The 71072-nt window shown below is 35.8% G+C and overlaps 7 protein-coding genes, 1 long non-coding RNA gene and 1 other non-coding gene across 14 annotated transcripts; 4 read left to right on the top strand and 5 right to left on the bottom strand.

The window, feature by feature from the left end:
* Window positions 1-12091: 12091 nt before the first annotated feature.
* Window positions 12092-16556, top strand: LOC110854701 (glycogen-binding subunit 76A-like). Of its 3 annotated transcripts, XM_035855222.1 has the most exons (6): window positions 12092-12234; window positions 13568-13849; window positions 14437-14577; window positions 14695-14815; window positions 15339-15529; window positions 15816-16556. In XM_035855222.1, exons 2-5 carry the CDS (start codon window positions 13569-13571, stop codon window positions 15525-15527), a joined length of 732 nt encoding a protein of 243 aa, XP_035711115.1. In that variant the 5' UTR covers window positions 12092-12234; window position 13568; the 3' UTR covers window positions 15528-15529; window positions 15816-16556. The 3 variants fall into 3 exon arrangements, 1 of the variants encoding a protein (XP_035711115.1); XR_004835634.1 differs by lacking the exon at window positions 14437-14577 and having other exon boundaries at window positions 13568-13839; XR_002548350.2 differs by having other exon boundaries at window positions 13568-13839; window positions 14437-14815.
* A 19-nt stretch (window positions 16557-16575) lies between these two features.
* LOC110854700 lies at window positions 16576-22730 on the bottom strand. 2 transcript variants are annotated; one of them, XM_035855221.1, is made up of 4 exons: window positions 22519-22730; window positions 20750-21819; window positions 18799-19017; window positions 16576-17595 (listed from the first exon to the last, which is right to left on the bottom strand). In XM_035855221.1, exons 2-4 carry the CDS (start codon window positions 21014-21016, stop codon window positions 17251-17253), a joined length of 831 nt encoding a protein of 276 aa, XP_035711114.1. In that variant the 5' UTR covers window positions 21017-21819; window positions 22519-22730; the 3' UTR covers window positions 16576-17250. The 2 variants fall into 2 exon arrangements, with proteins under 2 accessions (XP_035711114.1, XP_021958859.1); XM_022103167.2 differs by having other exon boundaries at window positions 20750-22730.
* A 6539-nt stretch (window positions 22731-29269) lies between these two features.
* LOC118436767 lies at window positions 29270-30256 on the top strand. The gene is made up of 3 exons (XR_004835692.1): window positions 29270-29343; window positions 29479-29605; window positions 29672-30256. It is a non-coding gene; the product is annotated as an uncharacterized LOC118436767 (long non-coding RNA).
* Window positions 30257-33384: 3128 nt separating this feature from the next.
* LOC110854772 (zinc finger MYM-type protein 1) lies at window positions 33385-35969 on the top strand. The gene is made up of 2 exons (XM_022103217.1): window positions 33385-33459; window positions 35073-35969. Exons 1-2 carry the CDS (start codon window positions 33385-33387, stop codon window positions 35967-35969), a joined length of 972 nt encoding a protein of 323 aa, XP_021958909.1.
* Window positions 35970-41301: 5332 nt separating this feature from the next.
* Window positions 41302-45675, top strand: LOC118436658. The gene is made up of 7 exons (XM_035855170.1): window positions 41302-41443; window positions 41909-42291; window positions 42784-43257; window positions 43867-44196; window positions 44558-44814; window positions 45190-45392; window positions 45487-45675. Exons 1-7 carry the CDS (start codon window positions 41396-41398, stop codon window positions 45538-45540), a joined length of 1749 nt encoding a protein of 582 aa, XP_035711063.1. The 5' UTR covers window positions 41302-41395; the 3' UTR covers window positions 45541-45675.
* Window positions 45676-48986: 3311 nt separating this feature from the next.
* LOC110854576 lies at window positions 48987-53676 on the bottom strand. Of its 3 annotated transcripts, none has more exons than XM_035855430.1 (2): window positions 53129-53676; window positions 48987-49569 (listed from the first exon to the last, which is right to left on the bottom strand). In XM_035855430.1, exon 2 carries the CDS (start codon window positions 49567-49569, stop codon window positions 49114-49116), a length of 456 nt encoding a protein of 151 aa, XP_035711323.1. In that variant the 5' UTR covers window positions 53129-53676; the 3' UTR covers window positions 48987-49113. The 3 variants fall into 3 exon arrangements, with proteins under 3 accessions (XP_035711323.1, XP_035711324.1, XP_021958726.1); XM_035855431.1 differs by lacking the exon at window positions 53129-53676 and adding an exon at window positions 50885-51281; XM_022103034.2 differs by lacking the exon at window positions 48987-49569 and adding an exon at window positions 51957-52571 and having other exon boundaries at window positions 53129-53335.
* Window positions 53677-54971: 1295 nt separating this feature from the next.
* LOC110854526 (carboxypeptidase A2) lies at window positions 54972-57800 on the bottom strand. Its single transcript, XM_022102962.2, has 12 exons — window positions 57666-57800; window positions 57392-57601; window positions 57244-57325; window positions 56782-57166; window positions 56569-56726; window positions 56442-56501; window positions 56293-56377; window positions 56109-56231; window positions 55959-56042; window positions 55673-55889; window positions 55247-55603; window positions 54972-55183 (listed from the first exon to the last, which is right to left on the bottom strand). The coding sequence occupies exons 1-12, from the start codon at window positions 57743-57745 to the stop codon at window positions 55069-55071; spliced, it is 1956 nt and encodes a 651-aa protein (XP_021958654.1). The 5' UTR covers window positions 57746-57800; the 3' UTR covers window positions 54972-55068.
* A 1251-nt stretch (window positions 57801-59051) lies between these two features.
* LOC110854578 lies at window positions 59052-62696 on the bottom strand. The gene is made up of 3 exons (XR_004835655.1): window positions 62480-62696; window positions 60189-61941; window positions 59052-59650 (listed from the first exon to the last, which is right to left on the bottom strand). It is a non-coding gene; the product is annotated as an uncharacterized LOC110854578 (transcript).
* Window positions 62697-67000: 4304 nt separating this feature from the next.
* Window positions 67001-68432, bottom strand: LOC110854769 (calmodulin-like protein 5). The gene is made up of 2 exons (XM_022103215.2): window positions 68310-68432; window positions 67001-67580 (listed from the first exon to the last, which is right to left on the bottom strand). The coding sequence occupies exon 2, from the start codon at window positions 67578-67580 to the stop codon at window positions 67116-67118; it is 465 nt and encodes a 154-aa protein (XP_021958907.1). The 5' UTR covers window positions 68310-68432; the 3' UTR covers window positions 67001-67115.
* Window positions 68433-71072: the final 2640 nt, after the last annotated feature.

Raw genomic sequence — 71072 nt, 5'->3', positions numbered from 1 at the left:
TAACCACCAGGGTTATTCTGGGGTTTATTTAGATTTTGAGGGTTTTTGCGTTTTTAGCCCGAGTCAGGGCTTATGGAACCGTCATGTCCGTCCGTCCGTCCGTCCGTCTGTCCGGCACGATAGAGCCAAAACGGCTGAACCGATTGACTTGAAATTTTTACCATATGCATATTGGACAAAGTTAGGAAACGAGTTCGAAGATGGGCGAAATCGGTCAAGTGGTTGACCGGTGGGGGTCATCGGAGTGGGTGGGGTATTATGCACCAAATTTCAAAATTGTCGTAGAAGGTTAAAATTGGGTACAGAGGTTGCTAATGGCTCCTAATAGATAAAAATAACTTTAAGTTTGAAAAATTTTCATCTTGAGGGACCCTATGGGATGACCCATACTGATTTTTCAAAATTGTCATAAAAAGCTGAAATTTGGTAGAGAGGTTGCTAATGGGTCTTAATAGAAGAATATGACGTGGAATTGGTAAAATTCTTATCAGGAGCGACCCTATGGGGTGACCCATACCGATTTTTAGAAATTACTTTAAAAACATTAAATCCGGCAAGGTCATACCTAATGGCTTCTCATGAAAGGATATGAAGTTAAAAGTGAGCGAATTTTAACCAGAGTGACCCTGGAGGGTAACCCATACCATTTTTTAAGTTTAATTTTTTCCATCTGAAATTTGGTACGAAGGCTAAAAACCACTTCTTGATAGCAAATATAGCTGTGGAAGTTCAAAGTGGTAATATTATGTCGGTCAATTCGGAGAAAAATTTAGAAACAGCTAGGACTCACGGAGTCAGGGACTCTGTCCCTGACTCGGGCTATATGGAGTCTGCACTGTAGGTTTTATAGGTTCGAGGTGGGTTTAAAAGAAGTTCTTAAAAATTTCATATGTAGGAAACAAGTCAAAAATCAATTTATCCGGATATGTAGGAAACGAGCATTTAAATGTGATTGATTCTTGGAAGCTCACCTCGTAAATAAAAATGTACACAATTTCATCCGGAAATTTAATAAATCCCAATCTGCATAAGTTTTTAAGTTTATGTAAACTTTACACAATTTTGTCTAAATCCGGCCAAAATTTTCAAAAAACCGGAGAAAAAACAGTAAAACCCACATTAACATTTTTCTCAAAAACTCGAAAAATCCCAACCCACCAAACCCGGGGTGGTGTGACCCCGGGACTAACCTACACGAATTTTCTTGCATCTACCAAATCATTATCTATTTATATAAATATTCCACATACTCATCAGGTGGAATGATGTTTATTTCATCGTTCGGTGACCATGTCAACATAAACCCGGTCTTTAATTCGAAGCTTTTATCGAGCGAGGAAGTGGACAAGTTGGCACGCTGTATTGTGGAGGAAGTCGGAATTTTGGAGGCGGCCACTTTACATTCTGAACTACATATTCTTACATAGTTGTTAATGTTGATTATGTATAACTTAAAACTTAAAAATTCCAGTAATGATTGTCAACATGTAATAGATGAGAATTAGTGAATAATAAAATGGATTGGGTAATTTCCACATTTGATTTTAAGCTTTCTACCAGATTATCAGATTAGTCTACCAGATTTTTAATATTGTAAAAATACATACATTGTTAAAAATCTGGTAGAGTCACATAGTGGTTTGGTAATAATTGGTGTATCCTAAATTGGTCCTGGGTGGTCAATTTTTCATTACCACAACATTACTGAAAGGTAATTGCCGTTAAGACCAGGGCTGGTAGAGTCACATAATATGTGACTCTACATATTATTATGTACTCAGGTCGGTAATGATTTAATACCAGGGTTACAAGTGATATACCGTAAAAACTCAAATAGTAGCCCTGCCCAAATAGTAGCCTTATTCGAATTATAGACGTGCGTCAATTTCCAATGTACATACATACAAGCAGACATCTCCTAGCCAGCTCTTTTAAGTACTTAAATCACAATTCCATTTAATCTCAGTTATACAAAATCGGATTGAACGCGAAATTTGGCTCATCGGATAAATTATAAAAATTAAGAGCAGGCCTAGCATATGGAATTATCATCTAATACAAATCTAAGGGAGAATTTGGTGCTGTTTTTAAAATTTAATTTGAGTTTGATTCTGGAAACAAAATTACAATAGCTGTTTGCTAATAGTAGCCGTGCATTTTTTCATAATTTTATAAATAGTGACCCTGCCCAAATAGTAGCCGGGTCCCAGCCACCGATTTTTTAAATAGTAGCCCTCGGCTACTATTTGAGTTTTTACGGTATATCACTGAGTGAGATTTAGTGAGATTTAATGATATATATCATTCATCTCACTTGGGGCTGAGTGAGAAATATGAGAAATAATGAGATAAACTTATAGTTCATGACCCCGTCCGCTAGGTGGCGCTAGTACATGGCTCATAAATCTCACTGTTTCTCACATTTCTCATGTCTCACTATTTCTCATTATATCTCAGTGAGATGAGATTTCTGCAACCCTGTTTAATACCAGTTTTCTAAAAGTGTGCATGTATGTATATGTACTTTGATGCCTTGGGTATTACACCCAGCAGCTCAGACCAGAAATGTATTGCAAAGTAGCAATATATTTCCAATTTTTTTAAAATTTGTGTATCCTACATAAGGAAGTCCTAGAACGATCTAATTTGTTCGATCAACATATTAGTTATTCCAAAGTGCAGATATTACTTTAACTGCATACAGACTCAAGTTAAAAGTCTGCATTAATACATAAACATAATTTCATGAAACTAGTTAATACATGACTAAATTAACTTACAATGCAAGTCTTTTACGTGTACAACTCAGATCTGGTCGAGACCAATTTTATTTTGTTCACCACAAAAAATAAGCATACCCGTATTTTTTCATTTTTCATAATGCGCTAATTTGAGCGCGGGGCGCTAATTTTAAAACATTTTTCAGCCAAAACCTCGGTTTTTAAAAATTCTGTAACTTTTCGAAATTTAGCGCGAATCCAAAAATTCGAAAACATGTGTCTTCAGAATGACCTACTTGACTTATGAAAAATCTACATGCATAATTTTTTGAAAATTTGAAAATTTGAAATAGTTTATAATTTTAATGAATTTCAAAAACTGGCAAAAAATTTTGAAAATCAAATTTCGAGACAATTGGATTTTTCATAAGTCAGGTAAGTCATTCTGAAGAAACATGTTTTCGAATTTTTGGATTCGGGCTAAAATTCGAAAAGTTACAGAATTTTTAAAAACCGAGGTTTTGGCTGAAAAATGTTTTAAAATTAGCGCCCCGCGCTCAAATTAGCGCATTATGAAAAATGAAAAAATACGGGTATGCTTATTTTTTGTGGTGAACAAAATAAAATTGGTCCCAACCAGATCTGAGTTGTACACGTAAAAGACTTGCATTGTTAGTCCGTAATCCAATCCAGGAAAAATGGATTACGGATCCAGATTTCCTGGAGTGAGTGGAATTCCTCAAAATAAGTGATTATCCTTAATGTTAGGTATCATTACATGTTATTTTTTGCACAAGGGCCATTCATAAATTATGTAACGCGATGGGGGTGGGGGGCAAGTTCATGAGTTACGTCATGCCAACTAAAGTAGATCAAGAATCGTGTAAAAAATAAACCACGCGGTTTTTGAATATAAGAAAATGTGTAATTAATAAGAGCACAGAAATTAAATCAAGACGTCAATCAAATCAATAAAGAAATGACGGCTATTCGCACTTTCATTTTTTTGAGGCCAATGAGATTCGCGTTACGTATCACAGGGGGTAGTTGTCTTACATCACACTAATGTGACAGAGGGAGGCGAGAGGGGGGGGGGGTTAGGTCTTGAAAAGTCGATTTTTGCATTAAATAATTTATTAACGGCCTCAAAGTTAAATACATAATGTCCAGTCTTTTGAGTCTCGAGACTAATTTAATAAAGGATAAGATGCATAGATGCATATGTAGTAAAAATGGTTATTTAGTGTTTAGAGGATGTTGTTAAATGTGATATCTAACCACTGCATGCACATTTTCTTCCTTACATAAACCATTTATTTTTGGACGACTATCAACCTGGATGAATACCACTAACCTGCCTTAAGTCAGAAGTTGTGTAGCCGCGATTTCCATGGTTGGATGATAAGTACATAAGTCAGGAATTTTGTTTCCATGGCCGCGTAGGGCGTAGTGGGGACAAATATGCAAATTGACTGGATATTAGACATAGACAAATTATTTTTACACTATAAATAATTAGGAGACAAATCGTCACCCGTGGAGACCCATGATCACTGAGATGTTTTCTCACCACCACAAAATTAATCTTGTATTTGCCAAACACATGTGACGTCGTTATTAAAAAATTCCGTACTTTTATGTGAAAACTCTGATAATATCAAATCTTTCCCGGGTATTGAGTTAATCCGAATTTTCATTACTTGTTGATGACGCCATGCCTAAACATAACGATTTCTGTCCAAGTTATTACATAAGAGTGGATACATATTTTCCCACTTCCTCTAAATATTCTACCGCGGCCACTGTTTGTACCTAAAAACTGAAGATATGCATAAACATGATATTTCGCCTCTTCTTATCTCGTCAAGGGTGGTTGCATTTGATGTTAAAATCATGTCTGGGCCTCGTATTTACCTGACGACCTCAAGGTTAGCGAGACTTATTTCAGTTTGATCTGTAACTCTCCTACGTACGTACATAATTGGGCTCAATACGCTGTTCCTCATTTTGTGCTATTTTCTTCTCGAAGATAAGTATCTACATTACCATTTCTTTATAAATAGCTTACTAAAGTTACTACTAAAGTTTAGTAGCTATCCCCGAGTTTGAGGGTATGTGTCGGTCACAGATATTTATACGAGTAGTCAGTAAATATATTTGTGTGATACACTGTTAAAAATCTGGTAGAATCACATATTTAGATACTTTGGGCAGGTATTGATTTGGTAAGAATTTCCTAACGGATCGGTTGTAAATTGTTCTTGAGTGGTAAATTTTTCATTAACAGAACATTACTAAACGGTAATTCCCGTTAATATTATGTACCAGTAACGGTGGAGTCACATATATACATATGTACTCCGGTCGGTAATGATTTAATTTCAGTTTTCTAAGAGTTGGTTAGGCTTTCGGATCACTTTACGGAACAGTTGATTAAAGTAGAAGATTAAATTTTTTGGTGATAAATGACTTTGTTTGGTTATTTTTTTACCATGATTTGTATCTCTTTTTGCCCAAAAACAGTTCGCTTATGTTAATTTTGAACATTTGTTACTGAAACTTTGGGTGTTTGGGTATTTCCCGATCTAACGCAATGCTAAATTTTTTATCTTTCAGTTTTTTTCGAGTTTTCTTAAAACTCCTGAACTCCTTATCCCACACCATGACCACAACAAACTTGTAACGTCCCCGAATTAATGCATTTTCTTGTAGTCAATCATACTGGTTAAGGGGTGAAACAGATATTAATTCGCCGAGATACATTCTTAACTACACCAATATGCCCTGGATGCGGCCCCCGTGGAAAACGTGCTTGAGCAGCTTGCTCTGGAAAGCGTACCTCTGTTTAATAGGTATCACCCTGATTCCCGTCCTCGTGGTCGTGATCGTCCTCGTTTTTACGCCGACCTTCATCTGGCGCCCAATCTCGAAAATGCTCCGTCCTATATTTCGCCCGGACCTGGCCGGCATGTTGTCCTGCACGAGCAGCGTTTTTGCCCAAGTGGACGACGAGTTTTGTCCCGCCAAAGCTGTCAACATTGCGGAAATCACGGTTAAACCGTACTTGACCATTGCTCGTACTGTATTAGTTTATTAGGTTTATTAAAAAACGGGGGGTTTAAAGTCCGTATATAGCACATGGCTCTGACAGACTATGAACATGATAGGGTGAGTTTAACTAGGTATGGCTGGACTCCATTCGGACAGGTACAGTGCACATCTACTAACGTAGAGTGCAAATCCCTGGGCTGAAGGAAACACGAGCACAGACAGTCAGCATGTACCGTACCGGGGTCCAGGAGCCAGCCTTAGCCTTATACAGGCGCCGGCTATCCCCAAGAGCACATCTATCCAGTACACTGAATGCTGGTTCCAAAAACTCCAGCCTCCACCCTGTTTCGACCCAGCACCGCGAGAGGGTAGAGATGAATGCTTCTGCCTCCTGGCAGGGCCTCTAAACACTCTGCCATGGTGCCGGGTCTTATTAGGTTTATTAAAACTGTATTTAGTAAAAAAAAAAAAAAAAAAAAGTACAAAAATATTTTTAAGCAATCATTTCCAAATAATGATTTTCAGGGAATCTAGACCTAAACGAATTTATCCATCACATCAACAAGACCTGGATTTCTTGTCGGGACGACGCCTCTCAAAATCTCCGTTATCCCGAACTCCAACAATACCCGGTTAACTGGGCAGGCTACAAATTTTGGAAGTGGGAGGAGAAGTTTAGTCTTCAAAACCATATCCGTTTCGCGCCTAGTGGGGGCGATTTGACACAGATGGTGGTGGATTTATTAAGCGGGACATTTCCCGACGGAACATCCCCTTGGGATTTTACGATCGTGCCAGGCCATATTCTTCAGGGGGAGGAGCAAGTCACGAAGATATTCCTGCGAGTCCACCACCTCCTCGGAGACGGTTTTATGATTTAGTAAGTATGCACCACTTCTACATTATTGTTTACAGGAAAAAGTTAGTTCGAAAGACGAACCTGAAATTCAAATTATTTTTTAGTTTCCTGCTCCAACGCATGTTGGGAGATGAGAATCCGGCTCCGCTCTTTAGACCGGGCGTAAAAAGAGAAAATTCAGTCTGGAAATCGGCCAAGCATTCTATCCTCTTCCCGTACAAGGTGGGGGCACGCATAATGCACACTCTTATCAATCCTGTTTTAAAATAATACCAAGCGGTATTCATACATATATGACTACCAAATATGACTACCAAATAGTATGACCAGCCATACCTTTTAGTAGGCTTTAACTAAAATTTTTACGGACGGCATAATTTTAATACCAAGCGACTATTTCAAACCTGCCTCAAGAATCCTTTTTTTTCATAGTTGCATTATCGTAATTGTTTTCATAAGTATGTAGATACATAAAATCAAGTAAAAAGAGATGAATACATAAGTACGAAATGCTGGTGGCGTGATTATCCAAAGGATATAAGCGAGGTACTAGAAATCTCCAGCTCTCTAATAGCACAGATTTCGTGCTTTATGCCCAACCGTTCGAGAACTACAAACATGTTTTATAATGGGGCTCCTCAGACAATAGAAAAATATTAGGAAATAAGCGAAAAACTAAGCGAAATTCGAAGCGACGATTTTTTCGTGTTTATAAGAACTCCCAATATTACTTACTCAACCCCAGGCTATCCTCCTTATCGGCGAGTTGGCCCACTCCGCTGTGACGAGGACGATATGGAAAGTCCCCGAGCGTCGGAAAGGTCTCACGTGGTCTCTCGCACGTGGCCAGTCAATCCCCGCCCGGACAATTCTCCGGATTAAAAACCATTTCCAAGTGAGCTTCTCGGCTGCGCTGTACTCCCTCGTGGCGGGAGGATTGAGACGTTTCATAGACTCCGAGTTGAAGCACAACGGTACCAAAATTCCCGCCATCATTCCAACCGTGACCCCTGTTCCGCCGGGTGGAAGACATCCCGACAGAATGGGTAACCAGTTGTGAGTTTCAATTTAATTTTTAAATATCTACACTTTAAGAATTCTGGAGATACATTGTTAGCCTGGCTCCAATGCTTTTATTGGGTTTGTGATGGTAAATGTATTTAAATACATCCTCAATAATTTTATTTTACGATTGTTTAACAAGTGTATTATTGCTCTGGTAGTAACAATGTTACCATTGTTACCAAAACAATAGTCAATTTCTTATGGTGGTTTATGGTACACTGGCTACCGGTGATAATCCGGTTATAAAATTTGTCTCTAGCAATGGTCGTCTCCCAGCGTATGTATGCTCTCTGATTTGGACCAAACTAGGGACAATCGATCACATTTGTAATTAGTATGAAATTTGCAAATGGAACTACATATCTGCCAATGCGCAGGTTTGGCGGAGATATTTGCATAAAAATAAGACAAAACGCACCCTCAAGGCCGGCAAATTTTTCGTCTTCCAAATTTGCTGCGCATTTTTCCCGCTTTTGATGCAAATATGTCAACCAAACCTGCGCATTGGGAGATAGTTCCATTTGCAAATTGCATACTAATTATATTTGTGATCGATTGATGCTAGTTTGGTCCAAATCGAAGAGCATACGCTGGGAGACCTCCATTGTCACTGTACCGAAAAATTTAAAAACCTTGGTAAATAATTATTTTCACAGTTCCTTCTGCCTAATTTCTTATGCTACCGGACCCTCCGACCCGGTGGAACGGTTGTACGAAATGCACCACAAACGATATTCCGCCGCGTCAGTTATTGGTAAAAAAAATAATTTATTACAATGGGGGCGCAAACCATGTTCAACCCAGATTATTTTTTTACCATGTTAGTTTGAAATTCAAAGAAAATTTCAGCAACTTATGGGCGCCCCAAGTTCGCGAAAACTAAGCGAAAGTTCGTTTTGTGAACTCGTGGCGCAGATATTGCGGTGGATCGAAGTCAACCGGACAGGATTTCTACGCGCCAAAATCACGTGCCCATTTGATTAGCATTGGAGGCGGGCCGAAATTCAAATCAAATCCATCCGGTTGACTTCGATGCACCGCAATAACATGAAGTTTTCCTTTCGGTGGAAGTGACGCACTAAATATAGTTCAAATGAGTCAATCAAAAATAGTCTGGATTGAACCTGGTTAGTTGTTAGTAAATTTGTTAGTTAATTAATATAATTTAATTTATTTATTTTTGTTCATTTATGTCTGTGATTCCCAACCGGCAAATGTGCTTAAGGGGCCGTTCATAAATTATGTAGCGCGGCAAGGGGGTCTAAGGGTCCAATGACATTGTGATATGTTAGTCATGTTGAAGGGGGGAGGGGGTCAAAAAAATCGGGATTTATCCTCTCCGTAATTTATGGACGGGCCCAAAATCAGGATCAGGCATAAATTTACAGCTTTTTTAATTAGGACACTATCTGTTAACGGCTTTTCTTAATTAGGGCACTAATAATGTTAACAGCTTTTTTAATTAGGACACTATGGATTCGCCCTTCTTGGCAGCCACGTAAACTGGGTGGCACGCCGGGTGAACTCGTATCCATTCGGGTCCCTGACAACGAGCTACTTTCCGGGCGGGTCTTCTCCGGAGTGGAACATTCTCGGGCGGCCCGTTCTACATGAAGCTACAACAAGGCCAGCAAGGTAATATTTATGTTCATATGTCCGTGACACCTCAGTTCAGAAAACCAACGCGGGCAGCAGGGTAATATTTTTATCCGTGTCACTCTAAATAATCCGAGAGCAAGATATAGTCTGAGGGGGGATTCTATTGTGATGGTAAAAATTTGTTACTGGGTGGTAATAAATATATTTGGTCAAAATACACTGTCAAAGTTAAAGTAGGGTGACATGTAAATACACGACTACTCAGAACTGGCAACCGTTTGGTAATCTACCGATTGGTATTATGTTATGTATTCAATTTGTTTCTGAGTGGTACACTTCTCATTAGCCCGACGCAACTGAACGGTAATGCTCGTTATTACCAGTTATTACCAGAGTAAATATTCTATGTGACTCACAATGCAATGATTTACCAGATTATTTACCAGAGTGTATACTGCTGGAAATCTGGCGTAGTCATGCATGCAGATACGTATTTCGTTTATACCGGTCCGTAAGGACTTACTACCGATGTGCAGACCTGGCCAAATTAGTAATTGACAATTACAATTACAATTACAAATTACAAATTAGTAATTGTAATTTGTAATTTCAATTACTTCATTCAAGAAATGTAATTGTAATTGTAATTTGTAATTGAACTAAATGTAATTGATAATTTGTAATTTGTAATTGCACATTTCAACATGGTGTAATTGTAATTCAATTACTTCTTCAATTACAATTACTAAATCACCATCTATCGTGAGTAGAACAAATCAAAATTCAACGTTTTTGTTAAATTTGTCGTATATCATACGTGAACATTTCACTGCCTTTCACTTTTTGAGTTAAAATAAACATTCTTTCGCATTCTCAAATTTTTTTAATTACATCAGAATGCATTACTAGTCTGTACTTTCATGCATAAGGGCCGTATGCATGAAAATAAGTAAATGCTACTAATTACTCAATTGAATTATAAGACAAATTACTAATTATAATTGAGATTTTAAAGAACATTCATCATTAATATTCAAATAATTGCAATACTTGTTCACTCTGAACAATATAAAGGGTGTTAATAAAGTCCGATCCCATGCATTTTTTGGAGCGTGGTTGTTACAAATTCAGCTGGAACTTTTGAACCAGTGAAGTTATTTATTTCAAATTTTTACCATGGGAGGAACAACTAAACGTGTAAGTCATGAGCATCTTAGCGTTGAGATACAAACATTGCATCAGCAGGGGCTTAAACCTACAGAAATTGTGCAAAAATTGGGCTGCAGCCGCAGAACTGTTTGGAAATGGAAGAATAAAAATTTTGTCCACAACAAAAAGCGACCAGGGCGACCCAGAAAGGTGTCACCTACCACAAAAAGAATGATTAAAAACAGACTTTGCAAGAAAACCGGTAGTTCATTACGTAATTGAGCAAGGGAGTTAAATGACTCAAAACGCTATAAAGAGAAGAAGAAGCAAATTAACTGTGTGACCGTGCAAAAATTTGTGAAAACTACGAAGTGGGGTCACACAGCTTACAAACTAACCAAAAAAACCTCTCATGTCACAAAAATATATCGATGACCGTCTGAAATTTGAAGAACTCCTTCAGAAAAGTGCCCATTTGAGTGAAAAAAGACTTGGTGAAGAATTGCGCAGTCACATCCTTTGGACTGACGAATCTATTATTGAACTATATCCAAAATTGAACCAACAAAATGTTCGTTACAGGACAGAAAACAAATCGGATGTACCATCAAGAGCGATCCCAAAATTCGGGCTTAAAGTTATGGTAGCGGGTGGATTTTGTGCACGTTGCGTGACCCCTCTACATATCATACCAAAAGGCCAATCAGTCAATGCAAAGCATTATATGGAAAAAATATTACCTATCTATTTCGATAGCATGGGGAACAAGGAAATATTTCCGAATGAAAGAAAAATAGTTTTCATGCAGGATGGTGCTATAGCCCATACAGCAAAAGCGAGTTTGAGTCTCATCAAGACGCAAGTTTCAACGGTCTGGAGCAAGGGGGTGTGGGCCGCTAACGGCCCAGATTTGAATCCCCTGAAGAACCAGTGGTCCATACTTAAGGAAAATGTATACAAAGAGCCACAACCCCGGACGAGGGAAGAGCTAGTAAAAAAAAGTTCAAGATGTATGGAATTCGATTTCCAGAGGCACATTGGAAAAATTAGCACAGAGCCTTAAACAAAGAGTTGAGGGCATGGTTAAAGTAAATGGTAACAAGACCAAATACTAAGGTAAATATGTCGAACATTTTTTGTAAGTATCACGGGTAGTTTTTTTTTATACTAGCCTTCACTTTTTTACAGGAAAAATGGGATCGGACTTTATTAACACCCTGTACATACTGATAAATGCTTTTACTTGCAAAATATTCCTTGGCAAATTATTTTTTCTAGGTGAACGTTTGGATGTAAAGGCATTTAAGTGAACAAGTATTGAAATTAGTTGTTATTAAACGATGAATTTGCATTAAAAAATCTCAAATGTAATTGTAATTTGCGATGTAATTCAATTACGTGAGAAATGCAGACATACATACGCATCGTGACAAGATGATTTATTATGTAATGTACATAAGTTCGTATGTATGTACGTATCACATCGTAACGAACGAAGAGCACGAGGTTTGGAGGCACATGGCTGAACGAGATGTTGTTATTGAGACCAGCTTTACATACATACGTCAGTTTAGTCAGTCCAAACTCTACTCTGTTCACGAATCTTCCTCAGAGAGACAAAGTTTACGCTCTTACTTACATTCCAGAACTGTCTCAACTTTGTACGTATAAATGTTACGCTCAAGCCGACACGTTCACCCGTCTCATGTCTCATTCCCTCTCTCGCTTGAGTAAAGTATGTATATAAACCCAACTCGCTCATCATGCCGGGTTTCACTAGGAGAAGACTAGGTAAGCAAACTCTTCTCACTATTCGTTTTAGCGTGTGTGTAAACTTATGTAAAGTTTATGCACATGTTAAGTTGTTGGAAATTTGTTTTTTTTGGAAACCTATCCTAAATCCTGTGCTAAGTTAGAAATTCCAAGTTCAAAGTGTGTGTGTGTGTTTACCTGTATTTCGTAAAAAATAAAATTCCTTGCAACGGTTGAAAGAAACAATTCATACCAAGTTTTGTTACCATTTTTGAAAAAAAACTGCTACATACAGAGTGTTGGGCGTCTAAGTGTAAACGAATTTGGCCTTGCATAACCCCGGAACGATTTGTCGTAGCGGGTCAAAATTTTGAGCAGACGAGCATGTTATCCTCAGATAGTTGTGTGCAAAAATTCAACTCTCTACTTTCAAAAATGCCTCCCCCACAGCCTCCAGAAGCTGAGACAATCATTTCAACTTGTTCCAGAAAAAATCTCGCTCGTGTTTACAAAAAATGTTATTTAAATTTTCTGTTGAGGAATAGGAGTGAGTTATTGGTGACAATTGACGAAGCACTATTTTCCCCACAAGTTACTAATTGGGTTCGAGGAGCTTACTACACGACAAATGCCGAAAAAAATTCAAGCAATTTGGTGCTTTTCAGTGAGGAGAACTTTTTAAAACAGTTTATGGTTGTGGGTGCAATGTCGGGTCGTGGTGTCCTCCCACTTATCAAAGTCCCCCAAAAAGTGAAGGAACCTGCAAAGTATTATGTGGACCGTGTATTAAAACCACTTTTAGAATTACATTTTCCTAAATTGTAGGGTAAAAAAATAAATGAGGTGATTTTTTAGAATGACGCAGCGTCTGCAAATACGGCAAAATGGACCCAAGATTATGCAAACGCCCATGAAGTTAGATTGGGGATAAAAAATGTTTTGAATAGTGAAATACCTGTACAATCCTCCGATGTAAGTCAAATGGACTTATTTGGGGTCGGAAACTTGAAAAGAAAAATTTTTCTGCGGAGACCGAATTTTTTAAACGGAGTTTGGAAAGAGTTGAAATGACTGTCTCAGCTTCTGGGGGCTGTGGGGGAGGCATTTTTGAAAGTAGAAAGTTGAATTTTTGCACACAACTATCTGAGGATAATATGCTCGTCTGTTCAAAATTTTGACCCGCTACGACAAATTGTTCCGGGGTTATGCAAGGCCAAATTCGTTTACACTTAGACGCCCAACCCATCTGTATCTACATTTGAACGTTATCCGAAACAATTAATATTTTATCAGTTTGAACAAGTTTTTAATAAATTTTTCAGAAATTTGCGGGGTTTCAAAAACTGCATAATTCACATAATTTCATTTTCAGGATGGCTGGAAACCAGGAAAATTTTGATTCCAAGAATACCTCGACTTACAATGGGACTCCAGAATCGCCACCACGTGTCGACACAGAACTTGGGCGACGTCGACACTCCTCGTCGCCAATACCGCTCGTCCGAAGATCACATGACGAGAGTGACGCTGACGAGGAGGAAAGCAAAAGGGACAAAAAATTTGTCCGATTTGTCGACACGCTTGGCCTGCAGTTGACCAGCGTCAAACTTTTTCATCACGACGAACTCCCCAACGTGCCAGAGAGTGCGTTCAAGTAATAATTATTGCAGGGTAGGGAAGCAAGCCGGCTTTGTAACTTTTTAAAATTACGCATAGTAATTTTGAAAATATTATTTGCAAAATTTCTAACTTTGTTTTCCATAACTTTGCTCCATTTATACGGGATAAACTTGTCGGAGTAAAAAATCCTGGCTAACTTAATTTCCTTAATTATTTAAAAACCTATTCACACCGGCCTTGGTAACTTTGTAAAATCCGTAAATTACGCCAACTTTTACAGAATTTTGCCAATAGATAGTTCGAAGGAAAATTAGGTAACCAATTTGTATAAACTTACATATGTCCCCAGATAAACATATTTTTATTTGAGTTTGTAAAATTATTTTACAGAAAGTAGAACGGATTTTACAAGTTACAAAAGACTGCGTGAATATCTTCAATGTTAAATTTCACAAAATATGCACTATGCAACTACAAAAATGTGTATACAATACACACTCTTTCCCCACCGTTAATTCCATGCTCGCAATTTTATCAAAATTATTAAGTTACACAGCTGGCGTGAATTGGGTTACATAGTTTATAGCTTATTTTATGAATTTATTTCCCTCCACTTTTCAGTCATCTCTCATTGACATCAAGAACTTCGTCTCCCCCGAAACAGAGTGACGTCCTCCTCCCCACGTTCCGCCAGCCGGGCACCCTCGCCAACTTTATTGTTCGTCTGTCCGAGCAAAAAGTTCTGCTCGAATCGTGTCAGGCGTCAGTAAAAAATATCTAGTGCCGCCTAAGTTCCCGGGAGAGAAATAAGAGCTTTTTAACTCCGTTGTTAATAATTGAAAAAAAAATATTATAATAAAAATTTTCAAAATTTCCTAGATCTGCGGAGGACTCGGTGACCGTGCTGTCCGGAGAGGTTAAAGTGGTCAACGTCTGGTTTCACAAGGCAGTCTGGGTCAGATACTCGTACGATGGGTGGGCATCCTTTGCAGAAATTCAGGTAAGTGTATACACATCTTCGCGTTGTCATATGCACTTAAATAATAACCTCTGACCCATTTCGAATTCAATTGGGCAATAAAATTAAAATGGGTAAAATTACAATTTTCAGAAGATTAACCCAAGACCAGGTTTTATTAATTTAGTAGTCTTTTACTATTTCGTGGATTTAGAAATTGCCAATATAAAGTCATATGCCTAAATGGTGGACATAAAATTTGTAAATTCCGTAAAATTCTACAAAATTTTACAAAATTTTACAAATATTTCAAAGGAAAATTAGGTTACAAGTTTTTGTACACTTGTTCAGATCAATGCCTTCCATTTTTTGTAAAAGTGTGCATACAAAGCGCACGGATTTCACAAGGCCTGCGTGTCTTACCAGTTACACTAAAATTATAAACTTTGCCCGATTCTGTAGAATTCCATCTAAACTTAGAAAACGCCAATTTTTGCAAATGTAAATAAATATGTTAAAAACTTACCAAAATTAATAACCTTTTTCCTCTGATTTTAATTTGTAGGCCACCCACAAGCCCGACCTACACACGGGATGGACCGACACGTTTTTATTTCGGTTGCCACTCCTCCCCCGGAAGGATACTCGACCTCCGTGGGACACTTTGCAATTTGCGATCCGTTACCACACCCACGGAAATATTTATTGGGACAATAATTACACCCACAACTACAGACTGCAACTCTTCCACTGAAAGTATGTAAATATATTCACGTCAACTTTTTTTTATTTTGCATACTCTTAAAAATAATGTCACCATTTTGGAAAGCAGATGCGCTCTGAATCGTAAAATATGCAAAGTACCTATACTAAATCTAGAGTATCGTTATCTTGATAAAGAGTACAGTTTGCTCTGGATTTAGAAGAGTTTACTTAATTAAGACTGCATTTCTTTTCCAAAAAGGGTAACATTATTTTTTAGAGTGTACACTCATACTTATATTTTATCATATTTTATACATGTAAACTTTAAAATCTGAAGGAAATCGCTACTCGAAGAAAACAAAGGAATATTTACGAGTGTCCACCACATCCTTAGCGAAATCTCTAAAATTTAGATTCATGCTATTAACTATTTTTATTTATAAGTTTCCTAAAAAGGATTTTTATAACATCTTAGACCTATCGGAATCTCAACGTTTTAATTTATTGGAACTGTTTTTCCCAGTTTTTTTCCTAATTGCTTAATAAGCTCATTAAATTGTTTTTTAAGACTGACACATACAACGGATCTGGTCTGCAAGGTACAAATATTTATACATACGTATATCGAATTAACATAAATTTACGAAACTAAATTGTATTCATCTTTCTTCTCGTCAACAATTGTACGGAAATTATTCCCTTTCCAACTTTTATAAAACTACGAAGGCTGTTAACATCTACATACATAATATGTAGATATAATATGTAATATGTACATATTATGTACATATCTATTTGTGAAATTAATCCCTATTTTGTTAAGGTAAAGTATGCGTGCCCGAAATAAATTATGTTACATGTATTGTCATCAATGAGTACGGTAATAGGTATTTGCATACATATTTACATGCACGGTACTCATTTTAAAATTTTCAGCAAGTTACATATATATATAGTTTAATAGACGGTTATATTGAAATATGCAGAAAATCACATTTTTGAAACCGTTTTTTCCTTCTAAAAACGTTGAGCTGAGCTGTAACATAAGTTGAGGTGTACAAACACGCAATTAGAAACATCAAACTCAATTTCAGACATATTTTTTACCAGTTACATAGGTTTTATTATTTATTTCTTGATTTATTTATGTTATTCGACTAACACAAGGTTTCTACACTGATAAAAAGTTAAGGGTATTTTTCAAATTTATGTTTCATTCACTATTAAAAACGAATCTCCAGCCAAACTAGATATACAATCATACTTATGATACAAATAAATATGAATATAAATTTAATAATTGTCTCTCGGTAATTCTTAAAATTTTCATAAATCTTCTGAAGAACTTTATTTTAAACGTATAATATTTTTTTAAATTCCGACAAAATTAGGAGTTTACACAATACATAATGCATAAAAACGTAACTTAATAATTATTATTTTTCACAAAAATCTCACTACTTTAAAAATCTCACGAATAAGTTTCACATTTTCATAATAAGCGCATTCATTTTTCCTAAAATTAATACATTGCAATGATAAACAATTGTAATGACGACTAATTCAATAAGTGTAATACATTTCCATTCACGCGTTAAAAATCTTTGCAAAAATTTTGCAAAAAAATTGCAAAATCGTTCCTCAATTAGAAAAAAATCACTCCATCTTCCGCTTGGTTGTTATTATTGCGAGACTATTTCAATAAGTGTAATAAATTTCCATCCATCCACGTAGTAAAAAAATGTTGCGAAAAATTTGCAAAACTTTGCACATCATTTTAGCCAAACTCCATCTTCCGCCTGGTTGGCATTACTGCGACGCGACTTTCTTCGTTGACTTTGACCTTGACCCTGACCCGCCATCTGTTCGAACTGCTTAGTTAATTGGGCTAGCGGGTCACCCATTCCCGACGAGGCGGAGGATGACGCCGAGGAGGTATCCGCACTCGAAGCCCCGCCCACCATGCCGGCCTCGATCTGTTGCGACATCTGCTGGATAACCGCGTACTGATAAGCGATCGTCTGTTCCATTTGTTGCAGGGCGGCGGCCTGCTTCTCTACGTATTTCACGTGCGTGTCCAAATCCGCTTTTAGCTGCGATTCCCGTTTTTTGCATTCCTGTGAAAATTAAATTGATTAATATTTTTTGCACATTATAAAAATAGCCCTTATAAAATATCTATTTATAAAATTGGTATTGAGATTCTCCGGTTGGATTTTTTATAAAGGAAATACACAATACCCAGTCCTTTGTAACCTTGTCAAATTCGTAAACTTACAAACTTTTACAAAATTTTACAAACATGTATTTCTGATTAAAATTTGTTGTTAAATGTTAGCAAATCTTACATATGTAAATTCGCACCACTCGAAATTCATTTACGTAATTAGAATTGTATCGCGTTTGTAGAATTATTTTACAAAATGCACGGATTTTACAAAATTACAAAGGACTGTGTGAATTGGCTCAATAATTTTCCGTCAAACTTGCAAATTAAACAATGCAGATACGATGTACGATTTACATAAATGAATGTTTAACTTGTAAATTACAACTTGTGATAAGCAACTTTTTGAATTATTAGTTTAAACAATGATTGAAAATGTCATTGGATTTAATTTCTTCAATGTCAATTGAAGCATTTGGTAATAAATTTAGTACACACTTTGGTGAATTAAAATTTGAGGAAATTTTGAAATCTTCAAATCTAAAGGAAGTTTGAACCCCTCATTTTTTACTGCAGCAAACATAGTTTTATATAATTCTTTGTTTTCATGTTATGTTTTATGAATGGTTCCTTTTTCCGATTTCCTGTCAAGAAATAGGAAACCACCATCCACAAGGGGCCGTTTATTAAAGATTTCCTCCAAATTATTGCCCCTGCCTATTTGCTACATGCATACACTTTTAGAAAACTGGGATTAAATCATTACTGACAAAAGTGCACATGCATTTCGCCTCTACCGGCTCGGTAATACACTGTAAATAATCTGGGAATAAACATTACCGAAAAGCACAAGAATATGACTATACCAAAGTGGCAATGATAAGTTATACCGTGTTGTAATGGCTTGGTAATAAATTTTTACCATCATGGCAACAAATTTTTACTACCTGGTAAAATATTATTTCCAAATTTATTACCGAGAAATCACTACCTGCATGACTTTACCGGATTATTATCAATCTACCACATTTTTATCTTGTATTTTGAAACTCATCATCTGCAAATCATTCTCATCCTTTACGCAAAGCCCCACACGGCCTCCCAGATGCAAATCCTTTATTTCTTTTTTAATGAAGGAAACAAATTTTCTTACCGTGTGTGACTCTTTGCTGGAGGTGGCCTTTTGCGTGTTGAAAGTTACGCTGTTCGTCTGCTGCCCAAATCCAAACCCACCACCGTTTCCGGCCGCATTTCCGCCCTTAGCTGCTGACCCGGAAGGTGCGAAGAGGCCTTGCTGCTGCTGACCAGCTGCCGGTTTTGGCCTCGGCTTCCCACCACGTCTCCGCCACTCCATGATCCGCTGCTGCTTATCCTGGAGAAAAAAAGTGGATAAAAAATGTGATCCCTTTAAATCCCAAGGATTTCAAGTGTAGACAAAATAAGAAGTGTTTGCTAAGTCGTATCACAACATTTCTTAAATCAATTTTTCCCTATAAAGTTAACAAGTTTAAAGGTGCCGTTTCAAATACGTACGTAATTTCAAAAACGTATATACATAATTTTAGAAATATGTATATCTCATCTCATATTTTTATGAAGTTTACGAATACATATTTTGTGTGGAAAGGAAATTTATGCATACAGATGTATGTATATAAAATTTGTGTAAATGCACGTCAAAATGTGTTACAAAATGTTACAAAAAGGTACAAAAAAGTTTAAAGGTACCGTTTCAAAAGCGTAATTTCAAAAACGTATATGATTTTAGAAATATGTATTTATGTATCATCCTAAATTTTTTTAAGTTTACGAATACATATTTGTGTGGAAATGTACACACGTAAAATTTTTGTACATACATGCACATTAATATTTTTACGACACAATGTTCTGTAAATTTTTGAAGATTCAAGAACACTCTAAATAAAAATGAGTAAAATTTTCCCAACGTTGGGTAAAAAAAGAGGATGACACAACCAAATGGTAAAATTTGTCCAATGTTCTGCAAAATGTGTGCACAAATTCGGACACATTATGCACAACGGTTGAACAAATGTTACCCTTTGATTGTAATTTTTCTTTCTTTTTTACTCAACCTTGAGTAAATGTTACTTATCCTCATTTAGAGTGTGTAAAGATTTATCCTTATTGTCGTTAAAGATTTTCCTTATTATCCTGACAGATTCATCCTTATAGCCAGAACAAAATCAATTATAAATTGCCAACGTTGGAAAATGAAATCAGAACCTTTGTCACCATTTTTCATGAAACTCCACTCAAGAATTTAACATAATGTACATACATATATAACAAAGGTGTATATTTATATACACATCACTAAACGTGCATAAGTATCAGAGGGCGGATATGTATGTATTTCTAACTTTTTCATACCAAATCAGATCGTACTTAAACTTCGTCCACTAACATCCCATCTTAGTAGGATCCCAAAAATTCAAACATAGTTTTACATATTTTACATATTTTGGGGTTTTCGTACATATACATATTTTCATACATATTTTAAAGTTTTTCCCTACATATATGCATATATGCAGATTTCCTTACATATTTCGAGTATTTTTCTAAATATAAATATTTCAATATATATTTCGAGTTTTTTTATGCAAAAATATTTTTCTTCCTTAAGAAATTAAGAATTTCTCAAAATTATCTACATTGTCATGATAATCGCTTGTCAATTCGTGTGAACGATGTGCCAATCCAATTTTCCGCATTTTTCAAGCCAAAAATTACACTAGAAAATCTTGACATGGAACTGGTCTTGCCTTATACGTCATTGAATGAAGATTTAAATGTAATTCTGACATAATTTACTTATAAGAGTGTTAAAAATTTGCATCTTCTCAAATCTAGAATATATATAAGGTTGGAAATTTCTTTTGGAAAATATTTTTTATGTGCATATTTTCGAGATTTTTAAGTACATATTACATACATATTTTGAGGAATTTAAGTACATACATATCCGCCCTATGATAAGTATACATGCGTCACCATTTTTCCATGTTTCTGCAACGTTTAATTTTTTTGCACCATTTTTTTCTCCCCAAATTTCATTCACAAATAAAACGATTACTCACCAGATCAACTCCCTCGCACAAATTCCTCTCCGAAAGGAAGTTATTATTCGCCAAGGCATTTTTGATATAGTATTTTTCACGTTTGCGAACGTCACTCTTCTTCTCTTTCTTAACTTTAACGACTTTATCTCCCTTCCCATCCTTCGTATCACTGCCTCCCTCGCCCCCCTTCTCCCCGTCCCCTGTACCCTTCTTCTTCAAAAGATCGCCACACAAAAGCGAAGACGATTTCGACTTCCATTTCTCCAATTTCAATAAATCCCACATTTTCAAAAAGAAAATTCTTCAAAAATTGACTAACTCAAATTTATCACTTTTATCTATCCCCTCTCCTCAAATCACTAACGCCTTAACACGACCACCCAAAAACTAATGAGCTTTCACATATGATAATAAATAACTTGCTTCACTGACACATTAAATATTTACACAGTTAATTAACAAGTGGGTGGATTGGATGCTCCGTTAACAAATTAATTAACGAAGGAACGCAGACCTCCGTTCGGTTAAGCAGGCAGCAACGCAATGCCAACAGAACGACGACAAGTGCATCATTTATTTGATGACTAGTGCAACAACGGAATGCAATTTGTAAACCGTGTAAGTAAACGACCCCATGCACAAAAATCAAGCCCTCAACTAAAATATATACGTTCCCCTTTTTCTTAAACTGGGTACCTAAACCTTCGTCTTAAGGGGTCCTGCGTAAAGGGTGTCACAAAAAATAGGGTACAAAAATTTGTCTTAAAACTAAAACTGTCAAATTTTCAATGGGTCAAAGTTTCCAGGGTACAAAAAAATTTCCGAAATTTATGTGACACCCTTTATGTCCGATCCATTCCTTTTCAGGATTGAGACAAGGGTAAGTAGATAGATATTTTCTACGTAGTCTTGAGATGGATGGACCCTTTTTCTTCTTCAGGTAGTCAGCCAAACGTCACTTCTTTTCTTAGTTTCGTTTTGTTGGAATGTGTAAATCGTTCGCGTTATATTTTCAGAGCACAAAAGATTAACAACAAAAGTACCTCAGATACCAACCAGTAAACTTCTCAATAACGTCGTCTTCTTTTCTTGGGACAAAAGAGAAATGTGCACACCACACACACTTGTTGCTTACCAAAAAGGTTTGTAGGAGAAGAAAATGTTTAAGGCTTAAACAAGACCTTTATTTTATACTTTTAAACATGGGCACACTAATTAATGTCTGAACAAAATTAGGACAGCGTTTAGTAACGGTGACATTTTTTTACACAAACTGGATAAATTTTACCCGTTTTGTAAAAAATGTAGTTCTATACAATTTCTGGAATAAAATTTAGGTAACCTATGACTCGTTTACTAATCATCAAAATCGTAAAAGTCCGCACATTGCTAATCGTTTGAAAGATCTGGAAATTTATTTTAAAATTCTGTACAGAAAATTTGCAGTCAGTAAGTTGATTAAATAAGTTTTTTAGACTGGTTTCGATGAGTTTCAATTTTAGAAAATTGTCAAAATCTGGAATGTCTATTTTAAGAAAAATATAATTGGGTTAGCTCATTTCTGCAATTTTGTCGTCCAAAATTTTAAACAAATTTCCGCAGGCGAACAATGATTACTGAACAGATACTTTGATAATAAGTTATCAACTCATATACCTTAAGCAATAAATAATTCATCCCAACCTTTTCGACCTAATAAAAATCTGTGCCCAATTTTATTACCACATTTTTAACCGTGTCGTAAAGGGAACAAGTCGTATCCTGCCAGTAAAAGATGCACTTCATACCAAGGAGTCATCTGTCAAGTAGTGTGCACAGTTTTCTTTCTTTTTTTGAAATGTAATGTATATGATCCATTTCCTGTCGTCCCTTTTATTATTAAATAACTAAACTAAACTACACACTACGATCCCTTCTTCTTCTTTGTTCACTCTTTAAGAAACTCGCTCCCTGTGTGAATAAAGAGATGCGATGCGATGAGATTAAGCAGGATCAAGTAAGTGGTACATATTTAGTAGTTGAGTTGGTAGTCAAATCTTACTTACTTATTACCACTACCACACTTGCTTTTATTTTATGATGGAGTCGTGCCACCTCATAAAATTCTGGTATTACATTATCATTCTCGCTCCCCTGTTTTGACTCTGCTTCACTTTTATGATTATCGCCTCCATCCTCCATCCATCCAGAATAAAATACAATGCAATACACAATACACTGATTGATTTCACTAACTCGACTCGAAAACAAGACCACTCTACACTTTGAGGAAGAAGAATGAGCAGGTATTTACACGGAGGGCTAAACGGGATGGATGACACCATTAAGAAAATTAAGACAGTTTCACGTGGTCAATTTAACGGAAAATCAATTAAAGAAGTGGATATTTAAAACTTAAAACAGGTAAAAATCCATTGGTTTTCACGAAAAAAATTGTGCAAGAAATTGTTTTTTGTTACAGGCGAATTTTTTGCACGAGTACAGCAGAAGCAGGAAACTAGCGACAAAATTAGCAACCATCTAGCGAAAAAATCGCACAGCTAATTGCAACTATCATACAAAGGGTGGTTAGGTGAGCCCTTAATTCTTGCGTTTCTTGCAGTTTGGCTGTTTTTCAGTGCAAGAAATGGTGATAAACTGCAAGAAATTAAACTAACCAGTAAAATTGAGGAAATCCGTCATTTTCTGTAATTTCTTGCACTTTTGGACAGTTATCTTTCTATTACATACCAAGAAATTAAAAGGTGCAAGAAGCCAAACATAAGTGAAATTATACACAACGCCGGGTGTGCCACATATTTCTTGCGTTCCTTGCTTACAGTTTCTAGCATGATTTTTTGCACAAAAATGCAAGAAATTGATAAAAAAACGAAGAAACCAAACACCGGTCAAATTGAAGACGTCCTTGCCGCACAGCCTTGGGGAGAGATGAACGACGACCAAATTGGGACGAGGGGTGAGAGGATGACTTAACTTTACGTGTCGGACGCATCAAAGGGCTTTGCACTCGAACTGAGAAGGAAAATCTCCAGCAGATAAGATTTATGGTCAATATACATTCGAGATGAAAGACCTTGTTCACATTTTTTTCTTATTCAACTGCCTGCTTATTACTCGCCAAGGGTAAAATTGTTATTCCAAGCGCAAATAACAGTCAAATAAAAGTGAAACGACAGGTTGGAACAGGATTACGGATTTTTTTCTGTGGGTCCCTATTTTTGCAGGATAAGTTTGCCCTTTAAGAGGTGACAAATGACATTAATTCAGCCAGTTTAATCTGATCTGATTAATGTTTTAGAAATATTGTGCAAAAATAATTTTGATATTTTAATTAAATAATATGGGCAGAAAATCAAGGAAGTAATTTCTGCGTGTCGTTTATTTACTATTCGTTTATTTACGCTTACAATCTGTGTGGAAAGTAAATACTGTCATTTGCTTAATAGTACATACATTCATTTCTGCGTAAACTTTGTATCGATACAATTCTTCAGGAGAACCGCTAATTGATATTACACCTGTGCAATCGGTCATTTGAGAAGGTAAACAGGATTGACTGACATTCATTCATACATGTTGCAACTTTTAATTCGTGAAGAAGGCGCTTTATAAAAATGATTTGGGATTAAAGTCGTTCTGAAAAATAGGGGATATGGGGTTAAGATAATTATAGTTTATTCATTTTCAGAAATTTCTGTCCGAGGTGTAAAGTCAGTCGTAACTTTTAATAATTTTTCCTATACAGATCAAATGTTAAATTTGAGCTTTTCCTTTCCCAAAATTTTGGCATTTTTCATTTGGCATTTTATAACAATATTAAGTTTAGGGCCGCTTAGTTTTTTTGAGGTTTATTAAAACCACCGAATTCATCCTCCACCATGACCACAAACTTCTAACGTCTCTACAGTAATGCATTTTCTTCTAGTTAATCATACTCCTTGAAGGGTTAACAAGTACTAAGGATAAATTCCATTGGGCACATTCACGTCAACCGATGCAGACTTAATTTCCATGACTAATTAACCTCTTTCATACTACTCATTTTTATAAAATAAAACTTATGTGGAGGATGGTATTAATTTTATAATAACTCATGATAGCTACCAATTAAAATTTCAACAAGTACCCAATGTTTAAATTATTTGACGGAAAGCACAAAAATCCACTTTTAATATTGGTCAGTAGAGGGGAAATTTCAAAAAAAAATCAGGAGAAAAATATCAAAAATAAAAATATCGGATTTCCGTTGCTACATTTCTATTTCCATATTATAAGCGGCTTGTAAATTCTGCATATGAAAATCTGCATAATTCATCACACGAACTTCGTAAACAGCGTAAACCGTGCCATCATAAACTTTGCAAATCTGTACGACACCACCACTGACGAGCAGCATGATGTCATTTTTACACTCGTTACTCTCTGGCCAGACAGTGTCAAATAACGGGCTGGCTTATTCTGTCAGGTTGATCTTTCACCTCTCTCACGACCGGATGGAGTGAAGACAATACAACGGCAGTGTGTACAATATATGGAATAAAATCATGAATGTATGTATACATATATTTAAGAAGTAGGTTAAGATTTAATCTGGACTTAATAATATCGATTTCATATTATATAAAATCTGCATAAAATCTGCATTTACAAAAAACCCACAGGGATTAGGGATGAACAAGTTTCAAAATCACAATTTGAATCCATAAAGTTGCGTCACAAAAATTCAAATTCAAAACCCACCCAACAATATCGCCTTTAACTTGATAAAAATGCAAAGTTTACGCTAACTCTGATTAATAAATTTATAAAGCTCTTTCCATAATTTATAACGATTTTAAATTTTTTACAGACGCGACGACCAAGGATTCCAGAGCCATTTGTACTTTCCCTCAACGCCAGAGTATCGCTGTAACTTGTAAACCTTGCTTCGATTACTGTGAAGAGGTCGTGCAAGAGTTGGAGAAAAGAATGTCATCATTTTGCCACTTTTATTACATAGTCTTGCCACAAGAAGTGATAGTAGAGCGTAGTTTTTGAACCGGTCAACATAAAATTAAAAGGTCAGTTGCGGTTTGTACATACATTCAGTGCCTATCATTGGTGGTGACCGTTTTTACTTGACGTCACTAGGTCAAAAGTAAGAGGAGCTTACCTACATGCGCGCGGCAATAATGTTTCACTTTTTGCACCAGAAAAAAATGATCAATGTTTGATGTAGTGTAGCACTCCACGTGCAACTACGATCTGGTTACCAAAACTATTAAACTAACCCTAGAGACAGTGTCTATCTTTGGTATAAAGGTTTCGATGGTCTAAGGTCAAGGAGGACTACAGTGATGTCCAAAGCTTTAAAGACCAGAATAGCACAAAATGTCTGTTGGATGCCGGAGACTTTGGCCACACAAATGACCTTTCAACTTTACAAATCAGATGAGCACTGAAAAATGACTCTAAGATGTAGGTCTTTTCGATTAGAAATCGTCACATGCTACAGATATCCCAAGCCTAAGCAATGGTCAAAAAATCGACCTCTCTCCCCAAACGGTACGGTGAAAAAACCAAAAAAACTAACCCATTTACCGATGATAATTTCTTTACGACAGGAACATATTTCAACAAAAAAACTAACACGTTTTATGTCAAATATTCTAAGGGTTAGCTGATTACAAAATAAAGGTCAAAATGTTATCTTATCAGGCTCCATTCATGGTTTCGGCGGGAATCGGCGGAATTGAGCAAAAACAGCCCAATTTCCTTGATTAAGGAGAGAAGATAGTTTCAAAAAATATTTGATAAAAGTCCTGATGAAACTGGAGCACCCCCTCAACTATTCCATATCGGGTGAAAGGCCACCGACCTTTGCGAAGGCGTCCACAGTAGCATTTACAGCGAAATTCGTGAAAAACTTGATTAAAATCCACATTTCTGACTTCATTTGCACTTTAGGTTTAACGTTGGAATTTTCGAACCGCAGACAACTTCACCACCTAATATTGATTAAAATTGAGGAAAGGGTCAGTTCTGAACCCCATATAAGTGTCAAGGTCACAAAAAAATTTCTGACCCGGGAATGATACACTTTGTCAATTAATTTCGTGCGTATTTTTGATGGAGCTTTCTCTTTCGTGACCAATTTTTCATGGTCACAGGAGGAATATATTTTCAAGTTTAATACATGTTTTCTACTAGAAATTTAACTGGCTTTTCAATGGAATAAGAATAAATTTTAAATTCCTTAAAACTAACCTCATATAGTCGTCTCATCTACTATCACTTTTTAAGTTGAGACTATGTACATGAATTGTATATTCTGATTTGGATAGTATTTGTAAAAACTCGTTTTCTCACGAGGATGTAACAAGTTTTTGGCGAAATTTTGCAATGTTTGAATAAGAATTAATTGATTGTATACTTTTCTGCGAACTTGAGATTTCCTCCTTCAAATACTTTCAAAATCTGGAGTTTATTTTTTTTAATTTGCAACAACGAACTTTAAGAATTTGTCGCCCGGAATTTTAAAATAAGTTCCTAGGGAAATAATTGGAAATGTGCTAATTTTAGGAACGTGTCATGGAGTCCCACATACACATGACATATATTCTAAGTAAAAATAAGTAAAATTGACCCAAGGTTGAGTGAACAAAAAGGACGACGACCAAAAAGTAAAATTTATCCAACCGTTGTGGAAAATTTGTCCAAAATTGTGTAAAATGTGTCCAACGGGGAATAAATTTTGCACAATGGTTGAATACAGTTTAAGTTTTGGTGTATGTATGACACCAAAGGCACGATGATAACGAGCATTACAGTTTAGCAATATTATGGCAAATACAAAATTATTGCAATTTAGAAATAAACTTCACATGAACAAGGAAACTGTTTTGTTTGACACTAAAATACAAAGATCATGATGAAAATATAATAAAATAGCAACACTAGCTCTTCATTAATCAATGGGGGAACTCACCTCAAAGTTTGTATCGTTATTGAAACGTTTGACACTTTGACTTTTGACACATTATAAAGAACGGATCTGAGCGGATATTTTATAAAATTGAAAAAAACGGTTGGAATATTTTTTATCAAAAAAATTAATCGGGTCGGGTATTTTGTAATGTCGAAAAAACGGATTGAATTTGCAAGTTTTTACCTGGAACCAATATATAAATCATACAAAGTGGGAATATTGTCCATAAAACGCCACTGGGCTCACCTGCTGGTCCAAGTTTTATGTGGGCAGCAATAAAGAAATAATTGGAACGGCTGGTTTTATGAATGTATCACAACTTGCAGAGTGAAAGTACACTCTGAAAAATCCGGTGTTAATCGTAACCGAGCGGTGACTTAACAAACATGGTGATAATGGTTTTCACCGCATGCTGATAAATCTTGACCACATTCTGGCAAATTGTCACATGCTGGTGATATTTTAGGGGAGAAACATCATCACCGCGCGGTGAAGTCACATATGAACACCTTTCGGAAACCATAACACCGGACTTTTAAGAGTGTAATGGTAAAATTGTTATCACATTTTTGTCCCTATTTATGTATAATATCAAATTTATATTTTTCGGACATGCCGTACACGATAAACTTTCACATCAAAGATTTCTATGTACAGGGTGGTCGACAAGTTAGGCAACAGACGAAAAATCTGTGGGTATTCACGCCAAATTTTTAAATGCTGTAAATATGCATTTTCAATTCAAATTGGCAGTTCACGACACAGATTTCGCAAACACAAGGTTGCGAAGATTTGGCGAAACGACGTTTTGGAGTGACGTATATACGTGAATACCCATATTAATTGTAGTGTATACATAAAAGTATGGAAAAAGGGTAAACATTTTTATAAAGTTAAATATGTTTTTAGTAGGAAATGCATTTTTTGATAACTTAATTTATAATAGCTACATAATTTTTATGCGAATTTCTCACCAAACCTTGGGAATTTTCAGTTTTCAAGTAATATTAACATGGCTTTGTTTTTTATTAATTGGGGGGGGGGACTTATTTTTGAGAATTCTTTACGCTGTAATTTATATTTATTTCCTGACTTAGTAAACACCCTGTACCTATGCATGCATTGTACATACATACGTGGCAGGTGGCTGTATGCAATTATAATCCCGCATTTACTACATACTTTCACCCGAGAAAGGAAGGGATGTACATAAATTACGTAACGCGAGGGGGGAAATGAGGTCTTAGGATTTAATGGTATCGATCCTATTCTATCCATTTGGAATGGGAGATGGGGGGATGGGGGCATGGGGGTCTACAAAATCGCGACTTATCTGCTGTAATTGATGGACGGCCCCTAAATATCTGGGGTTAATTTTTTCCAGTACATACTAACGTACAGATGCTGCGCAACAGAGGGGACCTTATCACCAGACATATTTAATGTCCCCAATATCTTTCCATGTTATGTAAAATTATTTTTCCCGTATCTTAATATCCCCCCGGCTTCCGCGGCCTTTGCTGGCACACACACATATAAATAAAACCCTTCCCAACGATGTATTAGTCATTCTTCAAAATTCGTTTCGAATGCGAGCAACTCACACTGACTTTGGGAACTAGCATATATTACGTCATCACAAAAAGTACATACATTTTTAAACGAACCACCCACCCCTTTCCTATCAAGCTTATATTTAACTTGACACGAGTTAAATAGATAAGCGACCCAAAAAAAACTTTGCTTTTCGATGACGTAATATATGCACGTTCCCTTCCAGAGAAAAGAGATGAAAGAGGGGAGAGAATTCCCAATTGGGGCTGTCATCGCGGTCATGTTCTTCCTGGTGTACTTTGTCATCATTCTGAACGAAATAGTGTTCCCCGGGGTATTTTGGGAACTGAGAAGTATTTTTTAAATAAATAAATTAAGGGTTTGGAAATTTTTAATAAAATTTTCCCCATTGTTTTCAGATGCGACCAACAAGTCGACCGAAGAAATTAGGAAACACTACTGCTCTCTAACGAGTCCATGGCGGGACGAGTGCTTTTAGCCGCTGCTGGAAGGAATTTTAGAAAATGTGTGTGAATAAAAATGATGCATTTTGTAAACTCTAAATAATTTGGCGGTAAATCGTCACCCGTGAAGGTACTTTACTCACTGTCCTATTTTTTGGTAATAATTTGAGAGGCGTTTTATCACCAACAGGAAATAGGTAGGAAAAAAATCTGGTGACAAATGTGACTTTGTAACAGAATTAAATACGTTTATACACAAAATGTTAAGCGTTTTAAAATAATGACGACAGGCTTGACTGGTACTCGAATATTTGGCTTATTTCCCGTTGGTGACAAAATGTCTCCTTAATCATTACCCAAAAATAGAGCACTATAGTACCTCCGTGGGTGATGATTTGTCTGCAAATTATTTACAGTGCATACATCTTAATTTCGAATTTACTTTGGGAAAAAATTTGGAAAATGCAGACTCAAATTTTATTTTACAAAATTCTAGTAGCAGTTAAATAGGGATATAAAGATTTATGTATGTACAAAATGTATTATTTGATTGATATAAAATATTTTTTAATGTTTTTTAATTTTATTTAAAATTTTATGTAAATATTTGTTTGTTTTTATTCACATAAGCAAGTAAACTTTTGCAGTATTTATTTTATTATTACATAAGTAGAACGATTATTACATCTCATCTGTATGAAATTCAATTATTAAAAAAATTATAAATGATTATCTGAAAATTTATTAATGTCCTAATTTATTTAGTAACTTAGCCATGCCGTCTGGTTTTGATTTGTTAAAGAAAAATGGAGATTATGATTACGTTTTTACAAAGCTTCGTCAGGCGTGGATCAGAATTTGACACTTTGTTTCAACACATTGCTTTACATACATACATTTTTGTTCAGAGGCACAATAAATGTAATTCTGCCGAGTCCTTGCAACATATTTATCTGTCTGCAGAAATTTACACCCTAAATAAAAATGTGCAAACATTAATTCAACATTGAGTAAAAAAGAAGATGACACGACGATGTTGTAGGATTTGTGTAATGATTAGATAGCTCAATTTTAACCAATTGTTCAGTGGCGGGGCTAGCAGTGGGCACAAGTGGGCCCGTGCCCACGTGTAATGTTGTGTCCCTCTACACTAGATATTATTGCAATTTTCTCAAATGGTAAAAATTTTTTCTAGCACTTATTGTAAATTTAGAAAATTTTCCAGCAACAAAAAAATTACGAAATAATCGAATTACGAAATTATCGAAATTATACGAAATTATCGAAAAATTACGAAATAATCGAAATCTCGGTCATTTCTCACCTGATTTTGATAAAATTTTGCATAGAGTTCACTGTTTAGGAATCTGAAACCGATTTCTGCTGCGGGGAGGAGAATTGCTGATTTTTGCTCTAGTTTTTCGCAACAAGAAACAAAAATTTGTAATCTTGTTGCTATGCATGGTACAACTTGATGCCTCACACGTTTCTAAATTATTGGAACGAATTACACAAATTATTCTGAACATCGTAGGACAAAAACAACATACTTAAATCTGTCAAGAATTCACAAAGCTATTACAATTTAAAACTAATGGCTGACTAAAAGATTCATTAAATTATTCTGGGTTCGACCATACCCGTTGAGTTTCATTCATACCACTGATTATGGGGAATGAAAATGAATTTCTTGTGATTTAAATGCAAATGAATTCCCTGTGATTCGAATGAAAATAAATGTCCTGTGATTTTAATTAAAATTAGTGAAAGATTCTGTCATTTAAAAGGAGTGACTGTGAATGAAATGATTTATCACTCGTCTAATTTTTCACACTAGTGAGAAATGAAATGAATTTGAAAGAAAATGACTGAGTGTGAATGAAAATCTTCAGTCAGAAATCGGGATGACTGAACTATGAATGCAAAAACGATTTGTTGAACAGGTATGGGTGCAATACAAGTTTGAGTAGGGTAACATGCCCCTCCTACCCGGAAGTGAAAAATCCGCTCAAAGGTTTTATAGGTAACCCTTGCATTGACTTTATCCGGAATTCGAGCAAGCGAGTGGCATGAAAACATTTTCCGAAGATGAATTAGCAGGCTGATCTTTTGTAGACAAACTAAAAATCACAAGGTGCTGAATACATTACTCTCTGGGTTCCACAGTATTCCGTATGTCCAAGCTACAATAAGCATTTTTATTTTTAAAATCCATTTTCAAAATTGAAACTTATGTTTCCAAGCCCGGTGACATTGTAAATTATCGGGCATGTCGCCTTCAACTTCCAAAATGATGTCAAAGATTTCCTTTGAAATCTCTAGTATTGTTCAAGAAATATGTAGTTGTAGTTTGATTTGATCAATTTTGAAACTTACTCTCGGTATTTTTTGATAAAGCAGTGCGATTTGTAAAAAGGTTTACAAATATGTTGTTTTATTTACAGAAGCTAAATGTATTCCAATAATATTCATACATGCTCCCCCACTTCATATTCTGCGGACAATAAACGAATTGACATTAAAAAAAATATAAAACAAAATACAAAATTTATTTAATTTCGGAAAACTTGTTTGTAAATCTTTTTCGGACACAAATATCTCAGGCGTGGTTGACAACAATGAATTAATGTTTCAACCCAGTAATGTTGGCTATTTGTATATTTAGTGGCTACCAACCTTATCAAGTCGAAATTGCTAATAAATATATATGGTGGCATAGATATGAAAGCTTATGAATGGCAAATTTCTTATACATGTAGTCCCGGTAGTCCCGGTAGTAAATAGATGCTTATATAACGAGATGACAATACGAAATTGATCACTTTGCGTGTGAATGGTATTCACTGAATACTTATTTATGTCAGTTGTGTCAGCTCTTAATTTTTTAAACTATGTACATATTTAGTACAAAGTTTTGAGGAGAATTGTAATAAAATTTAAATCACTCATTGTGATAGAAATATTTTTAAAAAAGTGGCAATCATATTTTCGGTATATTTAGTAATTTGCATACTTTATTCTGATGAAACCGAGCTGTCTCAAATAAATCTCACCTTTTCGTGAATGACAATTGGAGGGATATTTGGTTTTGTTTTTGATTCGCTCATGGAGTGCAGTGCAGATAAATAATTCCAGGATGAAATCCAATTTCTCGCATTTTTAGCCAAGTTTGAGCTAATGATTGTCAATTTGTTAATGTCAGGCCAATTTCTCGTTAAACTACTTAGTGGGGGCAGGCTAAGTGTTAATAGCTAAAAACTTTAGAACCGTTGGAGATAATGAAAATCTGATAAGTGCATTGGATTGCTCGTGCGATTTTACATAAGTAACACATATCAGTTTTTGACCACTTGAAAAGCAGATTAGCATGGCAATTTTTGAAAGGAAGTAGGTGGCAATAATTTTGCACTACACAAATGGAAAGAGAAATGGCGAATTTTAAAAGTGTGACAGGAATCGAATGCGCACTTTAATTTAGTTCAGCGGACTATAAAAACGTTCATGGGGACCGGGTCGAATAAGAACAGTCGAAGAAAATTTTTTGGAAAACCTACAAGGACCACACCCATCGTGAACGCGCTGAAGGACAGAATCCGAAGAAATTCTCGAAATTCCAACGGAAAATAGCCTCACAGCCGACATTGTTGACGCAGATTTTCCAACGAGAAATGTGGTACTTGACACCTCTTGATGGTTCCCACAAACAAAGCCCTACTAAAGAAATGAAGGGCTCTCCTCAAGCGGTACGCGCCAAAAAAGTGAAGAGGATTTTTTTTTACAGATGAGGCGATTTTCACATCGGAAGAGTTTTATAACAAACAAAATGTCATAATCTACGCAAAATCGGTCAAAGACATCCCCCAATACAGACAAAAGGTCAAAAAGTCACATTATCCATGTTTTGTCATGGTTTTCGCAGGTGGGAGCAAATTCGGGCAATTCCTCTACATTTTGTCGAAAATGGGGGGAACGTGGGGGGATAAAATTTCTTGAAATATGTTTTTGAGTCCGTGGTACATCCCCTAAGTGAAATTCAATTCAACGGAATCGATGGGACCTCTCAGCAGGACTTTGCACGAGCTTATAGTGCAAAAAATGATCCAAGCGTGTTTAAAAAAACTCATTCTGGAATTTTTCACCACTTTAAAATGGTCATCATCCCTGATGGATTTAAAACCCGGAATATGAAATGTGGTCAAACTTAGGGGCAAAGGTGTGGTCTAAGCCTCATAGAAGTGTAGAGGCCTGAAAAAAATTTTTGACCACGGAATGGAACACTTTGTCCAGGAATCAGTGCGTGCTTCAGCGGAGGACTGCAGGCGGCTTTTCTAGCACTGCATTAATGCTGGGGGAGGAAATTTCGAAAACTAAAAATTGTTTTCTACTCAGAAATTAACTGGCTTTCCAATAAAACTAACTAGAACATTGTAGCACAAAAACTGTTGAATGTATGGCGTTTCATTCTATTAACACTTAGCCTGCCTGCACTAAGTACATTGATTTCGAAATTGGTGATTGGAATTTAAATTGGATTTGCTGAAAATATGTGAGGTGAGAATTTCATCGTCATTTACATTCTTCGCTCAAACTTTGTCAACTTAATTGGAGTTTCCCCGGTAATTAAAAATATTAATTTCTTGATTTAATCCTCTGATAATGTAAGAACTTTGATTTAGTTTGTATGAACTTTTATTAATATTAACTTAATTATGTATGTGACTGGACATTTTTCTTAGGTGGATCAATATTTCCGCACTGATTTTAAGTTAAATTGACATCACTTCAAATTTGTTCGCTAAAACAGATTTGGTCTGGTAATTTAAGCACACGATTTCTCACTGTAATTATTTGACTCAGGTCCTTCTTAAAGAATTTCTTTATTTATGAAATATTAGGCCGAAAAATGGAGTCAGTTTTTGACTCTGATCCTAGTGATATCAGTAAGGACAAGGACGGAAGGCCTGTTCAACCAAATTTACAAACTTTTCCGAAGACATTAATTGGGGGCAAGAATCGGGGTTTCAATTCATCATGGTATGAAAAATTCAACATGATAGAATATTCAAAATCCAGGGACAAAATCTATTTCTTTTGCTGTCGCCACTTCTCAACATCGAGAAATAATTCTTTCGTGACTGGATTTTCTGACTGGAAACACATGTATAAGAAATTTGATGAACATTTTAATTCCACGAAGTCACACCATCAATTCGCAAGAGAAAAATATGTACTATATCTTCAATCTAAACAAAAAGGAACAATAGCAACTCAAATCAGTGCACACCATAAAAACGATGTGATCCGGAATCGCAATGTGTTGTCAAGTCATGTTGAAATTATTTTGTTATGCGCACAGCAAGAAATAGCGCTTCGAGGACATCGAGAGAACGAGCAGACATCAAACCGAGGAAACTTCATCGAAATACTCGAATTACTGAAGCAAAAATGTCCTGACTTAGCAAAAAATGTCGAATCGATGCCTGGAAATGCAAAATATATTGATCATCACATACAAAATGAAATAATCGAATTAAGTGGAAAATTGACTCGAGGTATGATTGTCAAGGAAATACAAGATGGATCCAACTGTTACTCTGTGATCGCCGTCGAGACGAAGGATAAAGGCGGGATCGAACAATTAAGTGTCTGTGTACGATATTTATGTCAATGTGAAATTGTGGAGAGATTCCTTGGATTTACGGATTTGCACAAATTTGACGCAGAATCCATAACAGACGGTATTAGCAAAATGATAATTAACAGTGGACTAGACATAACCCGGTGTGTCTCTCAAGCATATGATGGCGTCATGAGCGGTAACATTTCCGGCGTATGCAAACGATTCCAGTCTCAGGTTGGGGGGCCAACTCCATACGTACATTGTTACGCACATCGCTTAAATTTTGTATTGGTTGATTGTTGTGCCGATCTTAAGGATATCAAAGAAGTAATTGGACTTATTCAAGCTATTTATAATTTTCAAAGTCAGTCTGTACGTAGGAGTGAATACTTCAAAGACGCCCAAGCAATGATCGGATACGATAAAATTTTGGAGCTACCAAAAAGTTGTGATACGAGAAGGTCAAGTCAAAAGAATGGGATATCATATTTCCACAATCGGCTAGATTCTGTAATCTTGGCGTTGGAAAATATTTCTGAAAATGGAAAACCTGCTGATCTTGCAGAATGCAAAGGATTTCTTCATCAACTGAAATCATTTCGAACACTTCTACTAATTTTCATTTTGGATTAAGTTCTTGGACACACAAATGCACTTTCAGAATATCTTCAGTGTTCAGATCTTGTTTACACACGTGCCATTAAATTATGTGAAGCAACTATCACCACGCTATCAGAAATGAGGAATGAATTGATGTTCAATGATCTCTGGAAGTCAGCTGAGTCTCTTTCGCATAAAGTTTTTGTCGAGGTTCAAGATCCAAATTGTGTGCCAGTCTCCAAGCGAAGAAAAACCGTTGGGTCAAAATACCTGATAGACTCATTTGTTTGTGCTACTACGGGAAGCAGGTGTACCGAAGCCGGAACAATTGAACAAGAATTGAGAGGAGTGTATTACGAGGTGCTTGATCGTTTCATCCAGGAAATGAAAAGACGACTAATGGATAACTCGGAAATTCTAAGGGGTCTCTCGGCGTCCGACCCACTAAATGAAGACTTTCTCAATGAAGAAGAAGTACTGAATTTTTGTGCATCATTTATCAGATTCAATTTTAATGTAGATTCACTTAAAGCTTAACGTACTTATGTAATTCAATATAAATACATATCTGAGATGTACGAATATCTTTAGCTCAAAATTAGGGCTTGGAAGCAAATTTGTATCTTTAAAATTAAAAAAAATCCTTTTAAAGACTTAAATTGAAATTACTTTGAGAAGAGCTTCATTTTTCAATTTTTTTGTGCCCACGTCGGAAATTTGGCTAGCCCCGCCACTGCAATTGTTGTCTCATCCTCTTTTTATACTCAAACTTAAGTAAATTTTACACATTTTTATTTAGAGTGCATGCATATGTAGCTTTACCAGTTCATAATATGTATACCTACATATCCACGACTGACAAGTTTGTTGCTGACGGAAATTCGATAAATGAGTGCATGCAAACTTGTGCGAAATAATGTTTTTCTCCATTATTGTAGCCAATTTTAGTATGCAAACGACATAAATAAATGACTCTTTACGAGGTTGTAAACCAAGCCTGAGTTTCTGCTCCAAACAATTGGAGAGCCCGAGTCGTTTTGCAAACTCGTAATTAAATTTGCACAGGATAAGTGAAGCAAAGCGAATTAATTCGTACTTTCACTTTGGGAATACTTTTTATGTATTTTGTATCTTTCACTTGTTATTTACGTGTTTCATATATGTATAGTATGTATGTATGCAGCACATTATATTTCTGTGCGTGCATATGTTCACCTTTAAAATAGTTGCAAGCATAACTTTTACCTAGATTATCTTCATTCAGGTGGAATTGTTGTGCTTACTTGCCAGGCATAAAGAATTAATAAATTGGAATGACTTGATCACAATTTGTCGGACAGAGAAAGAAAGTACATAAAATTCTCATCTCATTTTTTACAAATGAAGTACATAATTTATTTCTTTTCAGGACATTCGTGATTACAACTTTCCCGTAATTGGGTTCTACTTAACGAAATGGTTAATGGTCCTGTATTACTTTCTGAACTAGCACTTTCACCCAAAAAATACTAAATTGTCTGAACATGTCAATTATTTGAGCCCGGCATATTAGGCAAAATCATTCTTTGTGAGGTGGTCATTCTCTAAAATTCGTCTCGACAGCGAGCACCTAGTACATACATTAAATCGTTTTAGATAAATTGTTATTTATTCATCTTCATTTATTCATATTCATATTCATTCGTTGTTATTTAAGGGAAAGATGGGGAGAAAGTTTCTGATTTTCGTTTTCGTGGTGATCCCCTACTTGCTCAGTTTCCTTGACGGGTTTGGGTTTCAAGGTCAGGCGTCTAAACCTGGAAGTATGTATGTACATATTTATGTACATTTAATTTAATTTAATTACATAATAATTACTATAATAATTACTATTAAAAATAGTGTCGCCCTTTTGAGCAGTAAATGCCTTCTGAATTCTAAATTACTTACACTATACTAAATCCAGAGCATACTTTACTCTTGGTCAAGTTGACGTTACTCTGAATTTCGTACAGTTTAAATATTTAATATAACCTAAAAAGTGGTTTTAGGATAACCATATTTTAAGAGTGTCAGAGTAAATTGAGCAGTGTTTGTTATGGGTTTTAATAAAAGTTTCCCGTTTTGTTTTCAGACGCGACACAGGACGTTTCTCTAAGGAAAAGCACGAGTACCAACTTTAATTGTAGACGTTGCTGCGATTCCTGGCAGGAGGTCATGCAAAATTTGAGGGAAATTTCGACACTTGGGCAACTTTTTTGCCTTTTTACTTTAATCATAATTAACAACCAGTTAAATTATATTCTAGAAATTTTTGGCAACCGTTAGGTTAAAATTAATTGATTTGCAAACCTTTTAGTGGTGTGTAGATCGATAGGTTTGTATGAATAGTTAATGATTTGTATGTACAATCTTAAAAATAAAGCTACCATTTTGAAAAGTGTATCCACCCTGAATTTTAAATTAAATTAAATACACTCTTAAAAATTCGGTGTTTATCGTCACCGAACGGTGCACAAATGTAACCATTAGCAGCGCATGGTTGTAAAATGAACATCAGCCGGTGCCAATTTGTCACCATGTGGTGAATTCACATGTGTACATCGTTCGGTAACGATTGACACCTGGTATTTAAGGGTGTTGATTATTGTAGTGAGATTTTTGTGTTGTAAATTCTTTAAAATATTTACAATGCAATGGAGTCAAGTGTAACACTCCGTTTTGGTTGAAATTTTAAAATTGTGTGATACAACGAACGTTTCTTGAGGGAGTCCGTGCGATGGTTGGAATTTATCAAATCTCAGGTAAAGCTTGAAAAAGTGGGGGATTCTTACATTCTTATATGCTTATTCTTAGGAAGCAACCTCCACTTCTCAAAGGAGAAAATCCTTCATTTTTTAAACTTTGACCTCAGATATTTTGACAAATTCCAACCATCGCACGGACTCCCTCAAGAAACGTTGGTTGGACCACACAATTTTAAAATTTCAACTAAATCGGAGTGTTACACTTCACACAGTTCACACCATCGCATTGTTAGATTTGCAATTTTAACGATATGACGTCATAATTTTGCAAATTGTTAAATTACTCAACTTGTATCATTTTAAACTTTTGACAAATTTTATTGTACTAATGCTTGTTGTTCGTACTGAAATAAAAGGTTAAACGGAATTATGTACATTTCAATACTAAATATTTGAATAATTATAATAATAATTTATTAATAATAATAATTTAATAATAATTTGTTAATATTAATGAATTCATTAATTTCTTATCACACAATGCACTAAATTGCCGGTTTTAATATTTAAGGCGATACACATAAAAGTTGAATAATGCAACGCGTCAATCAGAGGAATTTGCATATTTTGAGCACAATTTTATAAACGATACAACATGTCATTAAGATAGATATATACAATGAAATAGTGTTTTTTCGGCTTCCAACGATTTTCCAGTTACATGGCTTAAAATTTGTGTAATATTGAGTAGATCAAAATTCCGTGATAAAATTGGGGGGTACGCCAGCAGTTTTCGCGATACAAGCCAAAATGTGCGAATTATTTGCCAATTTTGAGATATTCAGGTTTTAGCTAAACCTTAGGTTTAGTATGGCTCGAAATAATTTTAAAAATTATTTTGGACCAGAATTTGGCCGCTGCCTCGATTTGGGACCCCACTTTCCCAATATATCAAACTTTGCAAAATAATTGCATTTTCCGTATTAGCAATCCACGATCGAATAATGTGGTTTTGGTTAGCAAGTTAACCCATAAGTCTAACGATTTAACCGACTTAATCAGAACTATAATCAGAGTTGCTTATAGCAAATTTTGTAAACATCCGGGAATGCTGTTAATAATTCGAAATTCTGTAAACTACTCTTCTTCGTTTGTAATTATATTTAGCCACTGACTTGAATTTATCGAACGCAGTTACAGAACATTTTACTGCAAAATTTGAACGGAAACGAAAGTCGAATATGAATAATGAGTTACTGTTTAACATTGCAACGGATTCCTTATATACAATGTTGCCAATTCGGAGTTTTGAAATTAGTGCAAAGTTTTGTTAACCACTCGAAAATTTGTTAATGCCGCATATGTAGACTTGTAACGTATACGATGTATTGGTACAAGTGTATTAGCATAAAATCTGTGGCTGCTCGTGAATGAAAGTTGGTGACGATTTGTCTCCAATTTATTTAGAGTGTGGTGTAAAATTTTAATCTTATCTCGCTCATTTTGGCAAGACTAGTGATAAGTAATTATTCCCGATGAGTGACACTGAAGAATTTTTCGATAACGAGTCTCATACACTTCGAGCTTGACGGGACGTTCATAAATTTTGTAACGGGAGAGGGGAAAAGGGAGCTTGCATATATTACGTCATCATTTTAATGGGTGCTTGCTTTAGGTCTTCCTATCTTTCCCATGTTAAAAGTCCCTACCCCTTAATGTTTACGTTGGGTCTAAACTCGGGAATTTTTAATGGCGTAATATATGGAAGGCGGCTAAGGCTTAAGTGGTATCATGCCTTCATGCCTCATCTTAAAGTGGGGAAAAGGGGTTTAGAAACTCTCCATTTTTGCGTTTCATAATTTATGCCCGTCCCCCTAGTCAGTTCGTCTACTTGTTCATCACCACTCAAATACCCGGAACGTTGCAGAATTCCTAGAAAGTAATGAAAAAATGTTACATATTGTCAGTGGCCGCGGAAGCGGGCGGACAGAGGGACAATGTCCCCCAGGTACTCGATCAATATTCTCATCGCCAACCCTATGTTACAAATAGAAAAAGCCCCTCCATTTACTATCCCACAATTTTAATGTCCCCACAGCTTCCGCGGCTACTGCACATGGTGTGTTTATTGTTACAAGGATGTGAATATGTATTTATATACACGATTCCTCTCATCGTACGCAGATACAGATACAACTAACGTAACTTTATGGAATGCTTATCTTCCGTACGTTTCTCCATGTGGTACATATCATACATACGTATTTTTCAACACGGTTCAAACAATGACACCAACACAGGAAAGATTTCGGTTGCGAAAATCAGTTTATTTTCAGTTTCGTCACTCCTTTAATGCGGTGAAGATTTGGTGTCAAATATTAAAATCGTCATGCTCTTCTCTTATGTTACATAATATACAATAGATTCTCTTGAGATCAAGCAGATATACATGTATAAACTCTTAGAAACCTGGTATTGAATCATTACCGGCGGAAGAATATATTTATGTGACTCTACCGGCACAGTAGTATCGGATACATACCTATACATACATATATTTACTATTGTTTTGTTAAAAAAACCTTACCCCTCTGAAAAAAAAACTATGTGACTCTACCACATTTTTATTAGCGTAAATACGTATAAATTTGGAATAAATACTATTTGAAAAAAATAGTGATTCAGTTTAAAAATCTAAAATAGGAACATAATTGAAATTTGAAATATTTTGCAATGGATCCTCCTGCTTCTGCTGTCGACACACTTTTTCGAAACAATCAGGTAAATTAAATATGTAGCTTACTTCATTCTAAATTTATTTACACTCTTAAAAAATAATGTTACCCTTTTCAAAAATGAATGCAGTCTGCATTCAAAATTGTGTAAACTGCACCAAATCCAGAGTAGCATACATACGTATGTACATTGCCCCTAGAGAGAATAAAGTTTGCTCTGGATTTTATATATTTTTTATGCTTAATTTTGAGCCATCCAAATATTGCGTCATCAAAAATTTGCGATTTTAACACCCACCCACCCTACATAGGTACGTATACATTAAGGTTTAGTTAATTTTAAGATGGGAAAGATAGGACGACCTTTATAAACCACCCACCCACTAAAATAATGACGTAATATATGCACGTCGCCTACAGAGTTCAGACTGCATTCACTGTTCGAAAGTGTAATATTTATTTAAGAGTGTAGGTAACTACAGTACAAATTACCATAATTGTTTCTTAACAGCTAATGGAGCATATTTGGCCAAAAATTTACCAATACCTCGACACGGCCACCCTTCTCCGCTTACGGTTACTGGGACCCTTCTGGAACACAACTGTAATGCAGGACTTAACGGAGAAAAAAATTCATCATAAACCTCCCTGCATTTTATGGAATTCCCAACATATTGCAGAACTTGAAAAGTTTGTACAACTCTTCGAAACCGTTTCAACTCCGTGGTTTATAAATTATACCTTTTGCACGATTGGGATGGAATTGTGTGTCCTGCTTGACAGCAAGATTCCCACGTGTCGCTACATTCTTGGGAAATATGGCCATGTCGTGAAATATTTTTGTCTCGGAGGTATCCAGACGGAACGAATCAACATTGAAAGAGAAGAATCAGGGTAGAGTACACTCTTAAAAATAATGTTACGCTTTTGACCAGTAAATCCTGTCTGGATTCTGAATTAAAAAAACTTGGGGTGCAAGCAAACCGTGTTCAACCAAGATTATTTTCGTCAAATTATTTACAGAGAGAAACTTTTTCGAAACAAGATTTAGTCCGGCAGTTGTGCAGATGCGATAAATTCGGCAAGTTTTGCGCCCCGAAAGTTCACCAAACACGGATCTAAGGCACCGATTCCACTGGAAAACCAAACTTCCGGGGAGGAAAAAAACTTACCCAATTTTTCCCATCTACGCACCTGCCGCCCAAAATATTGTTTCCCAACAGTTGCTCTTTCAAACTAGCATGACCAAAAATAATCTGGGTTGAGCATGGTTTGCGCCCTCATGTTTTCCTAATTTAGAATCCAGAGGACATTTACATACATATGTACTGTTCAAAAGGGTAACATTATTTTTAAAAGTGTTACATGTACATATGTATTTTACAGGGAAGTAAATTGTTGCAAATTGTTGCAAACATTTTTCGGAAGAAATAATACCACAGATGGAAACATCGTCCCCACAGGAGCGATCCAAGTTTTACATCAGTTGGTGTATAAATGGTGTCCAAATTTGGACATTTTATCCCTCACTACGCCAATCGGGTACACTATCGCGGCGGATTTTATACATCATAAATTTGACAACACGATACTGCCACTGAAAACAAACACTTTGAAGTTACGCAGTTTAACTTTATCGCTGCAAAAGCTGTCCAAACCGGAAATAGATGCGATTGCCGAAATAATTAAAAAGTGTGGTGACTTAAAATATTTAGAACTTTCAGGAAATTTTGGGCTGGATAGAGAAATAATGGGTGTAATTTTGGAGAAAAATCTAATAATTCCCGTTACTCGGATTAAAATGGATTACGACGTGCTTCAATCCATCTCCAGGGTGGATGCGGAAACTAAATTTGCAAAGTAATTAAATTTTGCATTCATTAATTTTGATATATTTAAATTAACTTTTCAACTTCAACTACATATTCGTGTTCGCATTCATTTATTCAATACAGAATAGATAAATTATGCATTCATTATTCAAGAAATTCATGAATAATGAAGATGAATAATTTTCTCGAGATTTTCGAATGAAATAATATTGAAGAAATACATATTTATTAATTTAATATATATTCAGGAAGAATGAAAGAATAGTTTTATTCATTATTCATATCTTACGTCATGCTTGATACATGGGATATATCGTGAAGTCCATTTAACTGGACGAATTTAAGATTAAATAATTAAATAATGGATAATGCATAAATATTTATTTTCAAATTTTTAATAAATAAAAAAGTAAATGAATAACTAAATTTTTCCCAAAGTTTTAAATTGAATGAAGAAATATTTTTTGAACAGGTATGATTTTATTTTTCAGAATAAGTATTCATTTTCAAATTTGTAATACATAAGTAATGCATGAATATGTCTTTCCAAAATTGTCAAGTCGAACGAATTTTGAATGAAGAGCAACTTTTTGAATAGGTGTGCAAAAAAACTGCAAAATGAATTTTATTTTTGCAGATTACAAACTATGGATGTCATCACCTACGCGGATGAGGATCTTCTCTCGGACGAGGTAGAATTTCCAGTTGGCCTCACCACCAAATCAGACTGGGTCGCAGGGATCGTTAACATAGAAATTCATTCATTTTATAACATCATTCATGTCCTTGCCGTAAAGAATTTAGTATTTTTATTGTCTCAAAAGTTTCCGGTTTTATCCGATTTATCCGTTAAAGCCGCGGTGCCGGGAAAATCATTTATGAGTACGGATGAAGATGACCCTGTACCAGGCGAGGCGCTATTGGATGTCGCCATTTTGGGGAAGCTGACTAAATTATGCTTACGCAGGTGATACATACATGTTCACATTCATTCATTTATGCAGTAGTAAATTATTCATTAATTAGTCAATCAATGAAGGAATAATGAGTGAACAATTTTTTTTCAAAAATTTTTAATGCATGACCATTGAATAAATATTCATTCATTTGGTATTCATGAACAGTGAATAATTAATTTTATTCATTATTAATTTTTTGCACTATGCCTGATGCGTAGGGTAAATATGTTCAGAAACCTATGTAATACGGCGAGTCTGATAAGAAATCAATAATTAATACATACTCAATTTCAAGTTTTGAATGAATGAATAATGACAAAAATTGTTTTAATGGAATGAATATATATTGAAATATTTTTTATAATTCAGGTGGGACTGTTTTGCACACCGGGAGGATTTATTACACTTGATTGTTCGCGCGTTTCCAAATTTGGCGGAAATCAAATTCATCCATAGTCATCAAGTAGGTTCGGAAGAATGTCAAGGTTACCTGAAGGATACCTTGGTAACTAATACGCTGCAAATCCTGTCAGCCTTGCGACATTTGAAATCCATTCGGATTGAGTGTAGGTGGATATCAAATCTTAAATTGTTAGAGGCATTCCGTGTCCTGTGTGGTTTCAGAGGTGAGAAATTAAATTGAATCTGTATCGCTGGGACAATTCACGCAGTAGTGGCCTAATTCTACGATTTCTACTCCGATTAGAATCTCGAGTCCGAATCGGAATTCTGCTTTTTTGAGGTTTAGCCCAGATGTTAAGATCCAAAATTTTAATCTGGCAGAATCCCGCCTCCCGCCAAGTCGATAAGTGTGTTAGTAATTTCAGTGAATGCGAAATTAAATATGTACAAAGCGCAGAATCTGTCGTTTCTCGCGAAAATTTATCCTGACTACTAAATAGGCTTTACGAATGACTGCGTGAATTTTCTCACTAAATACTTACTTACTTGAGTATTTGTATATACATGAATTATAGAAATTATGTACCTTGTTAAAACAGAACTTGCCCACCTGTCACTTATGACGTTGCCAAAATCTATGTTTATACACGACCTGAATCTGACACAAGTTACAATCAATGTACAAGATATTAACTTTGAGAACGATCAAATTACGGATGAAGATGGCCTTGATTTTGCAATGGAAGCTTTGGAAATTGCGGAGGAATTGGAGCATATTCATTTTGAGATGATTAACTTTAAGGTAAGAGCAATGCTCTTAGAGCATAAATGGATTATTCAAATTTAAAAGTTACACAATGATTTTGATTAAATACGTATGTATGTATGTATTGCAGTTTTCAACTCGAAAGGATATAAAAAATGTGGAGTTTAAGAATGGAAAAATTTAACCCTTTAATGAATAATATCTATTAACTTTATATATGCATAAGAAACTGCGTCAATTCAACGATGTAAAAAGTATGTACTTTTTGAAGGAGGAATTAAATGGTTTTAAAAAAAACCTAGACCAAACTGAAAAAAAATCCAGAATTTAACATCTTATTATAATACAAATGAATTAATCCTTAACAATAAAAGTTTAACATTTAACACTCTATTGGCCTGATTTGCGGACCATACATGGCAATCGTTTCATGGCAATCATTACATTGCAATTCTTACATTGCAATCCTTATAACGCGCTATCATTACATAGCATTATCACTACATGGCTTTATTATTACATCGCACATCATTTCGTTGCATTATCCTTACATAGCTTTATCATTTCATAGCATATTCCTTTAAAATGAGACAGTAGAAATTGCGTACATATAAAATCAGGTCAAATATCAACCGAATAAATAATAATAAGAAAACTAACTTTTTAATCGTTATTAAATAATTGAAATTCTTAAAGACTATTTTTCTCAAGTACTCCATATGTTATAAGTCTAATCTATATTTTAAACCGTTTCTTGTACTTTTAGAGCTCCCATGAATTATAAAAAGTTGGTCAAACGGAACTGGTTAGAATTTACTAAATCCAGTTTTCAAATTGGCAATTTGGCATTAGAATCAAAATACTTGGCTGAGTTCTCGTATATATACTCGTCGGATACTGCAACATATCCAAATGGCATTAAAATTGAGGTTAATTTTAAATCGGAAATGTTTAACTGATCATAATAAAGTTCTCTGTTACTCATAATAATTACTGGATTTTGCAATGTGAGGGTGAAATTTCCCTAATCTTATCCTTCTTGTCGTCCGAGATCCCATAAGGTTTTTTCTCTATGTGGTCAGATTTAAACCCGTTAAAATTACTATTGAATACTCTAGGAATAATTATGGTCGAAAGTAGAATTAAATTATGATCAGTTAAGTAGGACCCGTTAAATAAATCGAGAAGTGTTGGAAATGCAACTTGAGCTAAAATCAGTTGGATATCGAACCCAATCTGAGCTTCGAAAAAAATTTTTAAGAAATTTAAGAGGGTTTTTACCTGAAATATAATTTTTTTAAGAGATTGATAGTAAATATAAATATCCGACGCGTCTGGTAATGAAGATGCTATGTATCTGTCATGCAATGCAAGGATAATGCTATGTAAAGATATGCCATGTAGTGATCATGCTATGTAGTGATAAAACTATGTAGGGATAAACCATGTAACTCACCGCCATGTAAAAATTGCAATGTAAGGATTGCCATGTAAGGATTGCCATGTATGGTCCGCGTACCTATTGGCCTGGGAGCAAGAAAACCCTCAAATTTAAACAGGTTTTACGTCGGGGAGAGAAAAAAGGCTAAGAATCTAACCTGACATACCCCTATTCGACCAGAACTAGAAATCTGATGTGAACATACATACTTAACTTGCTTCGAAATATGCTCCGCTATTGTTTTGCATTCAATTCGCGAATTTACCCTTTTTATTTTTTTAAGTGAGGAAGATTACTTGCTTGAGTATTTGCTGATCTATTTACTTACAGTGCTACTAATTCAAAAAGTTTAGTCCGTTCTGGATCTAGGTCCCCAATTATCATGACAATAAAATATGCACGTCACACTAATAAAATAAATAACTCGCTGGCCAATACAAAAAAAATTATCTTTAATAATTTCGCACCTGTTGGTCCAAATTTTAGCCCAAACTTTGTAACTTAATTATAATTTTACAGCCAAAGTGGAATAATCATATTTTCTTTGAGAGATATAATTCCCCATCCCCGCACCCCACCTTGAGTGGACTTAGCCCATTCGGCCCAATTTTCTGGTCAAGGTCGCATTCCTCGCATTTTTTCACCACAACCGCAACTGCATCCGGGCCACTGCATTTGAAGAGAGTTTCCTTGCAAGCCTTGTCACCTTCCAGCTCGCAAAAGTAAAGCTCCTTCCCACCGTAGTCCTTGAGAAGAGGGTGGAAATTATTTTAAAAAATACAATGAATGGGTCTTTGTTTAACAAATCTGGAATTATTTTGTTTTTATTTACAGCAATTGAAGCCTTGGTTGCGGGTGGACATTTACAATCCGCAGATCCTTGACCCACCGTCAGGCTGACCACGAGAAGAGTGACGGTCACAATGCTATGCAGCATAGTTGGAGATGGTGGGATTGGACGATGCCTTATAAATTTGATGCCTAAGAAAAATAATTAAATTAAAAATTATCGGAATTATTCAAGAGGCTCAGACCGATAAAAAGTGGAAAGTAGAGGTGACGCAGAAGCATAATGGTTTCAACCAGGCAGCGCAACTAGCATACCATAAACTCCTCCCTGGAAAATTGGGTGATCGACTGATGATGAATTTTGGCCAATCAGGTCATATGGTGTCGAAAAAAGGTCATGGCAATGAAAATAAAATAGAAATAACTTTTTAAGGTCACAAAACCCTTAAATTTTGAATTTCAAGTCGATCACCCAATTTTACCCAGTCAGGTCATATGGTGTCGAAAAAAAGGTCATGGTGATGAAAATATAGTCTGCATACATTTTTAAGGTCAGTATACCCTTAAGTTTTGAATTTCAAGTCGATCGCACATGTTCACATTTTGGATCCGTTCTTGAGTGTCCCTAAAAAGATAAATGGATCCAGGGAGGAGTTTATGGTATGCTAGTTGCGCTGCCTGGTTTCAACCTTCTGCACAAAAGACATTGTCCTGCGGGGGTGCATTGTTTTGAATATTATTAAATTAAATAAAACAAGGGCATAAAACGCGAGAGGCAAATATGTATGCCCGGTAAGTAAGTTACGGGACAATTAGGTAACACAAAACAAAAAAAACTATTGTTATGTACCTAAATATGTGCAAAGGAATTGGAGTAAAAATTAATTGCAAAAAATCTTATATGCCTACAAGTGGATGGGGTCGAATAAGATGAAATGTGGTAAATCTTATCTTTTCTCCACTTTTGGACCTGGCTCCCTCCATCAGCCAGTCCAGAGCATGATTTATCGCCGTAAGCTTTAGTATAGTCTCATTCACTTATCGCCACGACCGTGTTGACTGCAATTCGGATGAGAAACAAGAAACTATGGTAAATAATATGAAAATTATGATATGCGGAAATAGCTACAAACTCGAAGACGACCGCGTATTGTACATGTGTTGACGTTTTTTTACTCAGCGACGTGGGAAAGAAAGAGAAAGTTTACTAAAAAATTAAACTTTATCCCAAATATTTTTTCAAATTGGCCATCGATCGGAATAATAAGCGACATGTGATTCATAATTTTTGGCTAGATTTTTTGATACAATTCGTTACACAAACTCGACCTAGATTGAAAAAGGTTCCGTTGTGAGTACCCCCAAAATAGAGGACATCAAATGATTACCTTATCAATCAAAAAAGTGTTTATTAAAAGTTCAAAAATTCGAATGAAATACATACAAAACAAATTTAACAGTAATATTTTATTTTTCCACGTATGCACAATCCAGTAAGCATTTTTCCCAGAAGGTTGATCTACGTCCTTAATTTTTCGCATGTTTGCAAAACCACTCCACTGCCTCGTTAACGCTAACTTTTCCATCCTTATTTGCATCAGCCTCCTTAACAAAATCGTCAAACTCAATTCTTGGATAGGATGGGTCATGCTTCAACAAAAAGGGGAAAATCGCCTTGAATTCCGACTCATCGATAAGCCCATCGTTATCCTTGTCGATTGCGGCCACGTGCACTCGGACGAGTTCTTTAGTGTCATTAATTACTCCCAGAGAGGCGACGCAAACGTCCAAAGGAAGTTTGCCGTTGTACACTTCACGAAAAAAGGTGACGTATCCGTCCCTCTGTTCCTTCGTGGCGTCCATGCCTAAAGCCTGCAGGAAGGCGTCCATATCAGCCACGTCGATCGCATTGTCGGAAAATGTTGGCATTTGCTTTAAAGCGGCTTCCACCTCGACTTTGGAAAATACGGGGTTGTGCACCATCTGAAAAAATGATATTTTTTAACTTATTTTCTCGAGATTATGAAAAACAAGTAAAAAATCATGTTGCATTAATTGACCACGTGGAGCTGTGCCTGTATTTATTTTTAGTACATACATATATAAGTAACGCTTAAATTTAAATGCATCCCAAGTAAAAATTGGAACAGCTCTCCTGCATAGATTTTACCCGAGGTTGGGAAAAAACTTGACCTAGTTTTCTCCATAACACTTTACGCAAACCAATCTGCGCAGAAAAATGTGCGTAATCATTAAAATATGGCTGCGCAGAATAAAACAGAATTTGTCGTTAGGATTATGTAAAAAAAAATATTCAGAACACAAGATACTCCAAGGTTTTGCTAATTACTGCAGAATTCGGCACAATAATTTCTTACAGCGTAGATTTGGATTTATGCAGTCGTATTTATTCAAACTCTCGGCTTGGTTTCTGAAGAATACCCCAATTTTTAAGATATATATATACAATGAAATAGTGTTTTTTTCGCGCTCTAACGATTTTCGAGTTAGATACCTTAAAAGTTGCGTAAAATTGAGTAGATCAAAAATCCGTAATAAAATTGGGGGGCCAATTGGTGGATTTTGAGATCTGAGCCAAAATGTGCGAATTTTTTGCAAATTTTGAGTTTTATGTCAAATTCGTTCAAACCTGGTCAAATATAACCGGAAATAATTTTAAAAATTATTTTGGACCAGAATTTGGCCGCTGCCTCGATTTGAGGCACCACTTTTCCAATATATTAAACTTTGCAAAATATTTGCATTCTCCATATTAGCTATTCACGATCGAATAATGTGGTTTTGGTTAGCATTTTAAGTTAACTCATAAGTCTAATGATGGATCGGACTTTGATAAAATCTGAGTAGCTTATAACAAACTTTGTAAACAACCGGAGATGCTGTTAATAATCCGAAATTCTGTAAATTACTCTTCTTTGTTTGTAATTATTTATATTTAGCCACTGGCTTGAATTTAAAGAACGCAGTTATAGAACATTTTACTGCAAAATTTGAAAGAAAACGAAAGTCGAATATAAATAATGAGTTTCTGTTTAACATTGCAACGGATTCCTTATATGCAACGTTGCCAATTCGGAGTTTTGAAATTAGTGCAAAGTTTTGGTTGCCACTCAGAAATTTGTTAATGCCGCGTCGACTTGTTAATAATGACAATGCACTTCAAGTAGGGTGAACATAGTTCATTGTAGTTCATTTTATTTTTAGTGAAAAAATTGTACTTACATACATATGTATGTATACGTAAAATTACAAGATATCTATTTGTGACCTTATTTACCTTATCTCTCCGATTTAACTTGTATGACTTCTTTAATTAATTATATGTAAGAATGGTATTCTTAATTAACTTTCCTAGGTCAATTTGCTCTTTGTTTGATTACGGTTCAAGATTAAATGCGCAAATGGACTGGAATTCCGATACATAAAATCCAGTCTTCTTGGGTTACTTATATAGTATTTAGACAGACAATTATACAACAAAGTATAGAAATAATTGTAGATCGTTGTGCTAAAGATTTTAGCTCACACAAAAACGGACTGATTTATTCTCTGAGATGTCACACATATTTATGCACAAAAGTCGGTATATATTAAAATACATTTTAGAAAGGATAACGGAGATTACTATTTCTAGATCGACCTCACTTAACAGCTATAAGCTGATTTGATACGTGGTATGATCATGTGAAATGTGAAATGTAAATGAGGAAACTTTTGCTTGTAATATCCATATCTCGGCCTAATTCAGATTGCACTAAAATAAAGCATTTACCGGATGTATGTGCCCCTGTACCTTGGCATGGATGTCCGTACTTACAAAAGGATAAGAACGCAATACTCATTAAGTGACTTGCATGCTAATATGTATATGATATGTAATGCTTTAAGTTCATATTAACTGTACTGTCATGGAAAATGTTTCGACAAATTTCTCATACAAAATGCTGTAATCTCATTATATACATTGTCAGGCGTTTAAACTCATTAAATACGTATAAAATATTAATTTTGCTTAAGGGACGTTCATAAATTGTGTAATTATATGCGATAATTATGTCTGTGATTTTCTAGACCTCCCCTCTCCCACTTATCCACGAGCACTAGTTTTCGACTCGTGGACGGAAAGGGAGAGAAAAGTTACTCGAAAAAATTGAACTTTGCCGACAGCATTTTTCTTCAAAGGGTCCATCGAACAGAATGAAAAGCACCTTGTGATTCCTAATTTTTGGTTGGATCTTTTATATAACTCGTTACACAATCCCGGTATAGCTTGAAGAAAAAGGTTCCATTGTGAATACGCTAAAAAATTCTAACAAGTACATAAATAAATTGTAAGTACATAAATCAAATTATTTACTCTTCAATCAGAACATTCTTTATTAAAAGTTCAAAAACTGGAATGACATTAATACATCAGATAGTTTACAATAATACATACTTGTTCTAATTTTTCCAAAACACCGTTTATAATCCACTAAACCTTTTTCCCAGACGGTTGCTCTCCGTCCTTAATTTTTCGCATGTTTGCAAAACCACGCCACGGCCTCGTCAACGCTAACTTTTCCGTCCTTATTTGCATCGGCTTCCTTAACAAAATCAGCAAACTCAATTCTTGGATAGGATGGGTCATGCGTCAACAAAAAGGGAAAAATCGCCTTGAACTCGGCTTCATCGATAAGGCCGTCGTTATCCTTGTCGATTGCGGCCACGTGCACTCGGACGAGTTCTTTCGTGTCGTTAATTACGGCCAGGGCCGGAATGACAACGTCAAAGGTAAGTTTGCCGTTGTGCACGTCGCGGAAAAAGGTGAAGTAGCCGTCCCTCTGTTCCTTCGTGGCGTCCATGCCCAACGCAACCAAGAAGGCGTCGATATCCGCGATGTCGATCGAGTCGTCGGAAAATGTAGGCATTTTTCTGAGAGCCGCTTCCACTTCGTCTTTAGAAAATACGGGGTTGTGCACCATCTGAAAAAATTAAGTGTAAGTGTGTGAATTAAAATTAAGTGTGTAAATTGCGGAATTACGGATAAAATTCAAAATTATGAGAAAAATATGTATTTAAAAGCTGCATAAATTAGTCATGGGGGGTCTATTTAACTATTCATGCATTGAATATTTGTGCCAGTTACAGAAATCTATCTAAATTCATATCGGTACAATATTTGTTATAAATTAAGCAGGAGAGTGGATATACAAAATAGCATTATAACAATTTGGAATTAATCTTTCTTAGGGGCCGTTCATAAATTATGCAAAGCAAAACTTTTGATTTCATAGACGCCCCGCACCCCCTCCCCCATTAAAATTTGCCACATATGCACGATTGCCTTAAACCCCCCCCTCCTTTTTCTTGCGTTACATGATTTATGTACGGCCCCTTAATAAAAACTCCATTTTTAAGGATCGTAGTGCATTTTAATCCGTATGTAATTGATTTTATTCAAGATGTAATTTTCATACGCATGAATTTTTATTTATTTGAACAAATGAACAAAATATGTAGGTATGTATTAGTGATTTACCTTGTCAACTGGTGTGACTTCTTCACTCAGTCGTTAAAAAGAATATGAGAAGGCTTTGGACTTCGTAAAAAGCTAGCCTAGGTCAACACGTTCTTTGTTGGATCACGGTTCAAGATCAAATGCGCACATGGGTTGGGGTTCGAGCCTATAAAATGCCAAGAACTTCATTAAAATCCAGTTTTCTTGAGTAGACAGACAATTATGTAACAGCTTATTTTCTGCCAAGCCTCAACTATTTACAAGACTGGAATCTCACCACATATTTATTTATTTATTTCACAACATTATCAGGCATTTGCATAGTTATGTAAATATTTACGCGACCAGCCTTGAATGCATTTTTATTACTTATTATGTAGACAAGGTATGTCCGATTTGAGTAATTTGTTTGAGTTTTGCATAACTATTCTTATATTCTTCTCGAGCTACCCATTATTCCAGTCTAGACAAACCGAAGGAATAAATTAGTGTGATGAAACAAAATAAATTAAAAAGATCCAGCACAAACTTGCTAACAATTTTGTTGCTTTAAGTGCTTGCGAAACTGATGCATAAATACATACATAACTTTTTACATATTTATGTCTACGAACATGCTAATTTTCTAAAATTTAGCACACTAATTGATTTGTAGTGTACATATGTAGGTTAAAAAGGATACATAAACTCAGAAAAAATTCCTGCAGAAAATGCAGGAAAAAACTGGATAAACTGCAGAAAAAATTCACACAAAAAATTTAGTGTAAATTTGATAACAAAAATAATTCATTTGTACGATCCTACACACTCTTAGAGATTTGGTATATTTAGTGACACAGGTTTTACAATTACACCTGTTTGTAAGAATTTGACACCGGTATTGGAAAAATTAAACACCAAGCCATTTAGTAAGCGGATACTAAATACATATGTATCAATACCACTATTGTGAAGTAATATTTATTGATATATGTATATGAATACATGTTGGTATTATTTTCACACTGGATTTCTAAGAGGGTAGGTTCATATAAGTCAAACACATAGCATACATATGTATGTGTATATGTAAAGTCGATCCGTGCATGCATCATACCCTGCTAAACATGTGTTGAAATTAGTACGCCCATAGACTCTAATGATATGTACATACACAAAATGGAAAACAAAATTTGTTTTCATTCTCAAAATTTCATATACATAAATTCGACAGCAATAATTCTCCTGAAAGGTGTTTATTTAATTCGTGCCGATGTTTTTTTGAGAACCCGGGGCTAAAAAGTCTAGATAATTCGGGTAATCGAATTATCTAAGATTTTTTGTCTCTATTTTTTAATAAAATATTTTTTTGGTGCACTCTAAATAAAGTTGAACACATAGATAAACATCACTAGCTACAATTTTCTCATGCTAAATATTTTATCATTGATCACTTGACAAAACCTTGAAATCTGTCTTATCATTGACAGAGTTAGAAATGTTAGATAAGTCTACAACCATCCTTTCTGCAAATTGAAAAATTTCACAACTTGGTAACAATAGACATATTTAGAGCCAAATCTAAGATAGGGCTCCACGTGTGATTTCCTTCAAATTGTTCTGAGGGAGATAAAATCCCACATTCTGAGGGAGATAAAATCAGCTGAAGAATAGCCACTTGATGTGAATGTATCGGCGTTTTTTACTCTCACGCAACTGGGGCAGGTTGAGACTGGCCGAAGGGCTTATAAAAGTGGTTCGCAAATGCGAGCTAAACTACTCGTTCACAAATTAACTCTGAAATTTTTCCCGCCTCTGAAACTCCCATCTGCAAGGCCAAGAATGAAACAATAAATGCAAGAATCATCTTCATGATCAAAAGAAATTAATTAAATTGCTCAATTTTATTGAATAATATTCACAATATCTTGTAAGATTAGTTCAAATAGTGAAGTGCTCCGTGTTCCACAACTGCCTATGATTTAAGCCCAGGTGAAGGTAAAGCCAGTCCCTGTAACACTGCTATCACTTCTAAACGTCACCAAGGCCAGACCTGTCGGAAGATTGAACGGAGTTGGGAGACTAGTTCCACAGAACCTGCAACCGAATTAATGTTATTCGAATGCCTCAAATAAAGTCCATGACTACCGTGGAGCTCACTTAGCAAGCTGCGTGTATTCGTTGTTTTGCCAGGTAAGAACCGAAACAGCGTCGTATGAGCATGTAGCATCATTTTCAACATCCAGCCTAGTGAAGGCCAATGTTCGAGTTCCAGCAACTTCAGGATTGACAATGAATAAAGCATTTTCGGAATTAGCGTACTGACCGCCTCCGACTGGGTAGCTGTAAGAACCAGTAGGTGTGGAGAGAGCGGCAAAACCGGAGAAGGATGGAGCGCCACCTGCCAGACCACTAGAATACCATTCCAAACTAAATCCTGTGTTCGCCCCAACCGCAACGGTGAGGGTGACGAGGAAAAAATTTCCATTGAAGGTGTAATCTTCCCCGACGTTAGCACTAAAATTGATAAAGCAATATTGAGAATTTAGGGCAGGGGCTATTTGAAGGTTATTTCGGAACACTTACATTTGGACATGTTGCCCAGGTGTACCAGCATATGCATTAAATTCGGTAAAGTAAATGCCTGATCCGCCGATAAGACCAGAAGATACAAGTCTCGCCCGAGTGTTATCAAAGGTAGGCTTGACAATCCAGATACAACTTTGTCCGGCTGGGATGTCAGCATCGAGTTGAAAGTTAATTGCTGCCGAGCTGGCCTCGATTTCTCCACCGCATGAGGTCACTATTTTTAAAATTCGGACAATATAGCTATGTACCAATGGATGTGACTGCAGTAATGTCTATGGTATACCGGTTTCTACAGGAGTTGGGTCTTCTTCTACCGGGACCGTTTCGATAACGCGTTGAATAACTACCTGAAGCGCAGCCCAAACTTCTACAGGTTCAGAGTAGAATAATTAATTATCTCCACATTAATTTCTTGAGGAAGTTTTGTACAAACCGAGTGCATTTGGTATAATTTGTTCTGGTGGAAGAACAAAAGAATTTCCTCTCATCTCGATGGTGGCTGTATACTTGATACCATGATTCTTTGCCCAGTCGTAGCTCGTACCACCAGCACCATCTACAATAGATAATAGGCATGCCTAAATGTTCCCTGAAATGAGGCCATAATTGTGTCTTACAAAGAATATCAGCTCCTTGCCCAGCTTGATATACGGTTCCAGACACAGCTTGCAACGCAGCTACAGCGGCTTGTCCCAAACTCAACTGAAAACGAAGAGTTTTCCATTAAGTTCAGCACAAATTTTACCAAAAAACTGATGAAGTTTACCAGGGCTGGGAAATCTGGAGGATAAGCACCTGCTGTGTAACCCCATGGAATAAGCCACAACTAAAAAAGATGAACATTTACTCCAAATTGGAAACTTTCCAATCTTCTCTAACACATTTAAAATTACGTTAGCATATGAATGCATCGTGATGTACGCGTAGAACTGCACTCCAGCTGCCTCTGCCTCCCTTACGAATCGATCAATGGCTTGCGTCTCGGGCTCCGAGAAGGGTGCCGACCCATAATAAATGTCAGAGCATGGATCGGATGATGTGGATTCTCCGGCTATTATAAACGTGTCAAAATATGATAATATGCATTTACAGAAGCCGTAGCTTACCCCATTGGAAGTCGAAATTTCGATTAGGGTCACATCCCATGCAGGAACTTCCTGCATTAACGCTTCGTGTTTTCCTCCACATGCGATCATTTGTCCGCGAATATTCGTATCCATCAGCGTTGATCATCGGTATGACGTAGATGTCGACTTCTTGTAAGATGGCAGTGTACGAGTCAGCGTTAGTCAATATCTCGTTAATCACCCAGGTCCCCGTTGCGCCTGCGATCCACTCTCGGGCATGTATGTTCGAATCAAATAATATAGACTTTTTGGGCGGCCCGCCATTTGAGAACTTGACGACATGGATGTCACGTCCCTCAGTTGTTTGTCCAATAACGGAAACCGCGGCGATATTAGAGTTTATGGTGGTCAGAAATTCTACAATCTGGTAATAGGAGAAACATAAAATAATTTACATATTACATTTTTAAAATATCACTTTTTCTCATAATATTAACTAACACTGTCATAGGTTTGATACGACGTCCAGTCGATCCTTCCAGTGGACGCTTTTGCATTTGCGACTCGTTCTGCTTCCACCAACCTACATACATAAATATGGAAGTTAAGAATTGTTAATAGATTACAAGAAATTTTAAATTCCCTTTACGTTTCAACGTCCTCAAATTTAACAGTGTACTCCATTCCGTGCTCGCCAAACATCTTAAGCAGTTCTGGGATTTGTTCTGGCGCCGCCATTATGTCGGTGGCTCCCAGTCCGTTTGGTGATGTCCAAAAATCATAGTCGCTGCCAAGATAAAGCACCCTCAAGGCGTCTAATTGCTCTTTTGTAGTCGCCAACGTAGTGAAGACTTTGTACCTGTAAATGATTTTTTTAAAATTATTGTTAACTATTAGGGCGTTAATTAATGTGGAGTTCCCACCCCTTAAAATGACGAAGTCCGGTCTCACGCCCAGAGGCGACCGCGACAAGGATCAGGACGAGAAAAATTGCTGCCTTCATGGTGAGATGAGTGGCAAGGTGTGGCTGTTGCTATGCAAGGAAGGCCAGTTTTAATACTTCACTTTCAACATTAATTATGTGGAATTTAATAAAGATTAGATTGTGTTGGGCAACTTGGGGGGTGACAGGAATTACGTAGCGAATGCGCACCAGGGTTCGGAAAAATCCAGGGTTTTAATCAAAACATGACAACCCAGGTGTTTTAATGGATTTCTATGGTTTTATTGGGTTGAACATAATTGGTTTTGGGTACTCATCAAAAAAATCCTACACTATGTATGTATTGAGAATCCAGTCCTAACCATGCACAAATCCTCCTCGTCCATATTGTAAATTGTATCTGTTCCGAAATTAAGTTTTTGTACCACTGGATGGTAACGAATGTTGCTCATTGTTGATTATTTCCAGGCCTTCTAAAATTACGATATTTATGAAATAAACAGATTAGCTCTAGTGAAACAGCTTTATTAAACGTTTGAGAGGTGTTTCCAACTTTTAGAATGCAGTTTTAGGGTAAAATTATGTTAAACCCCAATAAACCCCATTAAAACCCAAAAAACCCAGCCCAGTAAAACCCTGGGTCGGAATACCTTGATGCGCACGGTCCGAGTGTGACGAACCAATTTAGATTTCCCGAAGGCTGAGAATCAATTATACTTATCCTGACAAGACAATTCAGACAGAAATCCCGTATGTTCCAGATATGTAACCTGAGTTGGGAATTTGCATTAGGTAATAGTTGGATTACACATTCATCTGTATAAATCCAACTGATGAATCGAATCCTTTCCAAATTTAAGTGTGCAGGTTAATTCAAAGTCAATGTGGTTTTGGTGAGAAATATCGGAGGATAATAAAATTTTATTCGTTGAATATACATAGTTAAATGTCCTTGTTGTGAGCAGGATTAGTTAATGATTATCGTATATACATACTGTGAATGAGGCTCCTACAAGTATGTATATGTGAATATACATATGTATAGTTGAGGAAAACAGTTTTTATCAGTTTGTGCACTAAAATAACAAAAACATGACAATAATGTGCGTAGTTATGTATGCATATAAATATGTGTGATACATGGCTTTTGTAATCAAAATCATGAAACAATCATCAACAATGTATTATATTTTCAAACGACGGCCATAGCCCATATCGCTACAGGAATTTTTGGATAATTTAAATACGTATGTATGATTAAATACCTAAATATCTACCTCTGTATAATAAACAATCTTATATAATCACTAAAATTGGTCTAAAGTTTGAAAGCATTCAGTCAAAAAATAGAAAATATTTTCGCATAGTTTGGAGTTGGTGTGCATGCTTTTATTTTTGATCAAAATCAAAATTTCATATCAATTCGACAACAATAATTTCTCCGAAACTAGGTATATTCTTTAAAAAAATACAATTCAATCATGCAATTATTAATAGCCGATTAGTTCCTTAGTTTTTCGCATTTTTGCAAAACCACTCCACAGCCTCGTCCACGCTTACTATTCTATCCTTAGTTGTATCGACTTCTTTGAGAAAATCGTCAAACTCAATTCTTGGATAGGAAGGGTCGTGTTTGAGCAAAAAGGATAAAATCTCTTTGAATTCGGATTCATCAATAAATCCGTCGTGATCCTTGTCGACTGCGGTGACATGAACTCGGACGAATTCCTTCATGTCGTTAATCACTCCGAGGGCAGGGATGCACAGGTCAAAGGTCAATTTGCCGTTATGCATTTCGCTAATAAATTTGACGTAGGCATCCATCTGTTCCTGGGTGCAGTCATAGCCCAACGTGGCCAGGAAGGCGTCCATGTCAGCCACGTCGATAGAGTCGTAGGAAAATGTCGGCATTTTGTGGAAAGCAGCTTCCACCTCGTCTTTAGTGTAACGCCGGTTGTGAGCCATCTGAAAAAAATTAAGCTCAAGAAAGGGTGAAATTTTAAAATTTAAAAAAACGCTTCCGGTATAAATTGGCCACGGGGATCCATCTATTTATCCTGGCATTGATTTTTTTTATTTACCAAACAAGTTTAAATTCATGTTTGTAAAATGGTTATTATAAATTTACTGTGAAAGACGATGAACACAAATCTGCACTTACAATGATTTAGTAATATGTACAAATAAAGAATTTATGTATGCTTCTTAAGGACCGTTCATAAATTATGGCATTATATGCTATAATTATATGCGATTTTCTATTCATACCCCCGCTAACATTTGTCATCAGGCACGATAGACTTAGATGTTTGCCTTTCGCCCTCTTGCGTTACATAATTTATGGATGGCCCCATAGCAAAAACTCTATTTTTTAGAGTGATAATGCCACTATAATGCATATGTAATTGATTTTATTCAAAGCGTACTTTTCATAGACGTGAATTTTTATTTATGCGGAAAAATTCTCAAAATTTATTAATGATTTTAATCTATTTCGATTTACCTTATCCGCTTCGATTAAGCTTTTGTGCCTTCCTTAATCTGTCCTATGAAAGAATACTACAAGGCTTTAGAATTTGTAAATAGCTAGCCTAGGTCAACACGTTCTTTGTTAGAGCACGGTTTAAGCTCAAATGCGCACATGGGGTGGTATTTGTGCGAATTAAATACCATGAACTTCGTCAAAATCCAGTTTTCTTGGGTTAATGGGTACACAGACAGTTATGCAAGAGATTACTCTTTGCCAAACCTCAATTATTTACCAGACTGGAATCTCTCAACATATGTATATTTATGGCGCAACATTGTCAGACATTAGAAAAAATATTTATGTAAATATTTATGCGAGCAGCCTTGAGTGCATTTTTATTATGTAGACTGGTCTCGTCCGGTTTGAGTAATTTGCTAATGAATTGCATAAGTTTCTGATATTATTTCAGTTCAGACAATCCGAAGGAATAAATTAACGTGATAAAACAAAATAAAAACATTCTTATTTTAATCCAGCCTAAAGTTGTTGGATAATTTTTGCTTCAATTGCAAACCTGATATATAAATACATAAGTACATACATACATATACATATGTATAGATAGATATGTATGTATGTATAATTTTACCCAACGTGAATCCCATAAGATTTGATTATATGTAATTCAATATGCATACACATGTCAGGATGGACAACTTTATCAAAGTACATACTTACGTATTCATTATCAGCAAATTGAGATGTACGACCAAATTCAGTAGCATTGGAAGGCCAGAAGAGAAGATTATATACTTATGTACTTACTTTGGGCATACTCACGCACAAGTCTGCATATTAGCATACATATCTCGCAAATCATGTAAATTAACCTTACAAATTATAGAAATTTCACAAAACATTTTACAAGGAAAGAATTTTTTGTCCACAAATTTACCCAGCAAACTGAGATGTTGCTTCTTGAACCGGGTTGTACTTTAAGAAGTGACGCGAATAATGTGAGACGTTGAAGTGAGTATGCCCAACAGATTAAAAAGCATACAAATGTAGGTTTTAATTTAAGAGAAAAATTCATGCTAAAAATTTAGCGGAAATTCTACAACAATAATAATTTGATATCTGCAAACCTATGTATGTATGTACACTGTCAGAAATTTGGTATATCTATATATTTAGTAACTCAGGTACCTATTACTTATCCATACCGTTTAATTAAAATTATACTCATTTATTTGAATACCTCTTGGTATTATTTGCATACTGAATTTCTAAGAGTGTAGGCACACACAATTCAAACAAGTAGATTATTTTTCTAATTTTTCGCATTTTTGCAAAACCATTCCACAGCTTCGTCAATACTGACTTTCCCATCCTTATTTGTATCCGCTTCCGTAACAAAATTGGCAAACTCTACTCTTGGAAAGGATGGGTCATGTGTCAGCAAAAATGGGAAGATCGCCTTGAATTCGGACTCGTCAATAAATCCGTCCTTGTCCTTGTCCATCGCCTTGACGAACACTTTCAATATTTCGATCGTGTCATTAACCGCGGCCAAACTAGTTGTGCAAACTTCTAAGGGAAGTTTTCCGTTGTAAACTTCGCGAAAAAATGTGACGTATGCGTCCCTCTGTTCTTTATTGCAGTCAAAGCCTAACGCTTTCAGAAAAGGCTCCATGTCCGCGACATCGATCGCGTCATCGGAAAAAGTCGGCATTTTCTTGAACGCTTCGGCCACTTGGTCCTTAGTAAATGGAGAGTTGTGAGCCATCTGGAAAAAACAGGACAGGATTAAATTTGAGACATTTTTTGGTGAAAGTTTGAACCAATCATTTTAACTGTTTTTTAAGGATTTTTGCGATATTTTTAATCATTCATTTTTTAATGAATATTTAAATTAAAATGCTTCTATCGCTTAAATCAAAAGATGTTTCTTTCCTTTCAAAAAATAAATCCTGTATTCCAATTTTTACAAAATTCTAATGTTTAGTGTTTTTACAAAAAAGTACACCCTATTTGTTATTTTTATAAGTTTTGTCAATCCACCAAATTAATAAACTTTGACAATCTGGGTGACTTTGATCCTTGTGTTTCGTACAAACTACCTTCCTAATAAATAGATACAACATTTCAGTACGCAGACAAGGTTTTGAATTTTGCCAAATTCATTTCAAATTCGTTATAAACGGAAATTTGTCAGCAAAGTTTTGGACATTTTCTGCTTCACACGTTTTTTATTAACATTCGTACTCATACATACATATGTAAAATCTAGGGAAACTTTGTATGACTATAACTACATAACTTACCTTATCCAATTAATTCGAGATGATTTGTCTATTTTACTCACAAAATTTTGTCAACTTTTTGTACAAGCCTGAAGTGTGGCACATTAGGTTAACAAATATGTTCTTTGCTGGATCACGGTTCAAGGTCAAATGTGCTAATGTACCCGGATTTCGGGTCTCTTTGTACGTAAATAAAACGCCAATTAATTCAGACCAGGCAAGTTCATTTGGCTTAATGAGCAGACACTTATGTAATGATTACAACCCAATCAGTGTAGCATAATATCTGTCTTGAAAGTGATCACTAAAACACGGATTCCACTTGATTGCATAAGTACTTTTAAGCAACTTTTTTTGCAAAAAGTAGTAATAATTAGTCTTACATACATACATACGTGTAGGAACATACATACATGTATGTAATTGTAACACTTGTATTAGACAACTTTATTAAAGTATTGATATTTTAAATACATACATATGCAAATTTATTCGCAATTAACAAATTGGGATATATTTACGACCTAATTTAGTAACATTAGAGTTTGTATTAGAGAAGAATATGTGCATAAATAATGGTGGACCTATTTAGATATAATAAATATGTACTCATGACAAGCTTATTCGCATACCACACAAATTGGCGAGATTTCGCATTCGAAACCTTTTTTTCTGGAAAAGAATGTTTGTTTTTCCTTCTTAAGTTTACTCAGCAAAAAATCCAAGTGCTGCTTATCTTGCCAGATTCTTCGAGTAATCACCGATGCGAATTATGCAGGAGGTTGAAGTGAGTACATCAGGGCCGTAGGAGCACTGGTTTTAGGTGGAGAGCACTCTCCAGGCCGGACGGCCCGAAGGGCCGTACCGGCTGGGTGATGCAGACACTAGATATTATTGTCCCTCCGAAGTACATCTCACAAGTCAACTTATACATAGAACCTAACTTCCCAAACCAACGCTTACATAGTTATAAATTGAATCCTGATTTTGTTCACTTCTGAAAAGTTTCAATGATCTCACAAAAAGATACAATACTCAAACTTAAGCCTTCTGGGACGATTTCTGCAAATCGGTTGAGGTAACATACCTGCAGTTGAAAAATTTTAAAGTTTGAGTTAATTACCTTATCAAACAATTTTTCATATGTAATTGAAAAGGCCGTGGCACTATTAATCGAGCATTAATAACTTAACCATTCTATCTGTGTCGGCCCACTCATGCAAAATGTTGGTGTCCTATGACTATTTCGAATATTTTGTATTAAATACTTAACCCATAGCACTAAATAAAATATCCCTACTTCACCAACTATTTTTTGGTCTAAACGACCTTTAAAGTCTTTCATAACAATGGCGAGGAGCATGTTCCTCTTTAATTTTCTCAAAATCTATGAATGTTTTCTAGCATTTCCGAACGAAAAAAACTGATTTGCATGCGTTACCTTTTTTCTAGGAGCTTTAATTCACGAAAGTGGGGTGTTACAAATGCTAATACACATCTGTCAAACAGTGGACAAGTAGAAATTGAATTCTGAAAACGATAACCAAAATTAGCTTGATGTACATAACTTATTCAATAATTTCTGTTTCGTGAAATTTGGCTCATCTCTGCGACATCCAAAATCTGAAGATTTTGAAAACCGGTTTGAAATTGAGTTTTTGCAAATTTAAGTAACCCGATTATCTATTCTGTGAAAAACGGTTCCAAACCGTTTTTAAAGGCCCTGTATTAGTTAGAATTTAAAAAACTTTCTCAGTACAGTAATAAGCTACACTCTTAGCAACTTGGTAAAGAATTCTTAATAAGCGTCTTTACCGAGCTCTTGGTAATTACGCGAACTACAAAAATTATACGGGGTTATTACCGTATCAATACCAAACAGGTAACTGGCCCTCCACCGCAATGTTCTAATTTATCTTTATAATTTTGGAAACAAACTCCCACCAGCCGGTAATTATATCCTACAAATGTTGATAACGCTCTTTACCATAATTTTAGTAAAGTGCAGTACAAATTGTTTCCATTGTGGTGCTAATGCGATCTACATTTCGGTGTAGTTTATTACCATGGAGGTAAGAATTTTAATAAATTTGGTGTTAATTGTGAGACGCTAAACAGTGGCGCATTTGTTAGTTTTAGTTTCCGCTTAGCTCAACTCAAGTCAACATGGCGAAATTAATCCAGTGTCCAGTGCTGCCCGTGGAAAAAAAACTGATAAAAACTTCTCGAAATTATATAGACTTTTTGGAAACAGGTAAGTATCAAATTATCATAGGTAGGCGCCTTATTAAGATGGTGATCGAAAACCATCATAATAGGAAAGAGTTAATAATAATTTTATGCGTTTATTTTTTCAGTGAGACACAAATTTAAGTTGGAAATCCGAGCAGATTTAAATTTCATGTAAATACATATGTATACATGTGTATGTATGTAACTCAATAGTTTTCATTGTACTTAAAGTTAATAATTATGTAAGTATGTTTCAAAACTGTTTTAAAATAAATTTAATTGGGAATCTGGGGAATCTGCACAACATTTGGTAATAATGGGGTATACGTAAAACAAAGCATTAATACCAGTATGAATAGCACACCGTGTACAAAGTGGTATGGTTTATTACCAGGCGGTAAGCATTTTACTACAAATTGTAGTACATCTGTCATACATCATGGTATTAATTTTATCCCAAAAAGTGTTCTTTATTACCACTCCGGATTCAATTAATTTCTTTACCAGCTGGTGGTTATTATTACCGTTTCTGCAGAGTCATATCGTCGTACTAATTCAGAAAAGACCTAAGTGCAGTGGATGCTTTATTCAGAAAAGACCTAAGTGCAGTCGATGCTCAATTCAGAAAAGACCTAAGTGCACAGAAAAAAAGCAAAAAAAGACCTATGTGCAAGTATGTATTTACTTATGGCTAAATCTTGCCAAAATGATTTTTCATATATATCGCGCGATTTAGCCACAAGTAAATACATACTTGCACATAGGTGTTTTTTTGCTTTTATTCTGTGCACTTAGGTCTTTTCTGAATTGAGCATCGACTGCACTTAGGTCGTTTCTGAATTAAACACCGACTGCACTTAGGTCTTTTCTGAATAAAGCATCCACTGCACTTAGGTCTTTTCTGAATTAGTACGACGACATACGTGTGCATTTTGGTAATGATTTGGTAATGATTTTATTTAGAGTGTATAATTTAATTTAAAATCAAGTTTAAATATGAACTTGAGATTTTCGGGAATTTTAAATTTATGTATATCAGAAATTAAGAATATTTGTGGCCAGATAAAGGTACAATTTTTACAAAAATATAGACTTAACCAATCATGAAAATTCTGAATCGATTTACGAATTTTCACGCACGATGGAACGCTTAAAATAATGACTGGAAGATATACGAAATAAGAAAAGTCCTTGAAAGTTTTTTTATCGGATAAAAATAGATGCATTTTTAAAGTTAAAAACAAGGGCCGTCATACGGCACAAGTTTCGCCTTAGGAAAATACGCTTGTGATGTAAAAAACTTATTAAACCTTTCCACGAATATATGGGACACCCTCTGGATTTGTAACGATAGCCGTAGATAAGAAATAAGCGACAGAAATCCGCTGTATCAATTTTAATAATTTTGCACATAAAAGGCCGGACCAGAATTTTACTCTCCAGGCCGGACCAAGGACACATACGGCACTGGAGTACATATCCCCATTGGTTAGACAAAACGAAACATAAACGTAGGAAAAAAATTCGTTTTATATGTAAATGTATGTATTTAAGTTGGACACCAGTAATATCTTAATTTCTACAAAATTACACTCTTAGAAATTAGGTAAAGTCAAGCAGGTACAGTTTTATTTTTCCTAGTTAAAAATGAAATGGTGCAACTTTAATACCGAACTATTACTACAGGTCATTTCTTAGGAGGGGAGCTTGCGAGGTTGATAATAACAGATCTTGGTGCCCTTTGGATATGTGGTAGGGACCCATGAGTGTACTAAAACCCTGAAGTAGTTTGACTCCATGGCCACATTTGCGCCCGCCACACCCACTCAAAAATGCCCAAAAAACGCTTTCACTCGAGTTTTCACTCACTCAAATCCACGTCAAAAATCCAATTTTACTCGGATTTTGAAATTTCTTTCACCATTATACTCCCAGATAGTTGCTTTCTTCAATCCAATATCAAACTAAATTTTATTGATGATTATTTCGCAAACATAATTTGTTTTGTTGATGACTACAACAATGCTCATTCAGAATTTTAAATTTTAAAAATACTAAAAATTTCGAAAAAATTGAGTTTGATATTGGATTGAAGAAAGCAACTATCTGGGAGTATAATGGTGAAAGAAATTTCAAAATCCGAGTAAAATTGGATTTTTGGCGTGGATTTGAGTGAGTGAAAACTGGGGAGAAAGCGTTTTTTGGACATTTTTGAGTGGGTGTGGCGGGCGCAAATGTGGCCATAGAGTCAAACTACTTCAGGGTTTTAGTACACTCATGGGTCCCTACCACATATCCAAAGGGCACCAATATCTGTTATTATCAACCTCGCAAGCTCCCCTCCTTAGACATCAATAATACCACTTTGATACATATGTAGAGGCAGACATGAATTCTGTTTGAGATTAGTTTAATCCTGGATTTCTTATTTTTTCCCATCTTTCCCATTTTTGCAAAACCACTCGACAGCTTCGTCAATGCTGACTTTTCCATCCTGATTTGTATCCGCTTCCTTAACAAAAGTGGCAAACTCCACTCTCGGGTAGGACGGGTCGTGTGTGAGCAAAAATGGAAAAACTGCCTTAAATTCGGACTCATCAATAAATCCGTCGTGGTCCTTGTCGATTGCGGCGACATGGATTCGTACGAGTTCTTTCGTGTCGTTAATGACTGCGAGGGCAGAAATGCAAACTTCGTAGGTCAGTTTTCCGCTGTGCACGTCGCGAAAAAAGGCGACGTAGCCGTCCCTCTGCTCCTTCGTGCAGGTGAAGCCCAACGTGGCCAAGAAGGCGTCCATGTCTTCCACATCGATCGTGGCGTCGCGAAAAGTCGGCATGTTCTTGAAGGCGGCTTCCACCTGGGCTTTCGTCCATGGAGAGTTGTGAGCCATCTGAAAAGTAAAATTAAGGAAAACGTTTAATTGGATGAATTCAAATTCTGCGTCCCATCTTTCCCTTTTTCAATGTATTCAATTAGGACCGTTCGTCAGTTAGAACCTGTTCATCTACGCATGTTTTTCACAAAATTAGCATAAAGTGAATAATTTTTAAGTTTGCAAACTAAAGTTTTAGGTGAAATCGGCACTTTTAAAAATCCTTATTCATATACATAATTCCTGCCAAATTAAATTTGGTCACAAAGCCTAAAATTGTGTCGTTGCTCAACCTTTTTATTAGGGAAACTTCTTAATTCGCAAATTTGGCAAATATCCAAAGAGGATAAAACGCGAAGTAAAATTGGAAAGTGTAAAATTTGTTGGACGCTTTTTCTACTTTACTAAATAAGTAGCACTGCCAAACGTGACCTTCGAGGGTTCGTGGTTTTTGAAATTTTCACATTAGTTAACTTTCTGATCGATTGCCACTAATTAACTACCTTGCAAGTAACCTTTATTGACCTTTACTAACCTTTATTAACCTTTATTAATCAATAAAGGTTATGGTTTAATAACCTGGTTTAATTAACCAGATTAAATCTGGTTAATTTAAATTAGGATGCCAAATTTAATTCAAAGTCAATATCAAGGAGCCCATTCTTTAAATAATTAATATTTTCGTACTAGTTCTGCTCATCCCGTGTTTTTATTGAAATTCATACCAAGGTAAAATTTGTAACTTACCTTCCCTGATGTATTAATTAACAATTATTTATCCCTCTTACTCACAAAATTGTGTGAACTTGGAAGGTTGAGATATCCAAAAGTGTACACAACGAGGTCAACAAATGCGTTTACTGTTTTCAAAATCACGGTTAAAAGTCAAGTGTGCCAACGCACCCGGATTTCGGGGCGTTTTATAACAAAAAATCGACAGGAATCCAGACTAATAAAGTTCGTTGGAGCTTAACGAGCAGCAAGATAGACCGAAAGTTAATGATTATAATCCAATCAGTACACTGCTAAAAATCTGACAAAGTCACATATGTATGTACGCACTCTGTACTGGTATTGATCCGGTAATAAATTCCTGCAAGGCTGAGCGTAGTTTATTTCTGACATTGGAGGACTCCTAACGCACTCTTAAAAATACGGTAATAAAATAATACCAAGCGGTATTCAAATAAAAGAGTATGCATGTACATATCTGTGTACCAAAGAGATATTGATAGCGTATTACAGGGTCTTATGTAGCATATACCAAATTTCTAAGAGTCTAGTAAGCGTCCTACAGAAACGTAAAATATTTAGGTAAAAGGATAAGTTAAATAGAATTTATTCAAGTATTTGCGTAAAAGAGAGCATGACAAGATAATTGGGTTAAATTTAGAGGGTATTTACATTGACAGTTTAGCACTCTTGCGTTAATTACTGTACAATTACATAATTTACATGCATAATTACTCCACTCGAGATCCTGCCTGTTTGCTTTATGACATCGAACATTGGCCTTAGAACTTGTCCCATAATTTTTTGTCTGTTACGCGAAAGTGCCTAAATTGACGAGGGACACGATTTTGCCGAACCATGACACGTATTCAGTGGCTGCGAAAGCGTGGACTTAGGGACAATGTCCCCAAGGTTATACATTTTATGTCCCCATCATCTGCCCATGTTATACATATGTACATACAAACCCCTGTCCTCCCTTATCCTACAATATTAGCGTCCCCACAGCTTCCGCGGCCACTGCTCGTGCATATTTGAAGCCCACTTCAGTCAAGTCAAATTAGCATCAACTTGTGTGTGTCAGCTTAACTCAAGTGACTTAAAGATACCTACATATATCTACGGAGAGCCAAACTTAATTACTCATGCTACCTACTACTGCCATATATTCTGTCTCAAGCATTCCGCGCGCAAAAAACATCAGTAGCAGTTACGTTAGCCAGTTGTACTATTTTTTATTGAATTCGCCATGCAATTGTCTATCAGAAACCATCTTCCGAAATTTTTTGTGATACAAGGTGCTAAAATGACAGATCGGACAAATCGACGTGTTGCAATTTTTCAGAAACATTTTTGCAAACATAAAAATTCGGCATTTTTCAATAGATCATTAAAAATCGGAACTAATTGCAAGATGGTCGACCATACCATAAAATGATCCACTAACATTGGCAGTGTTGATAACCGAAAACCGAGTTGAAGGGAACGGTCAAAAAGGTCACAAAAAATCACGAAGGCGCACAAAACCTGAACTCGGCTGAATTCACGCCGGATCCTAAGAAAAATGTCCCTACAAATGAACGGTCCAAGTAAAACTACGTCCCAGGCCCCTAAACTCGACCTTGGACTTATGTTTTTAAGATGTGAAAAGAAACACTTGCCAACTTCACGCCAAGTAAAAATAGGACCCTTGAAAGCCGCGCACTGATCATGCGGTACGGGCTTGAAAAATGGAAATAGGTATTTTTCAAAGATAAGTAAACTTTCACAATAGAGGTCATATAAAATTAGCAAAAGCACTTTGTCCACACCCCACCAGTCCATATTATTCATAAAATTTTTTAAAATATTAGTCGGACCCACCATCCAGATTCTGTGATTTTTTTATTCGGCGTAGATTGGATTTGGTCAAAAAAGTGAATTGTCTTCCTCTGGAGGTGAAATTTCTTGTCAAAAAGTATTTTTTGAAGTTATCGAGCGAATGGAAGAACCACTGGACCACACTCTATTAAAAAATAGCTGCTAAGTATTCGAGCAGGGCTCAGGACCTGCTGATAAGGCCAAAATAGTAAAAATGGGGTAAAATTCCAAAATTTCTTACTCCATTTCGGATCAAGAATAAAATGCACTGTCGCCGAACCTCAACCTTCTGGAATACGATATGTGGTCCAAACTGAAGCTAGATACATGTGCTAAACACCACACAAGTTTGGAATCCGAGAAAAAATCTGTCGCTTAGAAATGAGACTAATATTCCTTGGAATGAGTGCGTACCGCGAGTGAGATGTGGATATCTAGACTTTGGGCTATTGTAGCTTCGAAAGGAGGAAATTTTGGAAAGTGCCCGGTATATTTTGTAGTGAATTTAATAGGCTTTCTCATGATATCGTTCGTTTTTTAAAATTCACTAAACTGAGTCCGCTACATTAATTTGTTTAGTGGTCAAAACTTATGGCAGTAGTAGGTACACTATTGATTAAACGCCTTGCATTAAATACTTACATATGTAATATCAGGCATAACGCTTGAATATCCGACGAAGTAATCTGTTAAGCACAATCGTTTAAACTCTACATACATATTTGCATACATTTTTAAGACTGCAGTTAAATGAGAAAGCATAGTAAAGTTGTGTAAAAAACGCCATTTCGCCCATTGTTTTCTCCATCTTTCTTGACAACTTTACGAGTACAATTCCCACTGATGAGCATGCATAACAATCATGTTGTACAGGCAGTAATTAAAAAATTTACGTCCCAGCTCTAATGGAGGCAATAA

Source organism: Folsomia candida, unplaced genomic scaffold (genome assembly GCF_002217175.1).
Source record: "Folsomia candida strain VU population unplaced genomic scaffold, ASM221717v1 Fcan01_Sc010, whole genome shotgun sequence".
NCBI lineage: Eukaryota > Metazoa > Arthropoda > Collembola > Entomobryomorpha > Isotomidae > Folsomia > Folsomia candida.
The sequence above is the reverse complement of the archived record's forward strand: the minus strand, read 5'-3'. Positions and strand labels throughout refer to the sequence as shown.

Bases quoted from the DNA above. Each gene is read 5' to 3' on its own strand.
- LOC110854700 (XM_022103167.2), bottom strand. From the start codon at position 21,016: ATGTGGGATTTATTGAAATTGGAGAAATGGAAGTCGAAATCGTCTTCG. The intron at 19,018-20,749 runs GTGAGTAATCGT...TTTTTTCTCCAG, and splicing joins TGTGCGAGGGAGTTGATCTG to GATAAGCAGCAGCGGATCAT. The intron at 17,596-18,798 runs GTAAGAAAATTT...TAATTTTCACAG, and splicing joins CCAGCAAAGAGTCACACACG to GAATGCAAAAAACGGGAATC.
- LOC110854526 (XM_022102962.2), bottom strand. From the start codon at position 57,745: ATGAAGGCAGCAATTTTTCTCGTCCTGATCCTTGTCGCGGTCGCCTCT. The intron at 57,602-57,665 runs GTGGGAACTCCA...AATCATTTACAG, and splicing joins GGACTTCGTCATTTTAAGGG to GTACAAAGTCTTCACTACGT. The intron at 55,604-55,672 runs GTAAGTGTTCCG...TATCAATTTTAG, and splicing joins CCTGGGCAACATGTCCAAAT to TGCTAACGTCGGGGAAGATT.
- LOC110854772 (XM_022103217.1), top strand. From the start codon at position 33,385: ATGTGGTACTTGACACCTCTTGATGGTTCCCACAAACAAAGCCCTACT. The intron at 33,460-35,072 runs GTACGCGCCAAA...TTATGCGCACAG, and splicing joins TGAAGGGCTCTCCTCAAGCG to CAAGAAATAGCGCTTCGAGG.
- LOC110854701 (XM_035855222.1), top strand. From the start codon at position 13,569: ATGGCTGGAAACCAGGAAAATTTTGATTCCAAGAATACCTCGACTTAC. The intron at 13,850-14,436 runs GTAATAATTATT...TCCACTTTTCAG, and splicing joins GTGCCAGAGAGTGCGTTCAA to TCATCTCTCATTGACATCAA. The intron at 14,578-14,694 runs GTCAGTAAAAAA...AAAATTTCCTAG, and splicing joins CTGCTCGAATCGTGTCAGGC to ATCTGCGGAGGACTCGGTGA.
- LOC110854576 (XM_035855430.1), bottom strand. From the start codon at position 49,569: ATGGTGCACAACCCCGTATTTTCCAAAGTCGAGGTGGAAGCCGCTTTA.
- LOC110854769 (XM_022103215.2), bottom strand. From the start codon at position 67,580: ATGGCTCACAACTCTCCATGGACGAAAGCCCAGGTGGAAGCCGCCTTC.
- LOC118436658 (XM_035855170.1), top strand. From the start codon at position 41,396: ATGGATCCTCCTGCTTCTGCTGTCGACACACTTTTTCGAAACAATCAG. The intron at 42,292-42,783 runs GTAGAGTACACT...TGTATTTTACAG, and splicing joins ATTGAAAGAGAAGAATCAGG to GGAAGTAAATTGTTGCAAAT. The intron at 44,815-45,189 runs GTGAGAAATTAA...TTGTTAAAACAG, and splicing joins TGTCCTGTGTGGTTTCAGAG to AACTTGCCCACCTGTCACTT.